General features: G+C 35.6%; 2 protein-coding genes across 2 annotated transcripts; one reads left to right on the forward strand and one right to left on the reverse strand.

Annotated features, from left to right (window-relative positions):
• The first annotated feature begins 878 nt into the window (after nucleotides 1–878).
• On the forward strand, nucleotides 879–39504 carry LOC127811402 (protein FORGETTER 1). The gene is made up of 32 exons (XM_052351227.1): nucleotides 879–1550; nucleotides 4670–4735; nucleotides 4880–5053; nucleotides 5131–5261; nucleotides 5433–5509; nucleotides 6167–6348; nucleotides 6504–6581; nucleotides 8225–8357; nucleotides 14618–14678; nucleotides 14756–14837; nucleotides 21324–21440; nucleotides 21581–21724; nucleotides 21993–22092; nucleotides 22178–22309; nucleotides 24487–24557; nucleotides 24647–24819; nucleotides 25756–25849; nucleotides 25985–26082; nucleotides 26161–26296; nucleotides 26520–26626; nucleotides 27218–27313; nucleotides 27421–27508; nucleotides 27646–27766; nucleotides 28936–29047; nucleotides 29139–29262; nucleotides 29332–29409; nucleotides 29605–29723; nucleotides 32220–32273; nucleotides 32411–32513; nucleotides 36182–36310; nucleotides 38650–38761; nucleotides 38916–39504. The coding sequence occupies exons 1-32, from the start codon at nucleotides 1101–1103 to the stop codon at nucleotides 38945–38947; spliced, it is 3774 nt and encodes a 1257-aa protein (XP_052207187.1). The 5' UTR covers nucleotides 879–1100; the 3' UTR covers nucleotides 38948–39504.
• Nucleotides 39505–43977: 4473 nt separating this feature from the next.
• Nucleotides 43978–46626, reverse strand: LOC127810995 (metacaspase-6-like). The gene is given in 3 exon segments (XM_052350651.1): nucleotides 43978–45322; nucleotides 46178–46202; nucleotides 46204–46626. Coding segments are annotated over 3 exon segments (1425 nt in total). The 5' UTR covers nucleotides 46525–46626; the 3' UTR covers nucleotides 43978–44243.
• Between the last annotated feature and the right edge of the window lie 4429 nt (nucleotides 46627–51055).

The following is a 51055-nucleotide window of genomic DNA, read 5'->3' on the forward strand; positions in this document are numbered from 1 at the left end:
ATAAAAGAATAGACAATTTTTATAAAACAATATTTTGTTTTATATTTTAGGGTAAAATGGTAGATACCTTATTGCATTTTGATGTTGGAGGCAAAATAATCACTATATTTTAAAAGGGGTCAAATAGCCCCTGTATTGTAAAAATTAGGGTCAAATTGGTTACTATATTTAAAAAAAAAAACAAATTATATTTGTGTGGAGTTATTTGAATTTAAAATATAATAACTTATTTTGCAGTAAAAAGAGAGTGATTTAGACTTAGCTTTATCTGAGGTTAATCTGGGTAATGCACACACTCCAATAATAATAATAATAATAAAAATAAGAGTAAGTTATATGAAACTCCCAATAAAGTCACGTGAAACTTATCCATGTATTTTCAATTACATCAAATAACTCCCTTATATTTTCAAAATGTTGCAATCAACTACAATTTATTGTTATTTTACATAATTTTGTACAATAGTTTTTATACAAAATATATAATTTTACATATAGAATTTTAATATATCAAAAAAATATAAAAATTTACATTAATTAACTAATAGATTGCATAAAATTGTGTAAGATAATAACAAATTGTGACTGATTGTAACATTTTGAAAGTGTAAGGGGGTTATTTGATGTAATAAAAAATATAGGAGGTAAGTTACACATGATCCTGAGTGTAGGGATTTCATATAATTTATCTTAAAAATAAAAATAAATTGTTTTTTTTTTTCTTAATTTTTAAATTGGCATGTAATAAATATATAGACAAGAGACGTCAGAGACCAAAGCGTAGAAGAAGTACAATTGGACACGAGTGGAGTGAAGTGGAAGCGGCACCGCAGCGCGCCAAGGCGTCGTCGGTCTTATATGTGTCAGTCTCTGTCTGGCCAACACCACAAAGTACACCGCATTTTGCCGCTCTTTAAATTAAAACCCTCTCCCAATTTCTTCTATTCTGCCTTCTCTTCTCCCCCAATTCCTTCTCTTCTTCAATTCCTCCCTCCCTCCCTGTCTATCTATCTGTCTATTCTCCTTTGAAAGATAGATATAGAGACAGTATTTTGGTATAAAGCTAACTATTCGCGACGCAATTCGTGCCGTTTCGAGAAATGGGGCAGCCATCGGTGCCGCCTCCTCCACCTTCGGCCCCTACGCCGCCGCCACCGCCACCGCCACCGCCCCCCTCCTCGGCATCGCTCGCAGCTGGCGCTGGCGGCGGCGGATGCCAAGTCCGGTGCGCCGGCTGCCATACGGTCTTGACGGTGGGGCCCGGATTGACGGAGTTTGTTTGCCCTACCTGCCAATTACCTCAGATGCTTCCACCGGAGCTTTTGCGGCCGCCGTCCCTGAGAACCGTGCCGGCTCACGGTATTGATCCCACCAAAATCCAACTCCCTTGCGCGCACTGCAAGGCCATTCTCAACGTTCCTCACGGGCTCTCTCGCTTCGCTTGCCCTCAGTGCGGTGTCGAACTCGCCGTTGATGTCTCCAAATTGAAGCAGTTCTTGCCTCTTCATCCTCCACCGCCTCCTCCACCCCCTGCCGAAGAAGTCAACGAGGTTACTTTGTTTTTACTTTTTTCCCCAATTTTCTTTTGCGCTTCGTATCTAGATCAGTGGCATTCTGGGAAATCCTACCCGTTGAACCTGTTCTGGTTTTGTTCTCAACTTATGTTTTCTTGTGTTCTGCTACTTCTATAGTATAGTGTGATCCAAGCTTCAGTCACTGTGCAACTGGAGGTGGTCATTGAATTTCCCTGCCCTGCTACATATCATGTTTTTGTGCATCAAATGTTTAGTGGGGTTATTCCTACATTAGATAACTGCAATATAACATTGATGCAGCTAAAAATCTGTTTACTTTTTGGTTCATTTATGCGAGTCTGAATATGAAGGAGGATGGATAGAATTGTAAGACAAGCTTGTGGAGGAAAAAAATCGGTTTAACCAAAAATAACCACTTGATTTTAGCACTCCACTTGGGGCTTGTTCCATAAGTAGAGCACTGAGTACTCAGGGTGGCTAACGACTCTCTATCATTGTTACCTTACGGTGCTAACTGTAAGCTACCTCTTATTGCTTACTATACATATTTGTATTGATGATCTCTCAGCATTATTAGATTAGTCAAACATTATATAATTGTTTCAGTTTGAGTTCTTTTGTATTTTATTCTTTCCTGAGCTCAAGTGGAGCATTACCAAGATTTTTCAGTACTTTAAGGGGTGAATATCCAGATGAGGCTGGTGACAATGCAAATTTTGAGATGGAACCATGGCTAGATAAACAAGGATTGAGAATAAAATGCTATACTTCTTTGGAACTGGTGTCAGCTGGAGATAAAATTAGAGTAAAGCAAGCTAGCTGCTTAAGATGGCTAGAAGAAAAACATTCATGAGAGCATATATTGTTAATAGTAAAGAGACTTTTGGAGGGAGGGAAATCCTTAAGAGATGCAAAAAGAAATACAAAATGAACATTTGGATGAGCTTGTAATATAGCTGACTAAAAATGGTTGGAAGAAGGGTTTGATAACTTGAGCGTTCAATAATTTCAATATCATACATTGTTCTGGTTCTTTTTTAGTTGGCCAGGTCTAGGCCTTTGAAATTTATATGGATGGATGTAGTACATAAGCGGTTATTTGACTGAGTTTTCATTTTTTTGTTTTGATTTTATCTCTGTGTTTAGTTTTTGTTTTTTATTAAATAAAAACAAAGCTGAGTACATCATTTGATAGCTTAGAGTTTAAAAATAGGAATAGAGTATTTTTTTTATTTTACATGACCCTTAATATATACAACTTCATTGATGTTGCTAGAAATGCCCCTAATCTAGATTAATTTAAAAACATTTGTTGTCCTTTTTTTTTAACTCATTACCTTTTTTTTTGACTAGTTGTCCTTTTCTTTCTGGGTTGGTAACTCATTACCTTTTTGTTAAGATCCCAGAGTTGGCTAGCTATACTTCTTGTTTCCTCATTTTCTCTCATCAACTGTTTCTAGTTCAGTGAAACCAAATCTGGCTATGCTGCTGAAGCCATATTTGTCTTTGTAGAAAATAGGAAGAATAATATGGTGGCGAGGGTAGAGAGAAGAATAAAAATGGTGTTCTAAAAAGAAGAAAATAAAGACACAAAGAACTCAGGGACTTGAGAGGGCTTTGTTGACAAACTAAATAAAGATGAAGAAGAAGAAGGGAAGAAGTCAAGGAAATGGGGAATTGATAGGGATTTTAAAGCAAATTAGTTGAAGATGATGAAGGGAATGAGATGGGGAGTCATGAAGTTGGTTTTTTTTTTGGTTGGGGGGGGGGGGGGGGGGAAGAAATAGTGAAGAAAGGAAGGAGAGAAGAAGAAAATGGAGGGGAGGGGAGACATAAATGAAATGGAAAAATGAACACATCATTTTGTTTCTGTGTGCACAAACAGAATGCGTTCCTAACCTTATGCACTGCAGTGGGACTAGGCTAACAGGCTTGCCTGGGGCAATGGGCTCACTTTCCCAGTAGTAGCTATGGATCAAATCAGACTCCTTAGCAAGAAAGGGTCCTCACGGTCATGTCATGCATAGAGGGGGTTCCTGTGCTGGTCACCCCGCCTTCTCTTTTATTTAGCAAAAAAAAAAAAAAAAAAAAAAAAAAAAAAAAGAAAAGAAAAGGAAAGGAGGCAGAATGAATGTAATTCAGGTCATGTTACATAGAATAACAGTAATGTGACAAGCTACATCCATTAAAATGTGCTTTAGTATGGGCAATTTTAAAACAATTTTTTTAGAGTAATCTATGTCTAATAAAATAATACAACAATAGTATACTGAATTTCAAGCTAATCTTGTCAAAACACATACTTTAGAGCGTGTTGGCTGATTCATTTATGTTTGTCTTGCCAAAAGTGCAGTTCTTGTATATTTTTTAGTTTGTTGCACTTGTTTTTCCCTCTTAACAACACCTTAAAGGGAATATATGCTGCAAAGCCTTGGAGGAATGTGGTTGGAATGAGGCTTGTAGAGATGATAGATCTAGCACGGATTTTGATAAGTGAGAATAAAATCAGTTAAGATGGTCTGAATCTTTACAAGAAAAAACTATTAAATGCCCTTGCTGGAGGTTAAATTAACTTTAGTTGAAAATAAAAAACGAAAAACCACAATTATGACCCCTGATAGAGCATAATGGGAAAAGAGAACCTATGTAGCCAAGCTCAAGTAGTTAGAAAAATGCTTAGTGGGGTTATCAAACTCTGTTTTGGTGCTGCTAACCAATGGCATTACATCTTTGTGGGAATTGGCATGATTGCTCTCCGGTACTGATAAAATAAAGGAAGATCTCAGTATATTCATGAGAACTTTGCCATGTTATATGCAATCTATGTTAAAGAATTGTCTTGAGATCCATACATCTTTAACATTGATGAACCTGAATACTGTCTTGTCACATGCCCTTATCTTTCAATTACCGGTCTCTTTTCATTTTATTTCCAGCTAAGACTATTTTTTCCCCTTTTCTTTTCCTCTTCTAACTGAATCATAATTTATTGGAGGGGTCATTTATGAAAACTTTGTTTTAGCTTTTGCTCCTTTGTGCTTTATTAGTATTTTTAGCTTCAAATTGTGAAATTATGAACTTCCTATGAAACTGCAGTTGTTACACTTGTAGCTTAATAGCATTAACACATTCAGGTAGCAATTGAAGTGGAACGAGAAGAAGATGAAGGTGGCACAGCAGGGGAAACATTTACAGACTATGTAAGTGGTTCTCTTTCTTTGAGAATTTGTGACTTCGGTTTTTATTTTTGTTGATACTGCTTTGTATTGGGTTGTCCTTTTAGACCATAGGAAACTACTATTGCAGATGAGCTGTTCATTTTGTTATTTATCTAATTTGTGCAGTGCCCTTCGAGATTATCTATTGGTCCACCCCATCCAGATCCTATAGTGGAGACATCTTCCTTATCTGCGGTCCATCCACCTGAACCAACATATGATCTTAAAATCAAAGATGACCTAGAAAGTTCAAAAGCATTGTCATGCTTGCAGATTGAGACATTGATTTATGCTAGCCAGGTTGTTTTAGGAACTTCTTTTTGTGATTTCTTGTCCTTGTGCCCATCATTTGCAATATAATACAGTTTCTATGACAGAGGCACCTTCAGCACCTTCAGAATGGTGCCAGGGCTGGATTTTTTGTTGGAGATGGAGCAGGTGTAGGCAAAGGAAGAACAGTTGCAGGGTTGATCTGGGAGAACTGGCACCATGGGAGGAAGAAAGCAGTGTAAGATTTTGGCTGTTAAAATGTCTGCATGCAAGCTTTGGATGATTAATTGTAATTTGATGTATTAAGCTTAGTCTTCTAACTGCATTATATGCCAAGCAGAATTTTTCCTGTCCCCAGATTATGCTATGTAATCTTTTTTCCTTTTTTCCCATTAATGATCTTACACAGGTGGATTTCAGTTGGCTCAGACTTGAAGTTTGATGCTAGGAGAGACTTGGATGATGTTGGTGCAATGTGTATGGAAGGTGAATATTTAAATGCTTATATTTCAAAGAGCACCATTGTGCATGTCTTTCATCTCATAAATACAACTCATTTATGCCTTGAACACAGATGGCTGCTGCTTCTTTCACTCTTTCTTCTCTTTTCTACTTTCTTTTGCCTTCAAATTCTGGCTGCGTGTATCAATGTGTACATGTGGTGAAAGGATCTTTTCTTTCCTTGTTATGTTTCACATTGGAGGTGCTGTCTTCTTTGTTTTTAGCAAATCATTGATATATGAGATTTGGTTTTATTTGGATTATTGTGGTAGTTCAAATAATGGAGGAAGTGCCTGTGTGTAGAGTTACATGCACATATGTATGATTGTACGTACATAGAAAGTGGGGTTCAAGGAGAGAGAAAATTAGGTGAATGTTGGTATAGCAATCCTCTTAAGGATTTATTTATGCAAAAAGGAAAGAAAGGCAAGTTTCTCAGGTTTGTCTTTCCCTTGCAAGGTATAGGACCTCTAGGAATTACTTTCATCGGCATCCTGTTGATGTTTTCTTGTGGTGTTTATAGTTTTCTCAAATACTCATCTAATTGCTTGGGCACACCCTGTTAAAGCCTTTTAACTGTTGGTTTTAGTTGATATAGGATTGGAGGCTTCATAAAGTTGAGTTATGAAATTTTATTTGCAGTGCATGCTCTGAACAAGCTGCCTTATTCTAAACTTGACTCAAAGGCTGTGGGGGTTAGGGAGGGAGTTATTTTCTCCACATACAGTAGCCTTATAGCATCTTCTGAGAAAGGTCGTACTAGATTGCAGCAACTTGTGCAGTGGTGTGGACCAGAATATGACGGTCTTCTCATATTTGATGAGGTACTAGATATTTCCCTCCTGGAAGATGAACTTACATTACTTGTGTCCAAGTGTATTTTTGTTGCCTTTTATGGTAATGGTTCTATCAATGAAAAAGTGCTCCACGGTTGCCAAATCTTCTATTTCATTTCTAAGCATCAATATCTTTATTGTAGTGCCACAAAGCCAAAAATTTGGTGCCTGAAGCTGGAGGGCAACCAACACGAACAGGTGAAGCAGTTCTGGAGATTCAGGTTTGTTTTTCAGACTATTGCGTGCATCTCTACCTTTTTTTTTTTTTTTTTCCTTATCTTAATTTCAACATCCTTAATTAAATTCCATATCTCATTAGGCTTTGTCTACAGCATCAACCTTGCAATTCTGTTCAAACTTTCTGTTCCCCCACTCTTTCTCCCCTCTTATGGTATTAGCCTGTGGAAGATCATGCGATTCAATTGGTTCTGTCCAACTGTTGGGTTTCTTTCATTTTTTATAGTAATGAATAGTTATCCTTCCACATCTTGTCTAGCTAGGAGGCTCAAGTCACTTGTAGTATGTTGATTGACTGAGTGGAAACTGAGGACTTTGGTTGGTTTATTAGCCTAATATATTTTCTTGATGCACTGTAGCCACTTGGTTGACTGGTCCTTCTAAGTTATGTTCAATTGATCGTCTTTTATGGATTTTTGATTGCTTTGTGGGTGGCTTTTTTTATTTTTCTGGGAGTTATAATGAACTGCTCTTGCAACCAGTGTGACACTTCATGTCAAATTTAGGCTGCTGGCTGCTATATCCAATCTTGGTTGTAGTGATCGCTGTGCTTTTGTATGAAATTGATCCTTTTTTCCATGTGTTTCAGCTGGCATATGCCCTGATCTATTTTTTGTGTATATAAAATGCATCAACTGACTTTACCACTAAAAAGGGTGTCATGGGAATGAAAGGGTTCGGCATCCATTAAGAGTTAACTTTATGGTTACCTTGATTCGTGTTATTGTTTGGCAAAGGAAGAGTGGACCTACTGTGGAAGGATGTGTTGAGATCAGAGACCCATCTCAGAATTCCCTTTTTAATTTGGGTTCTGGCTCCTTATCCATTCTTATTATTGGTAACACTGCAGGGATTGATGATTGTTGGTTTTGGATTGGTCTTTTCTGCAGAATGGTTGGGTAATCTGTTGATCATTTATTTTTTACTACACTGTATGGTGCCTCATCATATTTGGGGTATCTCTTACTCTAATTTGGACATTCATCAAGTAATGTCAGATGCTGTTATGGAGTGTTAAGTTCATAGGTTCGATTATGCTTGTGTTGGATAAAGTTTGTTGATTCCTCTTTCTGTGACATAGGACAGGGAGGTATATGAGAGCTTTTGATGGCATTGAGTGCCTGCTTCATTGTATTTGTATTATGCTCCTGTATCTTAATTATGGGGTTGCCTTATACAAATGGTATCTTTAGAATGGTATAACCAATGGCCCTGACTCTTGACTTCAATAATTGCTTCCCACCATAATTTGAGTGGGACCCACCTTGTCTGAAGGAAAGGCTGCCACGAACTTTTATTTGACTAGCCATGGTGTTGGGTCTGTTTTGGTGAATTAATCTTTCCTGGAGCCCTTTTCTTATTCACATGCACTAATTGAATTGTTCATATGGCCCAGCTTTTACTGGTTTTATAAAAAGCTCTTGTGAATGTGTATGTGCATGCTCAGGCACATTGAAACATGCAATGCTTGCTTAATTACATTAACTGCTATATCACATAAACAGTCATAACTTAGGGCTCTTCATATTATTCCAGCAGACTGATTCTGCCATTCCAAGTTGCAAAATCGGTATGATTTGGTCTATTCGCTGTTGCCTAACTGTTATTTATAAATTTATTGCAACAGGATCGACTTCCTGAAGCTCGTGTTGTTTATTGCTCAGCAACTGGTGCTTCAGAACCTCGCAACATGGGCTATATGGTTCGACTTGGTCTTTGGGGATCTGGAACATATTTTCCAAATTTCCAAAACTTTTTAGGTGAGGTGTGATTATTGTTGTCTGGAAATGAGATGTATTTCTTATTGTCATTTTTTATATTCATCTTTTTCTGAATCCTTAACACAAATGTTTATCTTTTGTAATAAATAATTTCCTGATATAGCTCAATCTACTAATTTTGGTGAAATGCAAATGTCCTTGCTTTCCGGCTGATAAGAATGGTTATCGAAATGCCTAGGTGAATATAGCTCTGATGGTATTGAAGTATCACTGATTTGCCTTGGTGATCTCCCAAGGAATGTATGTTTAAGTTTTTTGACCATTTAATGAATTAGTAGTAACTTCTATACGCCAAGCTTAATCGCTTTAGATGGGATTGGCTATGTGGATTATTGTTTGCCAATTTTGGGTTTCTTAATTGGGCCTGCCAAATCTTGGGGGTTCTTAATGGGTTTAATCCAGCAAATTGCACAAATTTGTTCTCACTTCTTGGCACTCTGAATCAAGCCCCTTCCCTCAACTACATTACAGTAAGGAAGTCTGTTCTTGCCATTTGTTCTTATTATTGGCCAGCATGATTGCTCATTTTAGATGAGTTAGCTTCAAATTAAAAAATACATCACTTGTAATAATAATAATTGGAGATATGGAACAAAGAGAACATGATCATCCAGTGAAAGAAAGGATTTGGTTTCCTTTTGAATTCTTTCTCCACTTCCCTATGAAAAAAATTTCCTTGTCCTGAACTAGATTTCTGAAGTAAAAATCTTAGCTCCAAAACAACATGAAGAAGTTAGGCTGTGTTAATCAAGTCCAAGTCTCCAACCCAAAAAAGATGTTGCAAAGTTAACTTATTCTGAATTCTTGAGTTATTGTTTACTTAAAAACATAATTTTCTAGTATTGGCTTGTTTGGTTGCCTGGAAAACAGGGAGAAAAGGAACAGAGGTTTTGATGTTTGTGCACCCTTTGCAATTTTTCCTCCACTCTCTTGGCCACCAGACTGAGATCCATCTTGTACAAACTCAAATCTCTATGCATGTAAATACTCACATATGAATCTCATATTTATTTTTGATTTTTCTGTGACTTATAGAAAACTGATCAAGCAAAACAGTGAAGAATCTAAAACTTCATCAGATAAATTTGTGCCAAAGTTGATGGCTTGTTAGAGAACATAGGTGAGCTTAATTTTGATGACCTCAATGGTTGGTAGCCTTATCTCCTTATCTTAATTGTGAAGAAGTAACTACAACCCATCCAGCATCAACCCATTTATTAATGGGTATGCTAAGTGAAATACTTCTTCTGGTCAATTTTAGCCCAAAGCAAATCTTCCTTAATCCCCCCGTTTGAGTTCTGGAAACCGAATAGAAAATGTAGTGGAATCAACGACTTCAAATTAATAAAGATAGAATTAAATGAATTTGTAGGAGGATAAACTCTGATACAAGCAGTCATTCTTCAAGATCAACATGATCAAAATGGGTATGCGTTCTTAAACATCTGAGAAGTGACTTATATTCATTTTAATCTCTTCAATAATAAGTTATAACAGTTTGCTTTGAACCGGGAGGAAACAGGTTATCCTGCAGTTCAGGAATTTACCCATACATTATCAGAACATTTGGTGGTTGCCTAACTAATCATGCTTTACCTGGGTGATTTTACCAGCCAAACTTTCTAGTGGGCTGGACAACAAAACAAATGAAGTTACTGTTGTCAAAATCAAGCTTGAAAGTTAAATTGGTTAATTTTCCTAATTTTCTCTCGTGCTGTTCAGCTAAACAATCCATTGCTTTTGTTCCTCTAAAATCAGTGTGGTGACTAAGAACACTGCATATGTATTTTAAAGAACTGGCATGATTAGGTGGCTTATTTGTGCTAACCTGAGAGCTTGTGAAGCTAACCAAAAGAGGAGAAAAAATCGTTTACATTAATGTTGATAAACAACAGCGACTATCAAGTATGTGTGGTCAGTTACATGAGTTCTAGCTCACTAATCATTTTTATTGTGGCCTTACCTTTTCTGATCCCGCTTATGTGTAGTTGGCTATGTGAATTCTAGTTTGCAAATTATTTCTATCTTGGCCTTATCTTCTCTAAGGCCCTCACATCATACCTAAGAGTCTCCCCATCAAGTTTTTTTAGTCTCCCTCTACTTCTTTTTGTTAAATACTTGGTCTATTCCATCCAATCCTCCCAAGAGCCTTTATTGGTTTTCTCTTCACATGACTAAACCATTTTTATCATGTCTCACACATTTCATCTTAAATAGGAGCTACTTTGACCTTATTACAAATAATATCATTTATAATTTTATCTTTTCTTGTATCGCCGGCGTCGCGTATCCATCTTAGCATCCTTATTTTTGTTACGGTCATATTTTGCATATGTTGGTGCTTTATTGTCTACCATTATGTGTTATACAATAAAGTTGGTGTTATAGTTGACTTATAAAATTTAACTTTTAGCTTCTATGGAATCTTATTACATAAAATTTTGGATGCAGTTTTCCGTTTGAACCATCATGTCTTAAATCTATGGGTACCATCCTCGTTAATCTCCCTATTTTGTTGGATGGTTAATCCAGATATCTGAATTGATATGATGATTTCATCTTCACCTTTCATCATAGCATCATCCACAATTATATTATTACTGAACTTTACATTCCATATGTTAGTTTTTCAATCTGCTAAACTTAAAACCTCTAGATTTTAAAGTGGTCCTTCGTATCTTGAGCTTAGCATTCACGCTTGTCTCATACATCAACTAAATTTCATTGGTAAATAGCGTACACCCGAGCATCTCAATCTGGACATGTCTAGTGAGTTTATCCATTACTGGGGTAAAGAGGCAAGGGTTTAATGTAGTTTCTTGATGTAATCTAGTTGTAATTGTAAAAGCCAATCTTTTCCATATATTCTAAGTTCTAACATGTGTTTTTGCTCTATGATATGCGTCTTTAATAACTTGCATATAAGCAATTCAAACTCCTTTATTCTTGAAGCCCTCCATAAGATTTTTCTAGAAACTTTTTTGTAAGCTTTTTCTAAATCTACAAATACCATATATTGAATGTCTCATAATTCTTGTAGATAGGCATCAAAATTCTCTTATTTCACTTGTACTAATCTTTTTTGATTTAAAGATCACATTAAATAATCTTGTTGAACAAAAAAATGCCCTTTCCTCGTATGCATTTCCGTGCTTCAATCAGGTTATTATCTAGTCCAACTTCTTTATTGTTATTTATCTTTTTACGTATTTGATTATTTTGTTTCAATATATGTCTATAGATCATGCAAGTCCTCTCTTCGTTAGACTTACGAAGTTGCCCCAGCATAGCACTTGTTCCCCCACCTTTATTGAATGACTTAAAGAAATATTCCTTCCATCTCTCCTTGGTCAACTCTTTATTTACGAGTACTTTTTGCTTTGTCTTTTATGCATTTCACTTTGTTGAGATCCTTTGTTTTCTTTCTATTGCTTTAGTTGTATATATATATATATATATATCTTTCCCTTCTTTTGTATCAAGTCCTTGGTATAAATTTTCATAAGCTATTGACTTCGTTGCACTAATTGCCTTTTTTAGTTTCTCTTTTGGCCAAACTGTACCTGTTTGGGCTTATTCTTTGTTACATTCACGTAAGGTTTTGCAACTTAGTTTTGATTTTGTCTTCTACCTCTTATTCCAGCATCATGATTTGTTTGATTTCTAATTTTTTGCTTTTAACTATACTAAAACCATTTTTGCGGTACTTTGAATAGTGGTAGCCGTTTCAATTCGCATTTGGTTTCTCTCTCCTACAATCAATAACTTTTGTCACACCCCTTTTCCTGGAAAATATTTTTCACTTTTTAAATCCCACTGTCTGATTCTTGGGCCTCGTTTTATACCATTTATTGATATGAATGTCAGTTACCCTAATTTTATGTTGAGCAGACAGACATTCTCTCAGTACCATTTATTCCCTTCCATTTTTTGATATGGATGTCAATTACTGCAATTTTATGTTGAGCAGCCAGACATTCTCTCGGGATAACTTTATGAACTTCACAGCATTTGTGGTTCCTTTTCTCCATAGACGTCGTCCCTTTTTTATCCAATTCTAGGGTTGAAAAGACTTGGGTTGTGAACTGGATCACCAAAAGTGGCGATGCCAAGTTTGAACCCACATATCTAAAACAAATAAAGAAAGAAGGGGGGTGGGGGGGAAGAGGGAGAGATGCAGAGAAAAGGGGATTAGGGCAACGACAAAGAAAACAACAGTCTGCTGCGCGATGACGATCTGCTTTTTGCTTGATGACGATCTGCTGATTGGACACAGATGACTTGCAGCTTCTTCCCTCCAGTTGTCAATTTTTTGTTGTGCTTATTACAATATTCTCTGCCTTTTATTCACCTTCCCATCTGCACACTGATCTTTCTTCGTCTTCTAGCTATGATTAATGTTGCTTTAACCTTTGAGTTTGTAGATACTTGTCTCTTCATCTCCTATGTTTGATGTTGCATCTGAAAAGCATTTGCGCGCTGTTGTCTCTTCGCTATTATTAATGTTGCATCTGAAAAAGAGGGTCTATATATATATATATATAAAATTTATTTTGGCCCACATTTTTCTTATGCCTAACAATTATAGTTGATAAATTTATACCTTATTCCAAGAAAAACTTCAATAAAAGTATTAATTTTTATTAAGTGACAACAAGATAATATAATTTGGTTAGAATAAATTTAACATTAACCCAAGTAAATGTTTAAAATGTACAACCCCAAATAGTGCGATGACTAAACCTACCCCTACACATTGTGTACCATACTAAGTTACCCACCCTGTACCCCGATCCCTAGTGTATAGCTGGCAACTATGCTTTTGTCTCACAAGCAGACTATTTTGGTGGTTGATAAACTATTTTTATATGTGATTAAGTGCGTCTTGCTTCTTATAACCTAGATGTTGGTTGTGATGAACTCATGTGCCGTGGGAAAATCCAAAATAGCTTTACCCTCATTATTTCTTTCTCCGAAGCTATAACCTCCATGTACATCTCTGTACCCATTTTCTTCTCTATCCACATGACCATTTAAGTCAGATTCTATTATGATCTTCTTTCCTCTAGGTATATTTTGTACCAACTCTTTAAATCTTCCTAAGATTTTGTCTTGATCATCTCTCCTACCCCAACTTGTGGTTCATACTTAATAACAATATTCATAATCCACTCAAACACATTTAGCTGTAATTATCCTCTCTCTTATTCTCTTTATATCCACTATCCCATCCAAAATTATCCACACTCCTTTCCTTGTTCGATTCTTTCCTAAGTATCAAAGTTTATATCCCGATTCTATCAAGATTTTAGCCTTCTTTGCAACCCATGTCGTCTTTTGGAGGCATGCAATTTTAGTTTTTCCCCTAATCATCACATCCACTACTTCCATTGATTTTTCTAAGTCCTAATAATCCATGATCCAATTCTTATCTATTGCCATGATCCATCCATGAACAAGCTAGAACTCTTGTAGATATACAACTACATCTGGCATTGATGCAGGTGCCCTAGCTCATTTTTACTACACTTAGGTAATGCAACACGTCGCCATGATGAATTACACCCAATGATTTTCCATTTGTGTAGGATTTGTGTTGTTTGATCCAATGAATTTGACATTGGGTATTGGTTGTCTAACGCAACCCTCCTTTATCTAGTCTTGTGACTGGCTTTAAATCAGATAGCACAGTGGAGTTGTTTAAATTAATGTTAATGGAGGAAATAATAATTGATTAAGAAAATATGTACTGAAAATGGTCATTGACATGTTTATGTTAATTTTTAGAAAGGCCTTTAGTCACATTTGCAGCAAAGGTAGTAGTTGTTACTTTTCTTTTGGAAGGAACGGTAGTGCAATATAGAGCCTAAGGAACTTGACTGTCCTAACGAATATAGTGAGTTCCTGTAAGTTTCTTATTTATTTATTTTTTCTGTAAGTTTTTATTTTTTTTTTTGGGGGGGGGGGGAGGGGGTGAGAGGGGTGCAGGGGGATCCTTTTTGCCTAGTGATTATTGTTCTTACCAATGCTGGAAAATATCTGTTGGGGTTATTGGGCAGACATTCTATGTTTTGAAGCCACTATTATGTTCATTCTTTCTCTTTTTTCCTCATATAAAAAATTACATTCTCTTTGTGTCCGTGTGTGTGTGTGTGTACCATCATCAGACTTTTCTGTTGCACTTGTTTTATGTGGAAGATATCATCTAATTTGTTTTTGTTTTGAGAATCTCAATGTAGGTGCTCTAGAAAAAGGAGGTGTTGGAGCATTAGAACTTGTGGCCATGGACATGAAAGCAAGGTCATGAGATAATACTTCTATGAGGAGATTGATATTTGGATGGTTATACTAACAAAAATAGTACTCTTCATTTTCAGAGGGATGTATGTATGTCGGACACTTAGCTATAAAGGGGCAGAGTTTGAAGTTGTTGAAGCACCATTAGAGGCCAAAATGGTGGTATGAATTAGTTTCCTGCTGTACAATCTGATAAAAATGACTGTTAGAGTTGGTATTCCATTATTAATCAGTTTGGCATTGGTATTGTTGTTTATAAAGTTTTTTAATCAGTTTATTTTGGCAATTTCTTATTGGTCTAGATAAATGTGCATATTTATATTTGTTCACAGCATCTCTATGCTTCTGGAACAATTCTGAACATTGACTATGGAAGTGAAAAAAAATAGGTGATGATGAGCTTGTACTATGTTCCTTCTTTTGATAGATATACTGCTGAATTTATGGAACTAAAGATTCAACCAGAGACTAGTCATGGAAGTAAACTAATGATACACTTGTAAATAATATAAACTCTTTCAACCTTACCATAGATTTTACTAGTTTGCGCACTGCTTTATGTGGTAATAATTACTAACATAACCTGATAATTCCATTTATCGTTGTTATGATTATTTTTTCCCATTCTTTGGAATTGTTTGATTTCACTAAAGATTCTCTGACTTTTTGCTGAAATAGATAGCTGTAGTTCAAAGAAAAAAAATTAAAAAGGAAGAAATCTTCGAAGAGAGATGATATAACAATATATAAAGGTTGCCTGTAGACAGAAAACAATATTCTTCAGGTGCAACTATACTGCCATTAATGGTATAAAATCTATCTAGTTTGTCATTTTTAATTTGGTCTGATATTTGATTCTATTTGGGTTTGTTTTGTATTCAAACTGTTCATTGCCCTCTTTCTTTTCCTCATTCTCTTTTATTTTCTTTATTTTTTCCCCTTTGTTTGGAATGGTCATTTTCTGGATGTATTTGCCTGCAAGTTGGGTATGATAGTCTCTTCATTCTTCAGTTTATTTGCTATTTGATGGTTCAAGCGGGAAGCATACCAAAAATATACCTTGCACTATTGTTATATTTTGGAGTAAGATAACTAGAGGAGCTTAAATTTGATTTTAGCTGGACTGGTTTATCCATTAAGATTGATCTGGTGGTAGCCTTTTCAACCCTCGCCCCTGCAGGGAAACTGTTGCTTTCCTTTTGCCGAATTGTTATGTCATTGAAATTCATGCTTAAATATAAGCTTGGATCACAGGTCTTCCAGTGCATTGAGGATCTCCTCATTTTCTTTGGTGAGATCTGTGATCATACGAGTGTACCACAGAAAAATACATCAGCTTTCTCAAAAGAATTTGGTTTCTGTTCTAGTTCTTGTAAACAATGGGATCTCCGCATTTTCTCTTCTCCTTTTATCACTGAAGTTCAATTTTCTCTGTCTCATTCTATTTTGTTATTGTTTTTACATTTTGTTTTCCAAGGGCTTTTTCTAAAATATTTTATAAAGGAGCACTTTTTTAATATTTACTTTTTAACTTTAATTGCATTGCATATCTACATCTAGAAATTCCATCAGGCAATTCACCTGCCTTTCTATTTCCACTGACCGGGAGTGGCCAAGTGCCAGAAAAATGTACTTTTGCTACAATGGATAACTGATTAGGATTAGATAAGATATTTATCAGAGTTCTTGCCACAATCAAAGTGTTTCCTCTTCCTCCTTGTCTTCTTCTTCATAATCATAAATTATAATCGTTCTCAGAGTTATAATCATAAGTTTTCTTCTATTTTTTTTTTTCTTCCTTGTTGGTTCAGAATTGCAGGATTTTACATATAAGTATCATCGATCTCAAAGTAGATCTAGAATTTTTCCCATTCTTTGTTTGTACTATGAATAAAAAAAGCCACAAGAAAGTCTTGGATTTTTGGCCATTCCTATTGATTAGTTGGAAGTCTTGCACTCTGTGTGTCTCGAGAATCTGGATGAGGGGAGAGAATTCAAGCAGATATTAGGAATTGAAAGGTCATTTTTGTGGGAACATTTAAATGGAAAATTTACCTTTACATAGCTAAGTTTGTTCTACAAAAAATGTGTAACTTGACTATGACAAACAGTTTAATGATATCGAGCTCATTGCAACCTAGCCAAATTGTATCTGTAAATGGCTTCTAGAGCTTAACTGCTTAAGTGCAAAGCGCTAGCGTGCTCAATTGAAATTGTTAAGAGTAAATTAATAGTATAAAAGATAAAATTAATTCTTTATCTAATAGTTTAAGTTTTTAGATAAGATGGTGGTTAACGATTCAACATGTTACCAGAGTAGGCATAGGTCTTGAGGTCAAACTTTACTGTTGACCCAATATTTAAATTGTTGTGTGTGATTGGACTAGTTATTAGTGAGGCCTGGCCACACGTGAGGGGTGCGTTGAGAGTAAAATAGTAGTATACAAGATAAAGTTAACTCTCTAATCTAACAACTAAAGCTTTTTGATGAGGTTAAAAATTCAGTGGAAACAAAGCGCTAGTGTTAGAAAAAATAAAAGGGAGAATATAATAATTCAATTAAATTATTAGATAATGCTGTCAAGACAAAAATTCATGCTAAAAGAGGGTCTTTGAATTCATTTGCAATGATTTCATCAAGATTAAGAAAGTCATCTTCATCATTAGAGTTATAGGTCTCATCAGCTTCCTCATCAGTGCCATCTAATTGACTTTTACAACCATAACTAGCCATGAACCAGAAGTTGAAGATGGTGTTCTAGTTGTTGCATTGCTCCTTTGCTTCTAATAGACTCTTCAACTCTAGCTATATTAGCAACAACACCCCATATCAAAAACTCATGACCAAATGCTAAATCATTCTCTTCTACAACACTTCAATATATTTATATAATAGATGGGTGTTGTTTTGGTGTATTAGGGTGCACAATAGCAATTATTTTTATTGTTCTGTAGAACAATAAAAGAATCAAAAAAATAAATAAGCGTGGTTAAGCACGCCTTGCACTTAACAAAAAAGCATGCACTTTAGGGCTTAAGCTGTGGTTTGCTTTGACAAGAAAAAGGATTAGAATTTAACAATAATGCTTGTACCCCATCTTACCATGTAAAATTTAAACGCACCACTCTTCCAAGGAAACTAGATGTTTTCATGAATATTGGCCACAAAAGGGGAAAAAAAAAAAAAGGAATGGAAAAAGGACATCAGGTTAATAAGCAACCTCGGAAGGATACTATTAGTAAGTGTGAGAATCATTGTATGTGCTTATACAATTCATCCGCTTTTGGTGGTTCCTTTATATATCTAGAGATATTTGCCTATTTCATGAAATCAATCTGATATTGAATTTCTTAATTACATGGTCCCTAACAACCTTAGCCTTAAAATTATGCAGATCCAGTTGAGAGGAAGGCAAAGCCCACATTACAAACAAGCAACCATGTACAATCAACAGCCTCATTCCACTATTTGCCCACCAAATTAGTTTGTTTTGGCTCAATAGATGCTAAATTTAACACTATCTATACAAAAAGGGCATGTCTGATATGCCCCAACTCCTAGGCTCCATGAAGAAGGGTTGCCAATGTGAATATTGACTTAATAAATTTGAATATTGTGATAATCTAGGGCTAACTATTTTCTCACTTAAATTTTCTGGGCTTTACATCAACATCATATGAAACTGTGTAAGTAGGTTGAACTTAAGGTCATTTGTTCTTGCCAACCAAAAAAAAAAAAAAAAAAATGAAGCATGTCTATCAATGGGCTGATTTAGGGCACAATATTTCTTTATTTTTTTGTGAGGATAAAAAAAATATATTAATAGAAGTGCCTTAAAGGTGCAAACCTCGAATGATATAAAACCTCCTTAACTTCCAGGGAAAACCATCTAGAAAACTCAAGGGGGAACAAAAACAGGACAAGCCCATTAGCCACCTAAGATGGGAAACTAGAGTATCTCCACTGAGTAAAAAACCAGTACTCTTCAAATTCTAAAAGATTCTTAAATGTTTCTCACACCAAAGACTCCAGATAATGAATAAAGGAATAATATGCCAAATCTGTAAAAATTCTTATTAGGGCCTTCCTCTACTCCGAAAAATGTAAGCAGCCAAACCAGAGCTAGCATTACCCACTAGACAGTAGAAAGGGAGGGGGGGGGGGGGACTAATCGTCAGCCATTAAACAATTTTAAGTTAGTTATCAACCCATTCCCCATTTTCCTTGTAGAGATGACAATAATCGGTAACAAGAAGACGCCTCTTCCTCAAATTATCTGAAGTAAGAATGGTGGCAAAGTGGACTGGTTACAAAAAAACCAATCTAGGAAGGGCTTTTGACTTCCATAAATTTTTTTAAGGAATATTCAATCTTAGTCATGTACAACTTTATAAAAAGAATACATAAGAAAATTCCTTCACTTTATGGGCTGCAAACCCATTTGTTCCTCCCTAACCCATCTTAGAGTTAGGAGTGAAGAAAATTAAAACAATTAAGAAGTGTAAATCTAACTTCTGGTGTTTAAGACCTTGACTGAAAATAGGGTATCGGCAACGTTACCTGATGAGAGAGAATTAACTGGGTCAAACTGGGATGGGTCTATGGGTTCATGGATCGACCTTTGATTCAAAAATAAAAAAAGAACCTGCCAGTTTTTTCTAGCTGATTGGACCGCTTACCAGTTTTTCCTGATCGGCCAGTCTGGTCTGGTTTTACAACACTGGATTGGAGTTTATTTTTCTTTGTTGTCTTAACTGAGGCACCTTGTGATCTATATCGTCCATGCCCAAACAATATCAAGCCGTTCTCTCATTTTTATACTCAATAGATCAATAGATACTACCCTATTTTCTCATGGGTTTGTTTGTTTCTTGTCTTTTCCCTCCTTGTATTTTCACTCATTCTCAATATGATTCTCATCTTGGATATTATATCAATTGGGCCACATGTTATTTCTTAATTACCCAATAGCATGACTGGTCTTATTGCTGTCTTATTAAAAGTCTTCATAGTTGCATAGTTGGTGGTCAGTCACAACAGGTTCCACGGGCATTCTTCTTATCTTAACTCTCTCACATCAATGCCAATTTCTCTGTCCTTATGTAGAATAGAGCATATATATCAAGTTCATTCTTAGATGTTACTTGGCCATTGATACTAATTACCCCTTGCTTGACATTTTAGTTTTTACTGCTGTGGCATTTTTTATATTTAGTTTTAGTTCTACTTATCTTGAAAGTTTCTTGATTCCCACACTACTTTCCAACCTTCTGTGCACTTACATATTTTTGTTTCAGTTAACAAAGCAATGTATTACCAAATAACATGCTTTTTGTTACCTTAGCTTGTATGTTTGTAGTCAGGTAACCAAACTAGAAGATTAGAGCTTGAAGCAGATTCTTCATGTAAAAGTACTGTAATTGAAAACTCACTTATATTTTCATAGATTTTCCTTATTAGATAGATTACTTTCCTTGTTGACCTCCTTGACTTAAATCTAAATTGATTATACTATTTTTCTCAAGTGTTGACCTACACTGTATCACTCTCTCACATAGCATCATACCTTAATTTGCTTGCAATTTGTACAAATTTGAACACCTCCCTTAGTCTTACATGCAGGTAATATTACACTTTTCTCCATTCATCTGGTGTTTTTATTTTTTATTTTTTTTGTTTCTATAGGTCAAATACATAATTCTGTTAACAACACCTACATCTTCATGGCACTTCCTAGCCTAAATAGGGATATTATCCGGTCCTAAAGCTCTTCATGTCTCACCTTTTTGGATCAAAGTTCAGTTCTGAAACTCTGATCATATAAAGATCTAGTTGCTAATCTCCCTGGTATTGCTCTAGCTTCTAAAACTTGTGATTTTAATCATATTAAATGCATTAATATGTTCATGAGTTTCAATGCAGCATGGGGAATCAAGAATAGTGGGGGGCTGTATTTAGTATTTCATTTTCCCCTACTGCCAAATATGGTATAACGGTCAAGTCAGGTTGATAAAACTTGCCTTGATCAAGTCAATCTGGGTATAAAGAATAGAAAATAAAAAGGGTGAACATGTGTTTTCGAGTGCAACATAAATATTCTATTTACTAGATGAACGGATTTATGTTTTGTCTTACTCTTTTGTGATCTGACCTCAAGCCCATGGAATGCCCATGGGTTGATAAATGAAAACATCACTTTTGTTGCTTCTAGTTTGCTTTGTCCTAGAGCTATTTGTGTTTCTGATGTTTAATGAGGTGGCTTAACAGAAACACTGTTATTGTTTGAGACCAATTGACTAGTTGGAATTTTCTGAACTGAACAATGATATTGATTTATTTTACTTCAACAATTAATTCACAATGTTCACTGGTTAAGGCATACTCCGGTTCTTGCTTCAGCTAGTGATAAGAAATGCTGATTGCTTAATATCTTCATTTAGTTTGAAGGCTCCTTCCATATTATCTGTTAGATGGCCCCCTTTGGAATTTATAGGAAACCTAATAATTTTATGGTCGCAATTGATTTGTTTTAGAACTCTTTACTGTGTTTGGTTTCATTAGTGATTTAATAGGCATGTTATATTTTAGTTATCCTTTATTTTCTTAATTTGTTAAGTTTTAAATGCACCTGTTTTTTCTTTTTTCAGGATATGTATAAAAAAGCTACAGAGTTTTGGGCAGAGTTGCGAGTGGAATTGCTGTCAGCAAGTACATATATTTCCATTGAGAAGCAAGTGTGGCGATTATACTGGGCAAACCATCAGGTTTAAGTGCTCAAATTTCTCCTAATCTGTAGTGAATAAATGTTTGGATATCATTTTTTTTAAAAAAAGCCCTTCTTTTTCTCCTCTAATCTATTATTTATTTCTATTCCCTTTTGTTTTTGTTATATTTGCTATTGTAGCGTTTCTTTAGGCACATGTGTATGTCGGCAAAGGTGCCTACTATTGTGAAACTTGCTAAACAAGCATTGATGGAAAATAAATGTGTGGTGATTGGCCTCCAGAGTACTGGGGAGGCGCGGACTGAGGAAGCTGTGACGAAATATGTAAGTGGCAATTTTCCAACTTTCCAGTGCATGCGTGTGCGTGTGTCTCTCTCTCATATATATATATAAAACTGAAATAGGGTACTTAGTATTTATGTGTATGTATATATTTTGCTGCAAACTTAGTCTTTATATTGATAGGCGTGGTTTTGCCATATTATATTAATTTGTGTGCCATTATCTAATCTATGTCTTAAATAGGCATGCTTGATTTTCCTTGTTTTAATGTATATATATTTTCTCTCAATAACTAATCTATCTCTAATAGGGTACTGAACTTGATGACTTTATTTCGGGGCCTCGTGAGCTGTTGCTGAAATTTGTTGAAGATAACTATCCTTTGCCTGATAAGCCTGAATCCCTTTCAGGTTTATGCTTGGTTCAGATGCCGGTATCATCTTTGTTAATTCCTGTTCCCATTACAATTAGGGTTCACTTTGATTTTCATTATAGGAGAGGAAAGTGTCAAGGAACTTCAGCGAAAGAGGCATGTAGCAACACCTGGGGTTTCATTCAAAGGCAGAGTCAGGAAAGTTGCTAAATGGGAGGGTCCAAGTGATGCTGAAAGTAATGAAGAATCTGAATGTAAGCAAAGCAAAAAAATTTCATTGTTCCTTTGAAATAGCTGAAATGTTCCAGTTTCCTAGAAAAATGGCACAGAACAATGATAGAAAAATCAGAATCCAAGTTGTCCCAGCTAAACATTCTGAAACACCTTAAAAACAACTAAATGATATAAGAAATCACTTGTCTTGCCAATATATGGAATATCAAACAAGAGTCATTTTTCCTTTTGGTTGTAAAATGTATTTGAGAAAGTTTGAGAAATATAAAATAGTAAAGAGATATAGCATAAGAGAACTCGTGCTTCATTTTTTTTCTCTTTCTTTTTCTTTATATATAATTTCCCTTTTTATATAAATATTATAGTTAGAATTTTCCAACATCCAGCTAGTATTAGGATCCAACTTTTGTACAATTCTGCAATTAACAGAGTAAAATTGTGAACAAAAGGTTTTTAAATTCACTGCCCTTCCTGGATTTTATTCTTCTTGTTATTAAAAAAAATGATCAATGTGGGGAACATTGTAGGATTTAATTATAGTTATGCTTATAAATTTTATTTGGTTGAAATCTTATGGATACTGGAAACTATAGGTACATGTTCTCATAACTAATTTATACTAAGGTAACAGTAACTTGTTGGAGGGTTCAATGTACTCCTGCATTGTATACTTTTAACTTATATAGAAGATCTATAGACCAGAGGGTGTTCCCAGTGAGTCAGGCTCCCTGTTCTGTGAGGGTAAAGGGAGGGTTGTATTTCTATGCAGCCTTTCTCTTGTATTTTTGCAAAGAGGTTGTTTCCACACCTCAGACCCATGACCTTTAGGTCACAAAGTATCAACCTTACTATTGCCACTAAGTGTCACCCTCATGAAGATCTATAGAATAAAAAAAGAATAAGCTATATAATTTTTGATCTTCCATAAACTTTTAGACAACTTTTCGTTTATTAACTTTAGAACTTTTTTTTTTTCGTTTCATTTTTTTCAAATCATTGACCCAACACATCATTTTTTGAGATAGTTGAAACAGCATATGCAGATGTTCTTTTCATGCTTGATGGTAAGTTTTTGATGCTAAAGAATATTGACATGAACTTTTCATACTTGAAAGAAAGTTTTTTTAGCGGCAGCTGTTGTCTTCTGCTTGACTTTTTGTTCATCATTGCATGTCCATGATCCAGATAAGTTTCTTATTTATTTATTACTTTGTAGTCGGTGCACTGTGTGATTTGTTCATTGAATACATTGTTTCTTAGCATATACTGTACCTGCATGGTTTGATGTTTCTTTTGCTTTTATCTTTCTGGGAGATAAGTTTATTATTAAGAGATGAAAAACTGTGAACAATTAATTGTGCCATACACCCAGCAAAGGGATTAGACAGATACTCTAAAGACAGCAGCGATGGGCTGTGCTACCATATCCCTCAAGAAGGCAAGAATCAAATATAGATACACATAAACAACACAAAAGATAAAACACCATACCCAGCTTAATCTCCATCAATGTTTCAACTTATCAATAGGTGTTAATTAGGGGGGGGGGGGGGGGGGGGAGGGGAAAGGCTCTTCTCAAAGTCTTCATACCCCTCTGCAATGATCCATTTTCCTCCATTGCTTAACTCCTTTGAGTAAGTACAATTCTCCCCTCACTTTTTTAGCCACCACTTGGTTAGAGAACTAGCATCTTTATTGTCATTCTGGAAGTAGTAAGCTTGGAATCCTATCCTGTGAGACAGGAAGCTGCTCTTATTAGTTGTGTACAAATGAGCTTTCCCAGATTTACTGTTTGATGTGAGCTGCGATTTGAAGTACCAGTTCCTGCCAACTCAAACTAGGAAGTTGAAATTTGCAATTTCTGCATAATGTTTCTATAAAGCTCCCATTAAACGAGCAACATAAAAACAGATTATTATGATTCTATTCTTGTAATCTGCAAGCTAATTAGATTATTTAGGAGTTTTTTCTTGGGTAATAAGTAGTTCGTGAACAGCAGCAGTATAAAGAATAACATGCCAAGGTGGTCAGTCATCCTGAACCATTACTTAATGGAGTCTATATTGATCATAATCTTTGTTCAGTCTTATTATGGATATTTCTTCTTAATAAACACGATGGCTTTTCTGACTTTCACTTGGCTAAAATCGTGGTGATGGCTACCTTGATTGCTAAATTCTTTTTGGTTTTAATGCAGCTGACTCTGAAAATGAATCTACTGAATCTGATGATGAATTTCAGTTCTGTGAAATTTGCAATTCTGAAGAGGTAATTTGTTTCTCCTTTCATTGTGTTTTTGACATTTTTAATGGTATGAGCACCTGGATTGTGTTACCATGTTCTATACCTTTATGTAGGAAAGGAAAATGTTGCTCCAATGTTCCTGCTGTGGTCATCATGCTCATCCTGCTTGTTTAGTCCCTCCTTTGCTAAATACGGTTTCTGGTGATTGGTCCTGCCATTCTTGCAAGGAGAAGACTGATGAATATCTTGAAGCGAAACATGCCTATGTAGTAGAGTTGTTGAAAAGGTTCTTATGTTTTTATATAGTACATTTTCCTTTTTTTTTTTTTTCCGGTTTTCTGACCTTTAGCATTTTCTATTGTTCAAAGTGGTCCTCTACCTGTTGTGGTTAAGTCCTTGATGTTAATATGTCAGTTCATGGTCCATCTAATCCATAAATCTAAGGAATTTGTTAGGAAAGTACTGATGTCTGCAAGAATTGAATCACAAAAAAGTTATTTTTCATTTACCATTCTGAGATATTTATTTGAATACATTAGAAGTTAACCTGCACCGCATGGTTTAGAAAATGAATGTAACTGGAACTTTTCAAAATTGTCAAAAATAAGGAGGGGAGCTTACAAAGTCACATGTTTCCACTTTTTTTGCCTGTGATGGACCTGCAAAATTCCTAGATGAAAGCAGAAATCACTTTTGCCTCATCAATTTATCCCTGTGTATATCTGTTGCCACCTGGGGGGTTTTGTTTGGGGTGGTGGTGGTGGGGGTTTGTTTGTGGGTGTGGGCTATGATAGGTTTCATTGTAACTTTGTATATTGTGTCCCTTATTTGGATAGTTGCTATCACTTGGATGGCTGCTCACCATTACTGTGTAACCTGCAACACCTCATAAGTTTTTCTTTGGTCTTTCTCTCCCTCTTTTGATACAAACTTTCTCCATTTCATCGACTCACCCCACAGGTCCTAACCATTTTCCTGTTTTCTGCACCTTATCCTTAAAAGGTGCTACTCCAAACTTATTACTTTTAATCTCATTTCTTGAAAGACTCCTTTCATGCAAATGCCCACTGAACTTATGGGTCTCTCTCTCTGCCCCCTTATCTATCTGTCTCTGTGTATTGAAACATGTTATCCTCTTATTTTTGATTCAGTACCATGCAACTTTGGGGGTGTCTTGTTTTAACTTTATCTAAAATACTGAGTCCAATAAATGTGATGATAGGTATGAAGGAGCTTCGGAGCGCAAGTCAAAAATTCTTGAGATAATTCGCTCTCTGGATCTCCCAAATAATCCGTTAGATGACATTATTGATCAGGTAATTTTGACTACACCTTCCTCTGGTATATATTGTGTACTATTTACCATGTTGTGGTTGAGAATTGAGAAATCACATTCAAAATATTCATTCCTGCTTATTTTTTTCCGTTGATGACTTATAATGTTTGTGCAGCTTGGAGGGCCTGATAAAGTTGCAGAAATCACGGGGAGACGAGGCATGCTTGTGAGGGCCTCTGACGGAAAAGGCGTCACTTATCAGCCCCGCAACACGTAAGTTTAGGGCCTTTGCAAGCACATAACCCTTGATTGTAGTTATGTGATTACTGAACAAATATTTTCGTGCTTTAGCAAGGATGTGACCATGGAAATGGTCAACATGCATGAGAAGCAGCTCTTCATGGATGGTATGAAACTGATTGCAATCATTTCTGAAGCTGGTTCTGCTGGTGTTTCTTTGCAAGCAGATAGAAGGGTGGCAAATCAGGTATACTAAGTTTTTCTTTCTAGATATATAGTAATATCTGCTGCCATCCTTTCATGATTTCATGATTTGATTCTTGTATGGAAGTAAAATGCTTCTGTGCACTAAAAACATGCTAAAGGTAGAACTTCCAAAACATGATATGGAAAAAGTTGCTTTTCGAGTTTTCTGCTTTTGTCATTTCTACCAATTGATATTTTTCTTGTCATTGTTATATGAATGACAGAGAAGAAGAGTGCATTTAACTCTAGAATTGCCTTGGAGCGCTGACCGAGCCATTCAACAATTTGGAAGAACTCATCGATCAAATCAAGCTTCTGCACCTCAGTACAGGTTGATTTTGGCATTCTAGTTCAGTATCTTCTTTTATTGGTCAAATTTAATTGCTTCATTTGAGTAAGAGCACTTAGGGTAATTGAGGGTTAGCTGGTAGACCTGTATTTATATTCCTATTTATCTAAAGCTATACCTGACTATATCCTTGGTTGTCACTTGTTGCCGACAAACTAAGAGGGTGACTGACCCTAAAAACCATCTCGCGTAGGTTTTGTTTTTCCAATAGTTTCTTAGACACTATTGTAACTTATCTTCTGTCAGTAAGAATTCTGATAATGCCGTAACCTTGACTACTCTTTTCTGTTTTTGTGGTGTTTTGCATTTTCTTTTCACATCTTTTGCCAGTATGTGTAAGAAATAAGAATCTTGTTACTTTACAAGCTAAGGTAGCATTAGCTGATATATGGAGATATTGCATAGTTCTAGAGTTGTTATGGCTTTGTTGATACATGGAGATACTGCATAGTTACGGGCTTATAGATTTTTAGCAAAATTTTTTTTGCTTCCTTAACAAGGTAATCATGCTACTAGTTCTCTTTTATGCTTAATAATTTAATTGTGTTGGTGATTTTTCTTTTATACTTGCAGGCTACTCTTTACTAATCTTGGAGGTGAGCGCCGATTTGCGTCCATTGTTGCCAAGAGATTACAGTCTCTTGGAGCATTAACACAGGGAGACCGTAGGTTGGTTATATTTATCTTTGATATTCAGCAAGAAAGTAACCTCAGCAATGACATTCATTTTTTCAAGCCCATACAATATCAAATCTTGTGCTGTCCATGTGTTGTAGGGCTGGACCATCTTTAAGTGCTTATAATTATGACAGTTATTATGGGAAAAAGGCTCTGACGGTGTTTTATAGAGGAATCATGGAGCAGGTTAATTTTTTTTTTTTCCTTGGTAGATTTATTAATTCCCCCTTCTTCAAACTGATATGTGGCCTCCTCGGAACGTTTTTTTTTTCTGGGGTGGGGGCAGTTTGGAACTTTTTAGAGATTAACTTCAGGCTTTTCAGGATCCTTTTCCAGTTCTACCTCCAGGTTGTTCATCTGACAATCCAGATACTATTCAAGAGTTCATTCTCAAGGGAAAAGCTGCTCTTGTCTCCGTTGGAATTGTTAGAGACTCTGTTTTAGGTGACCTTTTTGGCATTAATTGTCTCAATTCACTTGAGTAAAATAGATGTGTTAGTTCTGTTTTGATTTCATTAAAGATGTTACTAGTTTTAATAACACCTTTTTTATAGTGGTGATGCTACTTGACATCTTTCTCATGATATTCTATTATCATATTAACAGATTAAGTAAAAAGACATTTGTTGTAGTTCTATTCTTATTTTGGCCTTTTTTTTTTTTGACATTCTACATGAAGTAGTAAAGTATGCTCAGTTCTTACTTAAGGTTAAAGATCTTTATCTGTGACTTATTATTGTTTGAGGACAATTTCTGATACTCCATTTAGTAAGCCATAATCCCTGTTAGTTGAGATCACGTACATGGATCCATTTTTGCTAGTCTTATCTTTAGAAACATTAGTGTGAAGTTCTAGGCAACCATGTTTTGTCTCATGGCTTCTGATCAATGTCCTCTCAAGCTTGTCCTTGATATTTTAGCACATTCCTTTGGATTTAGTAAGTCCTTTGAAATGGTCCATTAGTTTACTTATATATAATGAAAACATCAATCTATTTGCTATTACTTTCCTTCAAAAGCTTCCACTTCTAGCTTCTCACTTATGCATTCTGTTCTTGTTTATAATTCCATCACCATGTCTGGGAACTCTTTTCTTGAATGTGATACTTTTATTGCTCGTGCTCTGTTTCATTCACTATGAACACCATTTGTGGGTCTTCTTTTAGAAACCTACCATTTTCTCCATTTGCTCTAGTACACCTTCCTCAATGTCTCCTCATGAGTTATTAATCCAAGGCGTTGATACAGTCACTGTTAAGGTGCCACCTTGTCATCAATTTTCACCATTCACATTGTGCGTTTGATTTTTACTTTTTTCATATGATACTTTATAGGACATAATGATGTTACAGATGATGTGACCATGGATACAAGTGGATGTAGTTTAGAATTCTTGTAGCTGACCCCACCTAGTGGGTTTAAAGCTTTTGATTGTTGTCGTCATTGTACTTATATGCTCTTACTCCAGATATTTGTTGACATACTAACTCCAAATTGACCTACACTTTGGTTTTCTCAATTAAAACTATGTCATGAATACAAAAAATTCCATTGCAATATCCATATCCGGTACAATTTGAGGACGACTCACTGTTTTGTACTGCATGCTGTAGGTACTGGGAAGGAGTTGGGGAAGATTACTGGGCGCATTGTGGACTCGGACATGCATGATGTGGCACGTTTCCTCAATCGGCTACTGGGGCTGCCTCCGGAAATTCAGAATAGGTGGCATTTTCTTTTTTACTGATTCAAATTTTGATATGCTTGTGATATTAAATGTAGTTTACTAAAAGATAGACATTTACATGGAAAACAGGCTCTTTGAGTTATTTGTGAACATTCTTGAGCTTATAATTCAGAATGCACGTATAGAGGGCCACTTTGACTCTGGCATTGTTGACGTGAAAGCTAACATTATTGAACTACAAGGGTCTCCAAAGGTTACTCTTCTCCTCAAGCTCCTACTTGTTCTAGGTTAAACATATTTGCTAACTTAAATCTTTCTGCAGACTGTTTATGTTGATAATATGTCTGGGGCGTCCACTGTACTATTTACTTTAAAGTTGGATCGTGGCATCGCATGGGAGGTACTTCCTATTTGCTCCCCTCTCTAACCTCCACATTAAAAGACGAAAAAGAAAGTAATATAAAAAGAAGAAATGAAACTGGACGAAATGACCCTTATTTTTGTCTATAAGATATCTGAAAAAATTTGTTGTTCTATTAGTTTCTTTAATTTTTGATAACCACACAAACTTTCTAATTTACATATTTATGTGTAGTCTGCCTCTGCCTTGCTTGATGAGAAGCAAAAAGATGTGCTTGGTTCACCTAGTGCTGGATTTTATGAGTCTAAAAGGGAATGGCTGGGAAGAAGACACTTCGTTTTAGCATTTGAAGGGTAATTCTACATGCTGTAGCAAGCTTTCTTTTCCTTCTCCTTGAACTGTACAGCTTATCATTGTAATGAATAGAGTTGTACCAGCTATGTTGTATGCTGCTCATATCATGACTTATTGCACACAAGTTATGAATTCCAGATAATTTCAACTTCCATAAGGAATTTGAGTACTTTATATTAAACAAACATTGACAGAGTTGAAATGTTAACCACTCTAGTTAACAAAACTCGATCCTAAAGTTATGAAAAGATATCCTTCCTTCACAAGAGGTGGTGTATCTGCAACATTGCTGGAGAAAACAGTTGTATCTTTAGCTGGATTCTTTGTTCAGATCTTGATGATGAAGATTGTCATAGGAAAAGTGAGGGGAAAACTTATACATGAGGAGATACATCTTGAAAGATACAGGGAAAGTAGCTAAGGTTCTTGGCCTCTATAATTTTGAGAACCAAGAAGTTATTCATATTGCACAGAGCTGAATCACAGGTAGACAGGTTTGGACAAGCAACATTCCATGGGTTTGAAGCTTTTTAGCACTTTCTGGAAGTTTTAGTGCCTTCATCTCAAGTTCTCAACCTACTTGAATGCCCTCAAATTCCTCTACACTGGAAACACCAGAGGATACTGAAAGGCATGGTAATCGAAGCCTGAGAATGATTTATCATGTATGCTGAAGTGGGTCATGTACACGGGCAAACTTGATATTTCTAAGCCTGGTTACAAGTCTTAGAAAGTGCTTGAATAATTGATACATGTACCCAGGCTTTAATGCACTTGATATACCTTCAAAAAGTGATTTATCACCACTCACCATAAAAGTGTCAAGTTTTAGGGAAAAAAAGTAATAGAACACAGCAGACCACAAATCCTGAAGTGCTTTCATTATGAAGTTTCCTTGTCTTTTAGACTAGAATAAAGAAGTGTCCAGTTTTAGAGAAGTAAAAATATAATGTAACACAACCGACCATGGCTCCAGAAGTGTTAGAAGAGTATCAATGTCTTATGGTAACAAAGCACTTCATTATCAAGTTTCCCTGAATAAAGCTGGACTGCAAATTCTATCTTTTGAACTAGGATAAATATTAACTTTCAAGGGCTCTTTGTCAACCTGGAAGTTTTTTGTACTAATTTTTGGGGTCAATTCCATTGGTTCAGACTTTCATCTAGGCCTATTTAAATCACATCTTTAGTTAAGGCAGTTCTGACCTTAACAGTTGGTAATATTTAAACAGATTCATTTCTTATGGATATTCCTTATAGTACCTTTATTGATGTCAGTAAACGTTATAATATGGGTTCTTGAGATGCATATAGAGCTTACCATTCAACTGAGCTGTAATCCTACAATCACAGAGCAGTCATGGAGAACCTATGTTGTGAATAAATTTATGAGTCATATCTTCCTTAATATCTCTATGTTACTAATTTTTTTGTCTTTGATTTCAAAGATTGGCATGCTCTCTGTACTCTGTGCCCTGGACTTTCTAGAACTCGAAGTTCCATGCTTCTTAAACTGCAGCCAGTAATGGCTGCCGACCATAGCACCGCCTTCCGCCATTGATTTTTTATGGTCAGCAATATACTTTACCTTTAAACCTACAAAATACTCCTACAAAATACAGCAGCCAATGCCAAATAGGTGCACCTTGTCTCCACTGCATGTTTTCTGTTTTCCCATTTTTTCCCTGTATTCCAAATTTCAGAAACTGCTCTGTATCCTTCCTTTTCCCTTCTCTTCATAAAGCACCCAAAATACTGCCTTTGTAAGATCTCAAGAAGATCACTGAAAGAAGTTCCAGTGAGTTATGTTAAAACCAAGGGCTTCAGAGACCAAAATCACAGGCAAGCCTATCAGTTAAAGATTTATAAATTGACATCTCAATATTGAATTCATGTTAGTTAAAAAAAAAAATATTGAATTCATGTTCCTGCTACATGTCCGAGTTGGAGGACCCAGTAATAGTGGGTTCTTGGTGCTGCTTGGTGCCAATGTTGCTGTTTCACCATTGCCTAACTTAATGGATGACTATGAGAGGGTAACAGTTTTTAGTTATATGGAATGCCATTATTTCCTATGGAATAAAATTGTGAGGACTACACATCATCATCACAATCTGTAATCTCACTAGGTGGGGTTGAGAAGATCTCTGAAAATGTAAACCATTATATGTTTGAAAATGCAAATAGCATGCTCCTTCAGAATTGTGAAGATTAGGGTTGTAATTGGTATATCAAAAACCAACGAATATCCTTATAGTACTTTAGTGGGTATTAAATAATTTCTACAATTTATTTGAAAATGTGTCCATGTAAATTTTTAGATGTGTGAACAGTATCTTTTGTCTCCATTGTGTAAAGTGACCTTTAGGATTCCCAATATATATTTGAGTTCATATTAAGTTTTTCCATCTACATGCTGGTTTGTGCTGAGTTTTTAGGTCTATTTTTGCTTGACTTACTATTTTTTACTGTTTCTTCTGTGAATCATGCTCCAGTTCTGCTTCTGGAATGTACAAGATATTCCGCCCTACTGTCGGTGAGGCACTAAGGTATCAAATTTAAGGTTATTACATTTTAAGTTCTTGAGCTTTAATTGAATATTAATGTTGTGGTTATGGTTATGGTTATTGGTTGCTTGATGTTTTCCTGTGCAACCTTCTCAGTTTATACTTTTTCCAATCTCCAGGGAGATGCCTCTAGTGGAACTCAATAACAAGTATAGAAAAATTTCTTCACTAGAGAAAGCTCATAATGGATGGGAGGATGAATATGAAGTTTCATCGAAGCAGGTAAAAAAGATCATTGTTGTATTTATTCCCTCAAGGAAGTCATACAAATGAGATGCTATTGAAAATGGGTTCGATATGGTGAAAGGCTATTTCTAGCTTAACCTGCTGCAATACTATAAGTACTAATTCTGTTTGTAGTTTACAGTTTAAACAGAGACGTGTAGTTGTAGCTTTCTATTTCTCTTTCCATATCAGCTTTTATTGTTCAGAAGCTGTTTTTATGGATGTGTAGTAGTTTGTTGATTAGTTAGATGTAGTTCTTATTTGTTTGGTCGGCTTGCATTTATGAACAAACATATAATTCTTGGTATCAACTGGGAGATTTGTGTTTTCATTAATTTTTTTAACTAACAATATAAATTGAAGAAATGCTAGGTAAGGAGGTGAACCATGTAGCAAAGATCAACTCCTGAAGATAGAAAAGATCTAAAAGCCTGCACAAAAATGAAGATCATCTAAACTTGCACAAGAGTCCAGGATAGAAAGACTCTCCTCTCTCGATAAGAGGGAAGGGTGGTTCTAGTTTATGCATTGGACTGGCCCTCACTACCTTCAAAAGTTATCGTGTTCCTCTTTTGTATACACCAGATTATACAAGAAGAAATAGTCATCGAAGCTTGTCTCATACTGTACGTGGGACGTAAATGTCCCAAGAACATCAAAGATTCAAAACTCCAAAGAGACTCGAGCATTGAGAGTATCAGCAATAGAGTAGACAAAGCTCCACATATCATGAGTATACAATTGAGCAATATTGAGCAATCCATTATTTATTTATCAAAAAAAAAAAAAGAAGAAGCACAGATTTATTTGCACAAGAAACACCAGTCCAAGGTCATCTGTGTCTGGCTCCTCTGAGTTATTATGGTAAGAATAGACTCAAGGGTCACAATTCATGCAAAAAGGGCAACCACAAGCAAGTTTAATATCTTCACAGCCTTGAATGGAAGTTCACTTTTCCTTGGTTACAAAGAACATTAAACAAAAAGGTTCCTTTTTCTGCTTGGATGCCAAATTAGTTTGTCTTCCTGTGATCCAGTTGTAGGATGGTTGTTAAGAATGCCCAAGAAATCTGTCAAAGGACTCAATTTCCCAATCGTGCAAGTTAATCCAATAGGATGGGGAAATGCACTCATTAACCTGAACTAACTTCTGATGTTCATAATGAAGATTCACTTCTATAGTTAGACGAGTATTTTTCTTTATGGATTGCATACTTGGTCAATCTCTCAACTTTGTAATGTAAATGTCTGGTAATCCATCATTACCTAATATGTGGTGATGTGCATATTGAAGGGGCACCATGCATGACTTACATGTTTGTGGCATAATATCAAAGTAAACTCATGGTTTGGATGCACCAATTAGCTACCCTTCTGGCTTGGAGTTTAATTCCGACTCTGACTATGACTACTAGATTGAGCTTTGTTGAAGAGAAGCAATATTGAAAAGAAAGGAACAGACCTTGGATCATTCATTCTTTTACCTCTTCTTCCCGAGATAAAAGACAGCAGAAGCTGCTGAACTGTCTTGGTAAAAAGAAAGAGGATCGGAGTTCCTTGGTAGCTAAGCTAAGGGTTTATTTCCAAATCAGTGCTGGAACAGAAGATATTGGTTTGTCTTTCACCTAGAGCCAAATTCCACTTCAGAAACTCAGTTCCTATTGGTCAGGTGAAGCCAAGGTGAATGCCACTCAGAAGTTCGGCAGTTAAGCTGCTTTTCCTTAATTGGCAGAAATGAGGAGACAAGGGGACCTGGTTCTACCATTAAGCAGTCAATGAAGCCAACTCAAATGCAAGAAAAGGTCAGGAATTCCCGAATCAGATAGGGCTTCAGCAATTTTGGTAAGGTCTTACCTCTTGTGGAAGAGAGGAAGGCAGTAAGATGTGCCCACAAAAATATTAACTTAAAATTGGATGGAGGTCTGTAGTTGTTTTGATGCAATAAAATGATGAGGAAAAGACAAGGGGACAGGGGAAAAGCAGCCGCAGCTGACAAGATGGAGGAGGAAGAAAAAGGAAGCAGCAAAGAAAGAGAAGAGAAGAGAGGCAGAAGTGAATAAGAAAAAATTTATGCAGCAGCAGCAGTAAAGCTTATGTAGCAAATGAGAAGAGGTGATTCTAGCCAAACAAAAAAGAAAAAAAAGGAAGAAACAGAGAAAAGGATAATAACAAGAAGACAGGAGAGAAGAGCAATGGAAGGAGGGGGGGGGGGGGGTGTCTTCCAAAGATTCATATTCATGCCCCTAGTAACATTTGATAGAACTTAAAAAATGCCTAGAACATTTCTGAAACTACTCTCCAATATTGTATCCTTATAACAGTTGAACTCTACTAAAATACCTATTAAAAGTCTCAATCAAAACCAAAATACATTAAGATAAAATCAAAGAATCCTAATATTTAAATTTCCTAAATAAAATTATAAAATCGTAAACTAAATCGAACTCTTTATCCCATCATCTTTGCTTGTGCCAAGGTGCAGAACCACATTCACACACTCCACCCATCTCAACTTTGACTGGATTATCTACTTATGTCCAATTAAAAATACTGACTCATATATATCCCTAGGCAGAAGTACCACTCACATATTGCATGTCTACTCCTGACGTATGTTTTCCTTCCCTCAAAGATGGAATCATGGTTCCCTCCCTTCTTATGGCAAAGACCCAAAACATTTGCACGAAGTTGAAGCATGAAAATTTTGGATGAAAGGCATGGTTTTGACTAATTTTTCTAACTGTATTGCTAAGATAATATGTAACTTCCTAGGAAATTCATTTTTTTTTTTTTTTCATTTTTGCTATGATGTAACTAAAGGGTTTTTTATGTCTTCTGGAGGGCAATATCAACGAGACCCTCTTTCTCCGTTTCTATTTATTGTATTTATGTAAGCCTTTGGTCTCTTGCTAAAAGATGTTGGGTTGTAGGGTGTGATAAGAAGTTTCTTCATTGGAACCTCAATAGAGGCTGTGTAGATTTTGCACATTCCTATTTGCGGGGGATACCATCCTCTTTTGTGGAGCCTGTGTCAGCGAGTTACATTTTTTGAAGTTTGTACTACTGTATTTTGAAGCTGCTTCCAGGCTTCATAAAAACATGGCAAATAGTGGGTTAATTCTTATTGTACCAGTAAATAGTTTGGAAGAGTTAGCTGAAGTTCTGAAATCTGGATTGTAGAATTGGGTTTTGCCATCAATATACCTAGTGGTCACATTGAGTTCCAACTTTAAATCCAAGAACATGTTGAATTGTTTAGTTGAGAAATATGAGAAAGCTTAAAAGAAGTATTTCTCAGAAGGTGGTTGGGTTACCTTATCAAAGTACCTTGTCTGACATTCCAACTTCTTATGTCTATATACTTATGTCCCCTGTTCTGATAGCCAAAGTGTTTGTTAGTCAATGATAGAGAAGTCTCCAACAATCTCAGTATATGCTTGTAGAGAGAGTGAGGGAGGGAGGGAGAATCCATTTGGCCGAAGTCCAAACTTGATAAACTCATTATACAAGTTGCTGCGAAGTATTCATCCTAAATGTATTTCATTTTTCAGTTTATCTTTTTTAACTTGATCAGGAACTGTTCTAGATTTAATGAGGTTACACATGCTTATTTCTTTTGTCCCTTCGTTACTTGTTTTTATAGATAACATTTACCTTAACATGTAGTGCATGCATGGCCCCAATTGTAAGCTCGGCAACCATTGTACAGTTGGCAGGCGTCTTCAGGAAGTAAATGTCCTCGGCGGCCTCATACTTCCTGTCTGGGGCACTATAGAGAAGGCCCTAGCTAAACAGGTAACTTATTCTCATGGACTGCCTTATTTGTTCTGATCTGGACAAGCATATTGCAAATCAATTTAGCAGTAAACCTTACAGTAGTTTATAGTATGTATTGTGAAAAAGTTTCTGCATAGACCTAAAATATAATTTACTGTTGTTACTGTAATTATGGAGTTGTGCCCTTCAAAATGCAAACATAATATGATATTTAAGTTTGTTAAAATTACCAAGCTTTTGATTACTTTTAACAAGGCTTTGGTACAACAAACATCAGGTTTACCATACTAAACTTTGTGATCATGGGCCTAAATTTGTGGTTCCGTATTGTTTGCAACATGCACTTTGGGGTGCATCGAGATCAGTATCTTTTAGCTACATTGTCAATCTGATTATTCCTTTATCTGGCCATGTTCGTAGAGTTACTTGAGAACTTAATAGGCTTTTAGAGAACTTTAGAAAGGAAGGAAGTAGTGGAAATGACTGGTTTTAGAGCTGGTAGGTCTGTAGTAAAACTGTAATATAGTTTGCTAATGGGCATCCCTGACCCCCTGGTCTCTGTGCAAGGGAAGTGGAAAGTTCCTTTGTGTTTGTTTTTTTTGGAGGGTAGGGAGCTAATGGAATCATTGACCCTATATGGAGAGAGAAAGTTCATTGATAGTTCATGTCACATGAATGGGCAATCTAGCAGTGGGGTCATATCCTTTTCCATCTTGACCAAAAGGGGATGCAATCTTGGTCACATTCCAGGTTTCTTGTTGCCTGGGCTTAATGGTTCAGGATCTTAACTCTTGCTACCTCTTTTTCTGTTGTGATGTATACTGAACTTAACCTTTTTGCTCTTTCTAATGATATAAGTTGTGTGTCTCCTTCAAAAGTGTTTTGAGGATTTTATTGATGTTATGCTGAGAAAATCATATGCACGGTACCCTTTTAAGCCAATAGCAGAACAGGGTGGTTGGTTGTGATGAGAAATGGATCCCAGGCCAAAGTGAGGCACCCTTTTAAGCCCAATACCGCAATGCAGCTAGACCCTACTATTTTGGGCCAACGCCTAGAGGCTCAAGTCACAATTTTTTACATTTTAGGAAGATCTTTGGTGCCTGGACCTAGTTCTTTGTGTAGACATTAAAGTTATTAAGTTAAACAGGGTGGATTCATGGTGTAGGTTTATATGAAAAGAGATCATGAAAGTTTGTAATACATTTTTTAAGTTTTGCTTTTAGGCAGGTAGTAAGGCATTTGGTAGGTTTTGGCCATATGGACTGATGCAGTGATCAGCATTTGAGTAATCTGTATGCTGAACTGTGCTTGAATGACGTTTTGATATTTATCAGGACAGTGGTACGTTTTGGGTTGTGGTACAGGGGTACATAAGGTTGCTAATTCTGTAGTACAGAGGGGGTTGGCTTAATGGTTTGCTACCATTTGGGGTGCATTTTATAGTTGTGCTTGGGTCAAAATTAGTAGGATTAATACTTTGTTATCATAGAAGCTGGTTTGTTTGTGTTGTTTCAAATTCTTTTCTACATTCTTATACAACTTAAGCATCGAACATTTAGTAGCAGTCTAGACAGTCAAATCTATGAATCCAGTTCAACTTCACAAGAAATTTCTTTCTGCTCTATTGTTGAATGCCCATGTTTTGGTCTGAAAGCTGGCTATGGAGTCCCTAATTTCTTTCTGGTTTTATTATTGAAGAATCATACACAATCAAAGTCAGATTTGAATATAATTCAAAGTGCAGTAGTGTATACAAGAAAGTGAGGTAGGCAAGCTTTTTGAAAATTATTTTTCCTTTAAGTTTCTTAGTTTTAAAATTGTTTTAATTAAGTTCATACACAGCTTAGGATCCCCATTATTGGGGATCCGGATCTCAATTCAGGGCCAGAAAAGAACTGTGATCTGGAACGTATGATTGGAATTGTGGTTATAGTGGGGAGGAGGGGAACCTAGTAACCGTGGGTGTTTTCTCCTTCACTGCTCGTGGTGCAAGATATTTGGAGCATGTTTTTCATTCTTTTGGTGTACAATGGTTGATGCAAGTAATCTATAATGGAGTTTTGGTATTCATGGGGGCTAACCTGGCCAAGTAGGACACGATCTTGTGTCTGGAGATCTATTCCCCTCTGCGCAATATTGCATGGGTGGCAGGAATGGGATAGTAGGTTTTTTAAGTGTGTAAAGAGGTGGATTTTTATTTTATTGAGGGAATCTTTCTTGCCTCTTTTTTTTTTGGGTGGAAGATCACTGCTTCTTTTCAATCTTTTATTTATGTGCTTCCCCTGTGCTCTATATTCTGTATTCTGGTCAAGTATGTCATGCGATGATTGTAATTCAGCTAGCGCTCTGTTCAGGCCCGCCAAAGCCATAAACGAGTTAGAGTGGTGCGTGTAGAGACAACCACTGACAATCGTAGAATCGTTGGGCTTCTCATTCCAAATGCAGCAGTTCAATCTGTGCTTCAAGGTTCTTTCTCTTGCTCTCTCGTACAATTTATATATAAAATAGTCAGCCACGTGTTGTTCCTCTTTATGCTTTATCACTGAAAGTTAATAAAAATAAAACCTTCACTTGTGGAGACTTGTGTTGCATCTAATCACATTTAACATCGATTTGGCAGATTTAGCATGGGTTGAGGATATTGAAGATTGAGTACAGGGAGAGTACAGAAATCGTTTTTTGTTCCAACTGAAGACTGGCACCCATTTTGTTAATACATGGTATGGATAAGCTCACCCCCTCCCCACCCAATTTATAACAGAACAGAACAGACCAGCATTGAACATACATATAGAGTGAAAGGAAAATAGTTGAAGCTGGAACCTTTTGGGACAAGTGTCCAAGTGAAGAACGGAATAGAAAGAGAAACGCTCTCATTCTCCATGTGCAGGCTCATTACTGTGAGCGCGTATTTATCTTTTGATCCAATTTTTTGACTTCATATATATATATATATATATATATATTTGTCTTACTAGCTGCTAGACTAAATCAGGGAAGCCATTTTGCATTTACTTTGTTTCACCATTCCAAAACATGTATCCCAATTACAATGCTTATCCCCTCCCCCCCGGTTGTATAGCTGAAGTATAGAGTCGCCTTCGGTTCAAAATTCTGTACACACACCCAATATGGTTTATGTGTCAGAATTTACTGATTATACACCCAACCACAGAGGATGGTTCTTCAATTGCACTAAACAAACCAAAATATAAATTGAAATGTTATTAATCTCTCAACTTAAGAGCACCAGCAGGTAGCTCAATCACACTCACTAACACCCAACCAACCGTGAGAAAGAGTTTCAATTTGCATTTTCAGCACAAGAAAGAAGCATCTATTGTATTGGATTAATATATGCTCTCTATTGGAGCATCATTTACCCTATTAATATCGACTATCTGCGGATTAATATATTTTCTTTTATTTTTAAGGTCTCTCTCTTTTATATCTCAAATTTTGAATTACTAAAGTTGTCTTGGATTTATTTGTCCAATGATTGACTTAATTTTTTTTTATTTTGGGATGGTAATATTCCCTCACAATTTTAATCATGCCTTGGATGAGGGGCATTTTAATCATGCTATCTCATTTCATCCCTTCATTATTTTGGGTGAAAAATATTTTAGATATTTTAATTATATTTTGTATCTCAATCCCATAATATACCAATAATATTTTTCTAATTAAAAGTCTCACTTATTAATTTATCAACTTAAGAGTACAAACATGTAGCTCAATCACACCCAACCAACCGTCAAGAAAAGAGCTCCAACTTACATTTTCAGAACAAGAAAGAAGCATCTATTGTATTGGATGAATATATGATCTCTCTATTGGAGCATCCTTTATCCTATTAATATTGACTTTCAACGGATGAATATATTTTCTCTTATTTTTAAATCCAACTCGATCTTTCTCTTTCATGTCTTAAGTTTTGAATTACCTAAGGTGTCATGGATCTATTTGTACAATGATTGACTTAATTCTTTTTTATTTTGGGATGGTAATATTCCCTCCCAATTTTAATCATGCCTTAGATAAGTGGCATTTTAATCATGCTATATTATCGCATTCCTTCACTATTTTGGGTGAAAGATATTTTAATTATATTATGTACCTGAAGTCCAAAATATACCAATAATATTTTTCTAATTAAAATTTTCACTTATTAATCTCTCAACTTAAGAGCACCAACAGATAGACCAATCACACTTACTAACACCCAACCAACCGTGAGAAAAAGAGCTCTAACTTGCATTTTTAGTACAAGAAATGAGCATCTATTGTATTGAATGAATATATGCTCTCTCTATTGGAGCATTATTTATCCTATTAATATCGACTTTCTGTAGATGAATATATTTTATCTTATTTTTAAGATCTCTCTTTTTCATGTCTTAAGTTTTGAATTGCCTAAGTTGTCTTGGATCTATTTGTCCAATGATTGACTTAATTCTTTTTTAATTTGGGATGGTAATATTCCTTCCCAATTTTAATCATGCCTTAGATGAGGGGCATTTTAATCATGCTATCTCATCCCATCCTTTCACTATTTTGGGTGAAAGATATTTTAGATATTTTAATTATATTCTGTACCTCAAGCCCATAATATACCAATAACATTTTTCTGATCAAAATTCTCTCACTTATTAATCTCTCAACTTAAGAGCACCAACAGGTAGTCCAATCACACCCACTAACACCCAATCAATCGTGAGAAAAAGAGCTCCAACTTGCATTTTCAGCACAAAAAATGAACATCTATTGTATTTGATGAATATATGCTCTCTCTATTGAAGCATCATTTACCCTATTAATATCGACTTTTCGCGGATGAATATATTTTCTCTTATTTTTAAGGTCTCTCTCTTTCATGTCTTAAGTTTTGAATTACATAAGTTGTCTAGGATATATTTGTCCAATGATTGAGTTAATTCTTTTTTATTTTGGGATGGTAATATTCCCTCACAATTTTAATCATGCCTTAGATGAGGGGCATTTTAATCATGCTATCTCATCTCATCCCTTCATTATTTTGGGTGAAAGATATTTTAAATATTTTAATTATATTCTGTACCTCAATCCCATAATATGCCAATAATATTTTTTCTAATTAAAACTCACTTATTAATTTCTCAACTTAAGAGCACAAACAGGTAGCCTAATCACACCCACTAACACCCAACCAACCGTCAGAAAAAGAGCTCCAACTTGCATTTTCAGAACAAGAAAGGAGCATCTATTGTATTGGATGAATATATGCTCTCTCTATTGGAGCATCATTTACCCTATTAATATCGACTTTCAACGGATGAATATATTTTCTCTTATTTTTAAATCTAACTTGGTCTCTCTCTTTCATGTCTTAAGTTTTGAATTACCTAAGGTGTCATGGATTTATTTGTCTAATGATTGATTTAATTCTTTTTTATTTTGGGATGGTAATATTTCCTCCCAATTTTAATCATGCCTTAAATAAGGGGCATTTTAATCATGCCTTAGATAAGGGGCATTTTAATCATGCTATCTCATCGCATCCCTTCACTATTTTAGGTGAAAGATATTTTAGATATTTTAATTATATTATGTACCTCAAGCCCAAAATATACCAATTACATTTTTGTAATCAAAATTATCATTTATTAATCTCTCTACTTAAGAGCACCAATAGGTAGTCCAATCACACCTACTAACACCCAACCAACCGTAAGAAAAAGAGATCCAACTTGCATTTTCAGCACAAGAAAGGAGCATCTATTGTATTGGATGAATATATGCTCTCTCTATTGGAGCATCCTTTACCCTATTAATATCGACTTTCCACGGATGAATATATTTTCTCTTATTTTTAAGGTCTCTCTCTTTCATGTCTTAAGTTTTGAATTGCCTAAGTTGTCTTGGATCTATTTGTCTAATGATTGACTTAATTCTTTTTTTAATTTGGAATGGTAATATTCCTTTCCAATTTTAATCATGTTTTAGATGAGGGGCATTTTAATCATGCTATCTCATCGCATCCCTTCACTATTTTAGGTGAAACATATTTTAGATATTTTAATTATATTTTGTACCTCAAGCCCATAATATACCAATAACATTTTTCTAATCAAAATTCTCTCACTTATTAATCTCTCAACTTAAGAGCACCAACTGGTAGCCCAATCACACCCACTAACACCCAACCAACCGTGAGAAAAAGAGCTTAAATTTGCATTTTCAGCACAAAAAAGGAGCATCTATTGTATTGGATGAATATATGCTCTCTCTATTGGAGCATCCTTTACCCTATTAATATTGACTTTTCACAGATGAATATATTTTCTTTTATTTTTAAGGTCTCTCTCTTTTATGTCTTTAAGTTTTGAATTACCCAAGTTGTCTTGGATCTATTTGTCCAATGATTGACTTAATTCTTTTTTATTTTGGGATGGTAATATTCCCTCCCAATTTTAATCATGCTATCTCATCGCATCCCTTTACTATTTTAGGTGAAAGATATTTTAAATATTTTAATTATATTTTGTACCTCAAGCCCATAATATACCAATAACTTTTTTCTATTCAAAATTCTTTCTCATTATCCCCCCTCCCCCCAAGGTTTCAATTGACATGGATGTCCAAATGCAGTAATTTCCTGAAGAACTTTGAGTTCTAGGCCATCTTCGGAGTCAACGAAAGAGGGTTCTATTGGTGGCAGTTCATTTGATGTTGCCTGTGTTGGTGGAAATTAGCTTTCAGGTTAAATTACAACAGAGTAGATGTGATTACATATATGGATAGCAATTGCAACTGAAATTGTGGGGAATCGAATTGAAATCGAATCGGTCAACGCCGTTAAAAATCGTTTGACTAAGTAGTGATTTGGTTTTAAAAAAAATTGAACACTGTTTCAATGAGTATGATTTGGTTATGATTTTCACTAAATCCAAACTAAAACTGAACCGAATGTGTGGACAACTGAATCAAATATACATATATAATATATATTTATTTATTTAATATATTATATATACACATAATATATATATTGACTAATGTATATTTTTTCAAGTATTTTAACTAATGCATTACAAATATATAAAGTATTTTACATTTATAAAGTAATTAACAAAAAAAGAAAAATCTAATCTTAAATTATTTTATTTTTATTAATCAAATAATTATATCTAAGAAGTTTGAAGTTAATTTGTAACTTTATACAAGAAGAAGGTAACTTTATTAGAATTTGTCTTTGTTTGTCGTGGAGTTATCAAAAATTTTTATGAATGCTATTTACAAGAGTTTGTCTTTGTTTGTTGGTATGTATCAAACTAAAAAAATTATAGTTAAAATCGAAACCGAATAGTTTGGTTATAGTTTTTAATTTTTAAAACTAATGGACAATAGTTTGGTTTTGATTTTAATAGTTTAAGTTTGGTTTGGTTATGGTAATTGAAATCAAACTGAACCATTGCCAACCCTAATTACGTATAATCTGATTAGATTATTTTGAATATAATAATAATAGACAAATCTTGTGTAGTTTATAAATACACTTGCATACCAACTAGTTTAATCATTCAAGAATTGTCTAATTCTCTACATCGATACGATATCCATATTGATATGAAATTGTTCATTTTGAATCTAAATTTTTATAGATTTATTTTTAAATTTTACTCAAAAGACTTCATATTAAGAAAATATTGTTTATACTTATATGTTCTTCATCCTCTCCATACCTAGTCAACATGGGACTTTAGTTTGCACACCCAACAATTATTTTCCTTTCGTATTTCTCTAAATATAGTATCAAACCTTTCTTCTAACGATACACCCGGCCAGACAAATGATCTTTTGTAATCACTCGCACCAAACCACAAAAAATAGCTAACAAATTCTTAATCCCTCGTCCAACCACCAAATGGTGGAGAAAATAACTAGAAAGGAGCCCCAACTTGCAATATCAACACAGGAAAGGAGCATCGGCATCATGGTCACTGCAGTAGAGACCTGGGCGTTGGGTGAAACCTTGTTTCTTTAACATTTGCCTTGCCTTTAGTACCAGTGTGCGGTTAGTAACTTCAGCTTTTGTTTCATCTATTATGATCTGAATTACATTACTGAGAGCTCCAAAAGCTTCATGAGGCTGCCCAGATCGAGAGTCATCAGCAGCAGTTTGGTCACTTTGACAAGCACTTATTAGAATGCCTCTACGAGTAGGTGTTGGATTGGTTGTTTCTATAGCATAAGTCACTTGGTTACTACTATCCTCAAGGTTTAACTTGAGGAAATTTTGGGCCAAATTTCCAATTCCATTCAGAACTTCACCGACTTGGTTATAGCCTAAACCTTGGGCCAAATTTCCAGCCATATTGAGGGCATTCACAACCAACTTGATTTTAGGGCTGACATCTTCACCGAAAATATCAAATAGAGTTAGTCTCAGGTTGCCTACACAAATGTCGTCTTTCCCAGTTTTTCTCTTCAGTATCTCAATGAGATTTGAAAGAGGCAAATATTTGTTCTTCAAAGTACCTTGATGCTGAAATCCAACTTGACTCTCTCTGTTTACAAGATGTTGGCGATGGTGGTGTGTTGAACCAAAAGTCCCTTGATGGGAATGTTGGCTATGGTGGTGTCCCAAACTAGAATCTTGGCGATGATGGCGTCTAGAATTAGAAGACCCTTGACCAGAAAATTGAGAAATATGGTGTTTCGAACTAGAAGTCCCTTGATCAGAATATTGGTGATGATGATGTCCAGAACTAGAAGTCCCTTGACGAGAAAATTGGGAAATATGGTGTTTCGAACTAGAAGTCCCTTGATCAGAATATTGGTGATGATGATGTCCAGAACTAGAAGTCCCTTGATTGGGATATTGGTGATGGTGATGTCCTTGAACAGAGTATTCTTGTTTCTTAGTACTCTCACCAATTTGTTCCTTAGCATTCGCAATAAGGCCGCCACTGTGGCAAGAATCTGCAACAATTGTAATACGACAACCTTTGGGAACTTCATTTACTAACTGCTTGAAATCATCATCTGTACAAACACCAGATATATATATATATATATATTGCATTCAGAATCCTCAATCGCTTCTCTTCGATTTCATTTATTCAAAAATTTAGAAAGAAATTGAGCAATTTATAAACACACACATATATATATTCCCCTTAAAACAATTATTGTTCAAACGGCTCTTATACGTGCTAGTAATTAATTTATTCATATTGATGAATATACTCTCTACAAATGCTAATAAATAAAATCTTTATTGCTAAAAATGCTATTTACAATAGGTGGTAAAACAAAGACTAATTTTAAGAGCAACAACACATCAAAGTCTCTATCTGCTTACATAATCCTACATTTTCATTCATTCTTATCATTGCCTTAATTATTTTTTGTATGGTCCATGTATTTAATATCAAAAGTAATTGTCTTTTATCAATTTTTTTATGATATTCATCTATCTCGTTTGTTAATTGTTTGTTCCATTTCATCAATTAAAAAAGAAAAATTATATTTTTTTTTCTTATCCCAATCAATTTCTTTGTAAAAATATCGGGAATATTGTTTTATTACCCGTGCCAGATATACGCAAGCATGCAAGGGGTGTGCAGGACCCACGCTCGGCCCACAGCGCAAACCTTATGTTGCCTAAAACATGCAACATAGCAATTTCAAAAATATTGGTTCATATTAGTTAAATATAGAATTTTAACACATTAGGTTTGGACTAACAAGTGTCACCATGTAATAATTATATAGCTAAAATAATTTAATTAGATGGGTCGAGATGAGTCACAATAATCAATATTTGCATTAATGAATGTTGCCCAGAATTAATCAAAAACTCGTGAAAGTGAATTCGAAGCCACGAGAGAGACTGACCAGTGATGAGATTGAGGTCAGTGGGGGACGATGCACTCGTCGTAGCCAGTGTTGTAGTATTTGCTCTCAGAGGGTAGACGAATGCCATGGCCACTAAAGTGGAGGAAAAGGACGTCTCCAAACTTGGCAGATCGAATCATATTGGTGATGGCTCGACGAATGTTCCGACCAGTAGGCTGCTGGAAGTCGTCATCGGTGTCGATGAGCACTTGGATGTCGCCATCGTAAAAGCCGTAGCGATGAACGAGACAGTTGTACATCTGCCAGACGTCGTTTACGCAGCCCATAAGTTGCTTGTCCGTCCCCGGGTAATTGCAGCCTATCAGCACCGCCTTCTTCCTCCCCATCTCCACTCTCCGGCCGGCTAGTACACGCTCTCTCTCTCTCGAGCGAGCGAGTTTCGTCCATCGCTTGGCTCCGGAAGAACTCCATTTAAATAATTTCCTGTCCAGTCCCCATTAGTACAAACAGTAGTAGTAAACGCCACGGTCATCGCAGCCCCATCCCCATCGCCTTTAATTAACTTACTTGGTAACATTATTTCTTGGTCGTGGGCGGCTCTGTTAATTTATTATTCATTCAAAGGACCAAGTAATAATAATAATAATTAATGACTAATGACTTTTTAATTAATTGCTTTTATGCTAACCAATTTTTTTGGTGTGGTCGTACTCGCGAGCGAAGAGCTCAGAGTCATCTCCTCCGGTCTCTCAAAAGCAGTTAGCTTTCTCCTAAATTGGTTCCATCAAGGCCAATTGGTTTCAATAAAAAAAAAATATTTCCATCAATGGAAGACTTTTAAAGACTCTGTGCATGAATGATTGATCACCGCCTGATAATAAGATATTAATACTGAAAAGAATAATTAACTTATAATTCAGATCAACTTCAATCTCACCCAAAACACCACGTGCCCACACCAAACCCAATTATAGAGCTAACTGCATAATTGGTAGCTAAGTTGAAGGTTTATTTTATAATTAAGATTAGTTAATTAGGTCAAATTCAAGATATATCTTTTGAAAAATTACAATCTCTTCTTTCTCATTTTAGAACCCAAAAAAAAAAAATTATAATTATAATTTTAAGGGACGTAAATGTAATTTCTCAAAATAAAGGGAAATTCTCCTAAATTTTGCTTCACCTTAAACAAGTTTAGTGTATTTATCCAGCTTTTTAATGTATGCGTAAAATTTAAGATTTATTATAGTTTGACCCCATTTAAAAATAAAAATCCTTAGTTGATTAAACTCTTTAAGAAATTAATTCACTACCATTAATTATAATGCGTTATTATGAATACGTTAAGTATATATATAATAGTTTTTTATTCAAAATGGAGTACATGCAACTTATTTCAGAATTTACAATCACACAAAACAAATCAAAAAATTTGAAAGTTTATACGCTAAGAGTGTGTTTGATTGTATTTAGTTCGAAAAGGAAAACATTTTTCATCTTCCATGAAAAATAAAAACCACCACCCCCTTGGAATCAATTTTTCATAGAAATTAGGTCAAAATATGTTTTAAATGGTTGTACCATGGAATTGAATTCCATCAAAAATGTTGTGTGTCAAACAACAATGATAGAATTAAATTTCTTGGATATGACATTTTTCATGAAAATTTCATGCTATCAAATACACCCTAAGATAGTGTTTATTAAAATGAGCAAGACAAATATTGTATTAAAATAAGGTTGTAATACTTTATGAACCAAGATATAGATTTGGTCAAGATAAGACTAGAAAATATTCTAAAATTCTTACCAAATTAATTGTTAATTTTTTTGAAATGCACTGAGAATTGCACTATTTCCTTCCATATGTTTGTTGAAATACATATATGATGATAAGCACCAATATAAGAATTTTTTACCAAATTATCCTTATTCTCAAAAAAATTGACACAAAAAAAAATCAATACTTAATACTAGTATTTACACAAAAAATCAACAGATAATACTTAATATTAATATTTATTTAAATTAATCAAAATTAATAAATAATACCCATATGTTGTAATAAATGAATTATAATGGCAGCTTAGAGCGATAGAGGCGAAACAAGTGCTAATGGAGGTGATGATCGGAAGAGAAGCACGTTGAGGTGGATGCAACGGTAGTCACAGACGACATATAAACTAGGGAAAAAACCAAGAAAAAAGATTAACAATACAGAATTAGATGAATAAAAAGAAGATAAATAGAAAGATGAAAATGATTGAAAAGAAGATGAACTGGTGAAAGAAAAGATGGGTGAGGGTTTTATAACAGAGGTATATGTGTCATTTTTTCTTATTTGTAAAATCTCAAATAAATTTATTTAGATGGAAGAGAGAATCTCAGTTATGAAATGAATTTCCTGCTAAGAGCCCTATCAGCTTCATTTGTATTGCCTAACGAGCAAGCATCCACAAAAGTGGGGTGAGTTAATTTGATATCTGCTTATCAGAATGGCCCTCTCACTATGTGTCAGCTTGATTATTCTTATCGCATAAGTCAATTGATTACCATTCTCCATCACATTTAGGTTTACAAAATCTCAAGTCAAATTCCCAAATTTCCAAGAGGAAGAGGGAGAAATTTCCAACCTTAGTAACATTCCACCAACCTAAAACCCATGAGATTCCAAGAGGAAGAGGGAGAAGAAAAAGGTAACATATGAGTGTAAATAAAAAATATACATTATAAATTATTGAATTTTGAAATTAAACTAAAGCCCATGAGATTGGAAGAAGAAGATATAGAATGGGGTGGTGATGAGATTGATGTAGGATGTTGTAGGGGACAATGCCCTCGTCATGGCTGGGTGTTGTTGCCTTTGTTCTTGGAGGGAAGAAGAGTGCCATGGTTGCTAGAGTAAGCCAAGAGAACGTTGCCACACTTGGTGGAATGAATATTCTGATCAGTCGACTCCCTAAAAGACTCATATTAGTATGGATGAGCACATTGATGTTGTCCTCAAAAAAGTCATAGTGATCGATGAGGCGCTACGCCTCCATCCCCAAGTAGTGAGCTAAGAAAGTTGTAGGTACAACCTAACTTTGATAAGCATTTTTTAGAACATCACAAACTCCTTTTCTCTCCTAGTGGTTCGGATGCGATAAAAGAAGTGCAATAAAGAGATAGTGAGTTCTACCCCGCACTCCTTGCATAGGGTAAAAAAATCCCGCCAGCACGACCTAGCCATTTGAATGTAGTTGGGCGGGCACCAACATCTCATCCTCCAAAAATTGCATTCCAAAATGGTGCAATAAAAGCATGAGCCCCGCTCTTAAGCTATCCAAGTGGATCGCTATCCCACCTCCCTTAACAGTGGCCATAAGTTCCATTGCCTTAGGACCCATTGGTTTCCATGATCGTGGGATGTGAAAAGACAAAGTGAAGCCATCAACTATATATTTTCTTTTAGGATTGAGGGTTGCATTGATGGCGAAATCGTAATTTCGGTAGGAGGTTGGGAAGAAACCATTGGGGTGTTCACCTCAAAGGGTTTGATTTTCGGAAGAAGGAATAATCCTCGAGAGCAAGGAGTCTTTTGGAGACTCAGAGTCTTCAGGAGCCTCAAGATGTGCAAAAGTGTCCGAGAGGGTCGAGAGACGCTTCGGGTGCTTCGAATGCTCTTCGAAGAGAATGGCGCAAGTTTAGCCCATCCGGGACCACCGCCTATTTATAGTCCGAGTCTTCAAAAGCCCAAAAGTCGCTAAGAGTTCCCTGACTATTCATAACCAGCATTTGTTCGGGTCATCCCATATCCTAGTTTTTGAGTATCGGGCACCAACATTGTACTATTCCCTTTGCCTTGCGACCAAAGGCAAGAGTGGGGATCTATTGTTGTGGGGTACCCTAAAAGAAATTAAAAAATCTCAAAATTTGAAAAAGTATTTTGCATAAATTCGGATAACCCCCGGAAAGTCTCCCAGACAAGAGTCCCCCAAAACCTTCCGAGAGTCTTTGGGGCAATTGAGCCTTAGCATACCTAACTTGAAGACTCACCCTTAGTTTTTCGGGCCCGACTCACCTGGTGGCTCATAAGAGTTTTTGAACCCATTTGGAGGATACTCATTGGGGCATTTTTATCCCAAAGATACCTCCGGCCTTACCCGATGCATCTTTCCCAGAGGGTCGGGAGATTCTTGTTTGTGGACCCCAACAAGTGTCTATAAAAACCTGCATATTCCATGGCAAAATGACCTTTTTTTAGACCTTTTCTCCATACTCTTTTTAACCTAACTACTCTAAGACCCTATTCCCGAAAACTTAAGATCTTAGATCATACATGACCCATCGGGAGCCTACTCCCTCAAAAACCCATACATACACATCTTCATACATCTACATTACATCTTCAGACATCAGAGTTTGACTTAGGCATCGGAAGGCCTATGGGGAAGATCTCTGTGTGTCTTCTAATTGTTTAAGTGTTGTAGATACACCGGAAAACAGTTTCTCGAAGACTCTTAAGACTATTCCCCGAAAACCCCTATGGGGCAATATTCTGTGAAGACTTTGAAGACCCTCCCCTAGGGGGCAATATTCCCTGGCACCCATTTTGTTAATACATGGTATGGATAAGCTCACCCCCTCCCCACCCAATTTATAACTGAACAGAATAGAACAGACCAGCATTGAACATACATATAGAGTGAAAGGAAAATAGTTGAAGCTAGAACCTTTTGGGACAAGTGTCCAAGTGAAGAACGAAATAGAAAGAGAAACGCTCTCATTCTCCATGTGCAGGCTCATTACTGTGAGCGCGTATTTATCTTTTGATCCAATTTTTTGACTTCATATATATATATATATATATTTGTCTTACTAGCTGCTAGACTAAATCAGGGAAGCCATTTTGCATTTACTTGTTTCACCATTCCA

This window comes from Diospyros lotus, chromosome 10, assembly GCF_014633365.1.
Source record: "Diospyros lotus cultivar Yz01 chromosome 10, ASM1463336v1, whole genome shotgun sequence".
Classification (NCBI taxonomy): Eukaryota; Viridiplantae; Streptophyta; class Magnoliopsida; order Ericales; family Ebenaceae; genus Diospyros; species Diospyros lotus.

What these genes read in the sequence shown, in the direction of transcription:
- LOC127811402 (XM_052351227.1), top strand. Translation starts at nt 1,101, where the DNA reads ATGGGGCAGCCATCGGTGCCGCCTCCTCCACCTTCGGCCCCTACGCCG. An exon ending in GTAGTAGAGTTGTTGAAAAG is followed by an intron (nt 24,820 to 25,755) that starts GTTCTTATGTTT and finishes ATGTGATGATAG; the next exon opens with GTATGAAGGAGCTTCGGAGC. An exon ending in GCTTCTGCACCTCAGTACAG is followed by an intron (nt 26,627 to 27,217) that starts GTTGATTTTGGC and finishes TTATACTTGCAG; the next exon opens with GCTACTCTTTACTAATCTTG.